General features: G+C 34.4%; 1 protein-coding gene across 1 annotated transcript; it reads right to left on the bottom strand.

The window, feature by feature from the left end:
• Positions 1–30,238: 30,238 nt before the first annotated feature.
• cnbd1 (cyclic nucleotide binding domain containing 1) lies at positions 30,239–71,814 on the bottom strand. The gene is made up of 13 exons (XM_042751932.1): positions 71,604–71,814; positions 71,294–71,357; positions 71,035–71,136; positions 67,401–67,520; positions 52,428–52,573; positions 48,623–48,714; positions 47,803–47,940; positions 46,745–46,877; positions 38,848–38,954; positions 38,579–38,729; positions 38,301–38,368; positions 37,559–37,618; positions 30,239–32,030 (listed from the first exon to the last, which is right to left on the bottom strand). Exons 1-13 carry the CDS (start codon positions 71,650–71,652, stop codon positions 31,917–31,919), a joined length of 1,344 nt encoding a protein of 447 aa, XP_042607866.1. The 5' UTR covers positions 71,653–71,814; the 3' UTR covers positions 30,239–31,916.
• Positions 71,815–72,089: the final 275 nt, after the last annotated feature.

Genomic DNA, 72,089 nt, shown 5'->3' with positions numbered 1-72,089 from the left:
CAAACATAACACACAGGCTGTCAAAATAGCTTACGTCTTATCAAAAACTCTTGCTATGTTTTTTTTATTTGAATAGACTGAACTGCATGACCTACTACTTTTTCCAAAATATGCAGTACAATAAAGAGATTACTGTGGGGAATACTGTATCCAACAATGCAGTTCAAACAAACTGATCTCTTTAATTTCCTGACAAGTAATAATGTAGTCATTTTTTGGAGAGTCAAATGTTTTTGTTGTTGTTGTTTTATTTTGTTTTTTGACAAAACAGGATAAAAATGAATTTGAATCAGTTTAGCAAAAAGATTAGTTCACTGACCCTTTTAGCTTGTTTCTTTATTTTACCAGTAGGTGGCGACAAGTGACTTTTGCAGTTGTTTTTATGCCACAATTCTCCACAAATGAGTCATTGAATCATTTGTTAAAACGATTCAAAAAACACTCCTCATTTACATCCAAAACAAGTCTATAAAATGAATTTGTCTGATTAAAAATCTACTGAGACTCCAAAAAATTGGTTTTAACATCCTGCGAATGACAACAAAGACAAACAAATGCTTTTAACTCAGTTTTCATCTACGATTTGTTCGCTTAAAAGATTTGTTATAAAATCACAACTTGAAGTACTGCGTTCAGCTAGCTTAAGACAGAAATATCGTATCTCGCTCAGAAGGTTTTACAAATTAACAGACATTACAAAAAGTAAAAATATGTAGTAAATTTAATGTCATTCTTGAAAAGTTCCGATTTTTTAAACGGCAACCTGATCTCATGGCAAATCGCACATATTTTACGAGGTGGCTAATCCATACAAATTCGTACAAACTGGCTCGTAGAAATTCATACATTTTGTGAAAAATCTTACATATTTTATGAGGTAGCAAATTCATAGGAATTTATACGAATGACCCCCCCACCCCTCATAGAAAACATATAAAATCGTACAAGTGATTTTGCATGGTTTTGTACGAATTAGCCACCTCGTAAAATACGTACGAGATAGCGTTGGAAATGCATACAATAATTCAATTTTATTTATTTGTATAGCCTTTTTACGATACAAATCGTTGCAAAGAAACTTTACTGAAAATTAAGTTTCTACAATATTTAATAGTAGCTTATCAGTGGTGACTGTCAGTTTCTGTTCAGTTCAACTGTCAATAAAATGAACATAAAGTTTCTGATTTGAACCTGAAAATGCCCCATGGTATTTTCATTCATATACTACACATTTTAGTCATACCGGCTTCATAGATTCAGTTATTATTTTTAATGTATTAATTAAAATTTACATTTATCCATAAGCTTGTTGCATAATAAATATACAGTAATCCCAGCTAACAGGGAGCATTCTCAGAATTCGGCAAATTGGAAGATTCCCTCAAACTTTTCCAGGAACATGGAATGCTCAAAGTTATGTGTTATAAAAAAAAAAAAAAAATGTTCTCAATATGTTATTAAATAAAAAAAAAAAACACAAATAAATAATTTATACATAATTTATGCAAAATTATAAAATGGAATGTTCTCTTACAATTTCGCATAACACAGGGAAAAAATGAAAAATCTGGTCATTTTGAACATTCAGACAACATTCAGATACAATGTTTTATAGTTTAATGGGAACATTAATAATGCAATTAATAGCACTCAATGGAGTCAGCATTTCCTTTTGTTTGTGGAAGGGTAAAATAAAATGTCTGAAAGTTTTCACTCTTTGAACAGAGAAGCTACTATCTCTTCCAAAAATAAGAAAGAAAACGAGTTTACAAACAACTTCCTTAAAACACACAATATAAGGAAGACACAAAAATATATCCAAAGCATAAAATAGCACTTTATATTACTTATTTTGTTATGTTAGTGAGTATATTAGTTGGGTTTTCAAACTTTTTGATGCCAGAGGTTCCCAAGTGTGAAAGTGTGAAAAAAAGCATTGTATTATAAAGTCATGCTGTTTCCTAAATTAAATACTTGACTTTTATGTTGTACTAAAACGATATAGCTTAAAGGGAACATTACCAAAAGATCTTAGAACATATTTTTGTTAGCTGGGGTGAATATTTTCTCTATTATTTACTATAATTCATTCTGCAGTCAAGTCATTACTTTGCCTAAACATGCATAGACTCCACTCACAGATTCCCTTCAAGTTCAAAAACAACAAGCATTTCGCACTCAATGACACCTTCTACATCTAAACATACTAAATATCTAGTGACTTACTCAATGCATTAGAAAAGAAAACCTGATTAAACCAGTAACTGATTAGTCCACTCAGAGACTTGTGCAATATTGCATGTGGCCCTGCTAATGGTTCTAACCTTTGTTGTAGCTTTAATGATCAGCATTTAACTGGAGGCCTGCAGGCTGGAAACATGTTCTCTGGGAACTAATCAATACACGGCATGGTTCACTTGACTGCTAGACATTAATCAGCGGCATACAGCCAAACACAAACACTATATAATGGAGATATACATTTAATACCTACATCAGCTGTCTTGCTAGACAACTGGGCATGTGTTTCCAGGTACTGGGATTCTTCCTCTGTCTGTTTTACACATCCTCCCGCATCCCCTCAGCTCCCACGAGTGATCATTTCTGCCTAATTTAACCTGCTACAGAGACGGTAGCTGCTGAAACATTTAGCTTACTTAGAACAGAGAGAGAGAGAGAGAGAGAGAGAGAGAGAGAGAGAGAGAGAGAAAATTATGGTGGGAAAAGTGAGAATTAGAGATGAATGAAAGGACAGAATACAAAGCAACACAAGTTTCAGGAACAATGAGGTGATTTAAAACTTTTTGATTAAAGTACTACAAAAATCAAGAACCCTCAAGCTGTTTCAAACCTGTATGACCTTGTATGGACCTTGTATGGAATCAATGCTAATAAAGAACTATTAATTTTAAAGAACCATTATAAAAGAACCGTAACTTCCAAGGAATATTTCCATTCTATAAGAAGGTTCTTCATAGTTGAGAAGAGTTCGTTAGATTTTTTAAATGTTCTTTACACTAAGAAAAAATGGTTCACTGAAAGGTTCTTGAGGGAACCAAAAATGATTATTCTGTGTGTGCACAAAAAAAAAAAAAAAAAAAAAAAATCCTTATTAAACCTAATTAAAGGAACTTTATTTTTGTGTGTGGAAAGTTTTCATGGATGTGAATGGTTCTCCATGGAACCATCAGTGTGGCTGTCAAGCTGAAAAATGTCTAAAAAATAAAAAGCACCATAGAAGTAGTCCATACCACTTGTGCACTATACCAATCGATTTGAAGCCATATGAAGCTTTGTGGGAGAAACAGACCAACAACACAAGACCCTCACTGAAAAACGCACCAAGTGCTGTATCTGAATCAGTTTCATCTTCAGCAAGTGTGTTTCTCGTTCATTTCCCTGGTGGCTCTGAACCAGCTGGGGGTAAAACACACAAAGAGTTCATGCACTTGTAAGTTCATGATCTCTGAACACTTTCCAAACATGTCAGAGGTGTTTTGGAAATAACTGGGCTGAGCGATCTCCTGTGGTTTCCAACCAAAAATGATACAAGACAGCTGTTTAGTGTTTGAGGCTGCACTGCATGTGGAAAAACATCAACATCTCATTCATCTTTATAATAATCTTCTTTAAAAATCATAGATTTTTTTTAAACTCAACAATCAAAAATCAGCTGCTGTAGAGTGTCTAATCAGGCCATAAACAGGTTAATACGTTTCACTTCTAATGCACAATATGCCCAGAGCTCTTATTGTATTTCAGATGAATCTCTCAGAAATATAATTTCCTTCACCGAAATTGCAGTGGAATGATAATTAATAACACGGCCATCTGACAAAGCCCTACAATCTAATCTTCGGGAGATCAGCAGAATGAATGGGAAACCAATTAATAGCACTCAATGGAGTCAGCATTTCCTTTGGTTTGTGGCAGGGTAGAATACAATTTCTGAATATTTTCACTCTTAGAACAGAGAAGAAACACAGAAAGTTACTGTAACCAAATCTCTTCCAAAATAAGATATGAGTGTACAAATAACTTCCTTTAAACACAATGTAATGAAGAAATGAATATACATACATACTGTACCTTAAAACAGCATTTTAAATTATGATATACTGTTATTATGTTATTGTCAGACTCTGTCCCCTGTCTTGTGTACGTTCCTGCTCCCTAATTGTTTGATTTGTTAAAGGTGTCTCTTTATTAGTTGTCCTCCTCACCTGTCTGCTCCTCTTTATCTGCCCTATTTAGTCCTAGCCCATTCTGTTCTCCCTTGTCTGCTGTTATATGTCAACCTGTGTTTGTCTCCTGTGGTCTATGGAAATAAAAGTAAAGTTATAGCATTCTCCAGCGTCTGCTCATCTGTTCCTTCCTGCCTGAGAGTAAGCGTGACAGAACAGCAGACCAAAAACATGAAGACAAGAGCTGAGGACCGGCTGTGTGGGTTGTGGCAAAGTGGTCGGACTTTGGAGAGAGATGCGGTGGAATTCCTCGAGCTTTCCAACAGTGTGAGCTGGCATGACTCGACACTAGGTGCCTGCTTTTCTGTTGGGGCTGGATGAGACAATCTGCTGTGATTTCCCTATATATATATATATATATGAGTTTCCTTTGATCGAGTTAGTTAATCTTGTCCTGTATTTGAATGGTTCGGATTTCGAAGTGGAAGCAATCCAGGCAGATCTCAAGTCTCCTCATCCAGCCTTCGTGACTCCCCAGCTCACCCCACAACGGGAATCCCCACATACCTCTACAATGGCTCGGAGAGTAAGCGTGACAGTTATACTGTATTAGTAAATGTTGTTGTTGGGGTTTTTTTATTTTTTTTTCTCTTCTGGTTTATACATCTAATTTTACATATCCTCTAATACATGAAATAAAATTGTTTTAGTACAAGGACAATTTAGTACAAAGCCAAGTATTTAATTCGGGAAACAACATATCTTTATAATGCAATGCTTAAATTATTATTATTTATTTTTTTCTCACACTTTCGCATTTGGGAGTCCTTGGCATCAAATAGTTGGAAAACCATATCAATATACTTACTAATACAGTTTAGTATTTATCTTTTTTAATTCAGGAACAGAAACGGGCTTCTATATATATCAGTCAAATTAATTATTATTTATTCTTGACTAATGAATAACGCCATTAACTACTCCATTGAGATATATTCCACCCCTACAAAAGCTTTGACTGAATTTTAACCATGTTCTTAAAAAAACTAAAACTATCTGATTTTTTAAAACTGAAAAATAATTTACAGCTAAAAAGAAACAAACAAAAGCACAAGAAATGACTAAAACATAAAATAAAACTAAACCTAAAAAATAAAAGCTAATTCAGAAAGTTAATAAATACTTTAATGGTCTATAAATAATACTATAATAACACTATATATCACAAATGTGTTATCTAGACTTATTTTAACAAGCATTTTGAAGTGCAAATCTTGCAACGTTAATGAGATTACACTGATGTCCTTCATAAATTAAACAACAGCAGAAAATAAATCTTAAAAACATTTTGTTTTACAAAATAAAAAATAAAAAGAATCATGTTAAAAAATTATTGCATTTAATAAAATTCTTAATATATTAAAGTAACACGTTGATTTGATAGAACTAAAAATAAAATAAATCAACTGTGTTCCAGAGGTGTAAAATGGGATATGGATATATATATACATAATTAGTGATCCCTGGGAAGTATTTGAACATGTAGGTAACAGTTCAGAAATGGCATAGCATTATATAGGCAATAACATTGCAAAGCAAGTACAATTTTACTGAAGTATATTGAAAAAGTTCCTGTTAAATGCTTGTGCCATATACTCATAGTAAAATGGATGAAATCACCTTGACACCACTTAAGTCATCGCAAAAAAGGCTCAGAGAAATTCTAGCATCATTTGTTTGCAGACAAAATGTATTTTCAAGTATTGCTAAAGTGTTCAAATACTTGAACATTGGGTCATCGCTTTGTGCTTTATTTAGAAAGGTGAAAAGATATATATATATTAAAAAAAAAGCAGAAAAATATTGTATTTTATGTACAAGGGTTTTATTGAAGCTGACCTGGCACTCTTGATGTGCAATGGTCTGTGAAGGAGCCATCGCTTCAGAAGTGGCTGTACTTTTAAGCATATTAGTTCAAGGAGTGTAGAGATGACTCCAAAGACCTGCAGGGAACAAACAGTACTGAAAGGATATAGACTTTTCTTTAGCTGGTGGTTTAAAAGCATCAGGAGTTCTAAACTTTTTGAACATGCATGAATATAGAAAACAACCTATCCTACAAAATAGTTACATGAGTTATGTTAAACTCCAACTACTACTTCAGAAAAGTCTGTAAAATAGATCTGAGTACTGGATCTGCATCAACAGACTATGGAAGATTGTCAGACGAATAAATAAATAAATAAATGTCATTGCAATGTTTTATCTCAATTCAGTTTTGTTGTTGTTTTTTTTTTTTTTTTTAAACTTACGACTGTTAATAATAAAATCTGAATTCTGACTATCTTTCCTTCAGTTGCCAGGTTATATCTCCCAATTCAGATTTTTTTTTTCTTAAAATTGCAAGTCTATATTTCGCAATTCAGGCTTTTCTTAAAATCTTTTTAAAATATTTTTTTAAATTCTTAAAAAGTGTTTAACTATGACAAATCTGAGTTTATATCTGAGTCAGAATTGTGAGATAAACTTGTGAGATAAAAACTTCCCTTTTTATCCCATTGTGGAAACAAGCTTCCATAACAGATAGACACCTCAGAAACCATTGTCGATTCTTTGCTTAATTGCATGAGTCACTTTTTTTTTTTCTCGCAATTCTGGTAATTATTTAATCATTTGAAATCTAGCAGTCACGGCTACCACAGACTCGATGCTAATCTGTAGCCAGAAATATCCGTACAATTAGAGTCAGGGGAGCAGATACAGAGAGAGAAGACCTTGGAAGAGACAGCAATTAAAGGACAGAGAGAGAGAAATGACAGAGATGAAACTAAATGAGCAGTTTTAGACCTGTGGGGCACTAGACTGCTGTAACTCCTAATGAGCAAATCTCATTTGAGAGTCATGTGAACTCTTTATTCTTGGAATGTATGGACATAAAGTAAATAGGCAGGGATAAAATATATCACAGTATAAAAGAGGAGAGCGAACAGATGGATGGAATGCTTTTTAGGGACCATGTTCCTTCCTGTTTTTTTTTTTTTTTTTTTTTTTACTTGCTGTGACAATGTTTAATGGGACATTTTTTTTTGGGGGGGGGGGGGCGCAATGCTAATTATAGTACATAATCAACTAGATTTTTATATTTTCTTGGACGAAAAAAAAAAGTGATGCCTACCCTGCTGGCACTTGATGCTAAGGTGTTTGCCAGAGTGTTGCTATACGGTTTTTAGGGCATTCTGGGGATTTTTTGGGGAGGTATCTTACTGGGCTGAGTTTAAAGACCCAGCCTTTAAGTCTTTATGGGCCACCTTTCACCTGGCATTAACATGCATTTCATATCCGGATAGTATGATGGTTTGTATTTACATATAAGCCTCCTACACTCTTCAAATCTGCATTTGACCTTGAACCACAAAACCAGTCATAAGGGTCAATTTTTTTTTAATTAAGATTTATACATCATCTGAAAGCTGAAAAAATATGCTTTTCATTGATGTATGGTTTGTTTGATATGACAATATTTGGTTGAGATACAACAATTAAAAAATCTAAAAATTGAGAAAATCACCTAAGTTGTCCAAATGAAGTTCTTAGCAATGCATATTACTAATCAAAAATTACGTTTTGATATACGTATTTACGGTAGGAAATTTACAAAATATATTCATGGAACATGATCTTTACTTAATTTTCTAATGATAGATAGATAGATAGATAGATAGATAGATAGATAGATAGATAGATAGATAGATAGATAGATAGATAGATAATACAAATTAAAATAACGGCTTTTTATTTGAATATAATTCAAAACGTTACTTATTCATGTGATGCAAAGCTGAATTTCAGCTTCATTACTCCAGTCTTTAGTGTCACATGATCCTTAAGAAATTATTCAAATATCTAAGAAACATTTCTTATTATCAGTGCTGAAAACAGATACTTCTCCTGTATTCTTTGATGAATTTAAAGTTCAAAAAAAATTTTGTAACAATGTAAAAGTCTGTCTGTAAAAGTGCTGTCACTTTTAATGAATTTAATTAATCCTTGCTAAGTTAAAATAAACAAAATTAAAATAATTCTTTAAAAATATAATTTCTTTTGTAACAAGATAAAGGTCTTTAATGCCACTTTTGGTCCATTTAATACATCCTTGCTTAAAGGGGTCATATGATGCTGCTAAAAAGAACATTATTTTGTGTATTTGGTGTAATGAAATGTGTTTATGTGGTTTAAAGGAGCATTGCGTAGGTTCTGAAATTTCTAACCGTTACTGACACCAGTGGCCGTTAGAGGAACTGCAGCCAGTCTCATGCTCGTTCTCAGTGCGCACGCTCTCTCTTTTTGCCACACTAGATACGTTTTTTTTGTTTTTTTTTTTTAACTTACGAGGAGTGTCCGTGGGTGTCTGAATTGTGCTGCCGGAGGCTGGTCGCTTCTTTCCATCCACAGAGTCCATCTGAAAACACTATTGCCGCTGCTTACTATAATGGCTGGCGTGCCGTACGGTTGTAAGCCCAAGTAGACGAGAACGCGCATGACGTCACATTTTGTGAATTTTCGCGCCAATTCGGGCCCGACTCCTCCACACACAATTGAGCCTACAGGCTGATAGAGGCAACCGTGGTGGACAGTCGAGGTGTCATTCTTTTTTTTACATCATGGTTGGCTCATACATGTACAAATGAAAACTCTATCTTAAAGATTTTTTTAAGTAAAAACCTCCACATAGCTCCTTTAAGGTAAAAAAAAAAAAAAAAACACATTATTTTCCACATACTGTACATTATTGTTTCTCCTCTATGTCCCGCCTTCTGAAACGCTTTGATTTTTATAAGGCTCATCTATCTCAAAAGCGAGGTGTGCTGTAATTGGCCAGCTATCCAGTGCATTGTGATTGGCCGAATACCTCAAGCGTGAGACTGAAATGTTATGCCTCTTAACCTCTTATTGTGAAGCCTTGTCCGGCCGGAGAGATGAGACATAAACATAAAACCCATTAAAAACGTGATATAAACATGATTTCTTGTCGTGTTATCTTTTGGAAGGCAAAAACAAAGTAGTTTCGCTTTCTCAACGAAACAGCATCACACTCCATGTGAGTCTAGAGTGAGCCGCAGCCGGCTTGAGTGAGCAGAGGCAGGTGGCTTGAGAACGGTGCGGCAGGTGGATTCTACGACGGAGCGTACTTTGGTCTTGCAGCAACCACATGTGACGACCCCGGGCTGGACGCTGCTTTGTCCACGGTAAAAGCTAATTCAGCGATCGACAGTGCAAAGTTGATGTATTTCCTCGGCGACCAGCACGGATCAGCTCCAGGCATGACGAAGCAGATATCGTCCTCTTTTGGAAGGCCAAACAAAGTAGTTTCGCTTTCACAGTGAAACACACAGCATCTATATGACATGGCGGCGGCAGCGGCAACAACAATACTACAACGAGAGTATATGGTACGCATTCTTTCCTTGCGTGAACATCTGGGTGGCGTTATGCAAATATTTCCACATACTGACGTAGAGATGTGGGGGCATGTTCAAACGAGGTGTTTTAGGAGGGCGTGGACGAGTCTCAACTTCTATAAAGAATATCTCTTTGGATTTGAGACTTTAGTCTTTGGAACTTTACAGATCTTCTTTATTCACCAAGAGCTTGTAAAACTCCAAAGAGAAAGGAAAAATTGAAATCGCATCATATGACCCCTTTAATAAATTATTCATTTAAAGGAGCTGTATGTAAGAAATCTATTTCAATTAATCATAAAATGGCCCTGATGTGTCACTAGACATTAAGAAATCATGTTCATTTCAAATACTTATATCACTGACAACAGTAGTCCGGCCAGGATATTGTCATTTAAAAAGTGGACTTGCAGCCCTCAACTGATGTTGATGTTGTCATTTTGTGTTTTGGCCTGACGCGCCTCCCTCCACCTATCTACCAATCACGAAGTCAGTAGTGTTTCGGGATCCGTGTTGCCAGCTTTGCTGTAACCTACCCTAACTCCAGTCAGATAAAAAAATGTCTAATGTTACTAAATCAAAAAGACCTCATTATAATTCAGAAATTCGTCGTGACAAAGTCCGAAATAAAAACCAGAATTTGTATTGGAGATGCTTTTGAAAGATGGAGACGGCTGAAAAAAAACGGAGAAGAATTTGAACACAGACGCCAACGTTGCTAATTTTCTCCTGGACAGGTAAGGATTCATCTATGCTTGGGACAGTCGAACAAAGTTATGCATGTTTGTGCATATATTCATGACAGTCGAACAAAGTTATGCATGTTTGTGCAAAGTAACATAACGTTAGCTGACATGGACGTACTGTGTACGTCTGTTCGTCACTTGCCATTGGAAGCTCATTGAAGCAGCCTACGTTTCTGCTGAATCCTGCAGCTCATCTGGCAACCTCGAGTCAGGGGGTATGGGGAGGGGATACACCGCTCTACAGTATTTTTATAGTGATTGCAGTACCAGTTTAGGCCACAATCCTACATACGGCTCCTTTAAATTTTCTTTCTGAACTCATCCCAGGGGTTTGTTCAAACCCTTAACCCCAAGTATGAGAAACTGTAATAGTGATTTTCCCAATAGTGCACGGATCATGTACTGTTTGCTCCTTGAGTTCACCGAAAATCCTTCAGAGGACCAAGATAAACACTGTATTAGCTGGAATGAGTTTTCTTTAGGATAATGTGATCAGTTAATTGCACCTCTTGTGAGCTCAAGCAAACGTTACATCATTGATTTTCAATGACAGCAGGGTGGATCCGGGGCTCAATAGCATCATTTTGATGGTAGGGAGTAATTGTAAATTAGAATGGGACATTATCATGTTAATTTAATGAGACCTGGCCAGCAATTGTCGGGAATCTCCTGTGGTGATCATGGAAATTAAGTTAATACGTCTATCCGGGCTGCCTGACGTTCAGACGAGCGGCTTGATTTATTTCTAATTTGTTTCACAACAGGAGAAAAAGACAAAATCTCAGTCAAGACTTATTGTTTGGCTGTAGATGTGGGTCAAACTGAAACCGATTATGTTGATTGGAGCACAGGGGCCGCTGATGGGGAATAAATGAGAGCTGGTCAGAGGGTAAAATGAGGGAGAAATTAAGTCGGCGTCTGATTTTCATGCTGTGAAGGTTGCAAAATTCTACTGTGGACTTTTCATTAACATAATTCCCATGGCTAATGAAAAAAATATTACTGCTGTCAAGTGTAATTTGTTGTATCCTGGTGTTCACTTTGGTGAACCAGATTTGGAACTGGAATCTGAACTGAAACGACAAGAAAAAAAAGAGACTATATTGCAATTCAGAAGAATTCATTCTAGGTTGTTTTTCCATCCTTGTCCACAAATATTTTTATAATATCTGTCTGTCTGTCTGTCGGTCTATCTATCTATCCATCCATCCATTCAACTGTCCATCTCTCCATCCATTCATCTGTCCATCTCTCCATCCATTTATCAATCCATCCTTCTTTCTATCCATCTATCATCCATCCATCTGTCATCTCTTTTATCTGTCTCTCTCTCTATACATTAATCCATCTATCTGGCTTATAAACCTTCAAACTTTATGGCTTTTTCAGGTTTTATGAAGAAAACATTTAACGTTTATCTTGACAATCTTTGCTTTTTTTGTAAAAAGTGGAGTCATGTGGCTTTGAATTCCAATTCATTTTATGCACTTCCTTTTAAATTCAAATGACAATTTGGCATCTTGTTTGTTACTGCAATCCAAATTCAGCAATTTAATTTACATTTAAATTAAGTTCTGAATGGTTCACAACCCTGTTGAATGTTGTTTAGAGACAATGTATTTGTAAATATAACTTGGTTGTTTTTAGAATCTATTTTTTCATCTCATTTTACTTATTTTTTCACTCTGTAGATGGTCTCTAATTCTTCTAAATAAAGTCATGAGCAATTTTGCATTACGTATGACAGACGTAGCCAATTACCTTAAGCAAATCAGAGCAGATAATGAACCACGCTCGGTAACGGTTGTAGGGTGCTGAGGAGCTGGGCTCTGATTGGCTGCGGTCTCCGAAGGCTTCTTCATCAGCCGAGTTGACTCCAGGTTGTCTTGTTAATCGGAAATACACTAATTGCAAGTTCTGAGAGGAAGGACGATAAATCAGGAAAGTGTTTCACGCACATCAGACACCTGACAAGACGAGAAACGCAACGATGATCACAGGAAACACATTTTTCCACTGATTAAATAACTGTTTGCTTAGCAGCAGATGTGATACGTCAGCACATTGTCCTCGACCTTTGCGGCTCCTGTCGGTGCTGATAAATATTAGTAAACTGTGTGGGAGTGTCCTGACATATTTGTCAGTTTGTGGGAATGCAGCATGTCCGATAAATAAGAATTGACTCATCGCCTCATTAGTCATTGATTAAATATATGAATAGAGTGACGAGACTGTTTATCACCCAGACAGCATGCTGCTTTCTCGTTTCTGAAGTTCAATCATTATTGATTTACATGCTCATGAAAGCAAAACTCAAGTTAACAAGAAAATGAATGCAAGGACCTATGGGACTGTATATTATGACTTTTTTGTTATGTTTATCATGTAATGTGCCATGTTTTATATGTATTGTTTCTGATTTCAGTTTTTTTTTTAATTATTAAAATATATTTATTATTTGATCATAACTCAAATAATCAATGTTTAAATTCAATTTTTAATAAAAATACTTTATTATTATTATTATCATTCTTTATACTTTAAATGTTGATATCACAGTCATTAAAGGGACTTTATTAGATGTAATTATTTAAAAAAAAGATAATAAAATAAAAATTTAATTAAATAAAAATAATTATTATTATTTGATCATAAAAATTCAAATAAACAATGGTTAAATTAAATTTTTAATAAAAATATACTTTATTATTATTTGTTCTTTATACTTTAAATGTTGATATCACAGTCATTAAAGGGACTTTATTAGATGTAATTATTTAAAAAAAAGATAATTATATAAAAATATAATTATAATTATTTGATCATAAAAGTTATATAAACAATGGTTAAATTAAATATTTAATAAAAATATACTTTATTACTATTTTAGTTATTTATACTTTAAATGTTGATATCACAGTAATTAAAGGGACCCTATTAGATGTAATGAATAAAATACAATAATACAAAATAAAATATTTTTTTTAAATATAATTTACAATTACTTTTGTATTTACAACTGTGATTGCTCACTTTTTTATTTATTTTCTCTCTAGGCATTTTCGCAAAATTATTTTCCAAGTCATGAAAACAACACAACACATCAAATATTTTTTTAAATATATATATATATATATATATATATATATATATATATATATATATATATATATATATATATATTATATATATATATATATATATATATATATATATATATATAGTAGTTATAACTAAAATAATAACTTATTCATAATATCACTATTGTTATCATTATTGTTATTAATATTAAATCTATTTAAAAAAAATTAAGACATAAAATAAAAGGGGGGGAACTACTTTTTTTACTGCATTTTATGAAGAAATTACCTTGTGAATGACATATTTGAGGTAGCTACAAGATTACATAAAAGAGTTGACATACAATTCTTTGACTACAAGCTTAAAATATATTTAAGAATATTCAGTATCATTAAAAAATGAATTGCTCAAAGGAGACAATAAATGCGGGAATTGTACTTTTCTGCACTACACATGTTCAGCAACGGGTAGATGTCAACAATACACCCTAAAACACTGCAATCACTGCTTCAGGGCTCATGTTCAAACCGTCTCTCAGCATCTGTAGCTATGGCCGTCACAGTCAGTCTTTTTAATTGACACTTGTTGCGTGTATAAAAAGATCTAAATTGCTTCCCTTGAGATGCTGCCAAAGATGGATGATATCACTCTTACAATTATTAATTTCATTCGCTGATTTTCCCCATCAGTCAGCTTGTAGGTAATTACTGTAGCTTCATGTCCCGTTGAGAGAAAGTGCAAATCAGTTTTAAAAAAAAAATCAGCTGCAAATGAGACAGCTGTCTGTTTCTGCATGCATTTATACCATCTCACTCACCGACACAAGCACACAGGAGAACGTTTCTCATTTCACAGTGAATTTGCCACATCAATGCAAGCTTCAGAGAGGTCAGAAAAGACTGAACAACCATGATAAGAAAGACAGAGGCCAGAAACAGGCCATATGCAGTCATGTATAAACCCAATGCATACTACATACAACTGTGTCTAAACTAAAATTATGTGGTAACACTTTACAATAAGGTCTCATTTGTTATTAACGAATATGAACTAACAGTGAACAAAATATTTTTTACAGCATTTTACAGCACAAAGACATACTGTACTCATGCGCACATGCACAGAAATAAGTATTAAAGGTGTTATATCATAAGAAATCAAATTGGCCTTGGTCTTGTGAAATAAAAGCACTGGATATACCACGAGAACATGATGCAACTTTCAGATGCAAAACCTGCAAACCCACAGAAAAATAGTGTTTATCTCAAAGAGAGTCTTTACTCAGAAGCAGCAGCAAAAAAGGGCATGTTTAAATCTAACGGTCAGAGAATGGATAGAAAATATTAATGAAAAATTAAATGATGCAATAAACTTGACTAATATGCAAAGAAACTTTACCTCAGGAAGAAAAACTGAAAGAAAAGTGTGATATGACCCCAGTAACACACAAGCACAAACACATCTCTAACAATCCCAGAGCATAATTAAGCTGAAATTTCAAGAAGAATAAACTCCTGGCATGATTTCTGATCTCTTTAGAGGCACCTCAGTTCATGGAAAATTATATTCTTTATATATTTTCTATGTGAAATGTTTATAACAAAGAACTTGAAATACTCTGAAAACTCTTCTAACGATTTAATTTTTTAGGTTTATTGAAAAACAAAAACAAAAACAAAAATGAATACATTATTTAATACATCTGAATACATTATGGTAATGTTATCTCCTTGAACGCATCTGAACAACAGTACAGAAATTTACTGATAAATCAAGAGAAATTCCAAAACTTTACACCAACAGAAATAAACCCAGTACTGATAAAAAGAGAGACTACACGCTGTAACTACGTTTGCTTTGGTCTCTGCAGGCGATCACATCAGCACTGATGGCCCCCTTGAGAAACATAATGATAATTCTTCAATAACTCAATCTTCATCAGCTTTACAAGAAACTCCCACATGACCCATTTTCCTGTACGCCTGTTCTCCACACCTCTGGATTCATTATTGTCCCGAACTTATGAGTCTTTTGTGTTTCCAAATTTCCTCTAAAATCCCTCTGACACTCCCCTCGCCTCCCTGCACTTCCTTTCCTGCTACAGAAGGAAAGATAACTCAGCTCATGGAAGCAGGACGTTCCCAGTCGTGCGCTGTTGGCGGGCCAAAGAGACGGCAAACAGTCATCTGTGTTTGTGTGCACTACAGAAGCAGACAGAACGAACACATCGGCCAAGGCCCAAGAATTTTTTCCAAAGGAGATGATTTTGTTTTCGTTTTGTGGCCTCTGAACCATTTTGCTGAGTCAACAGAATGGGAGGATGGACACGCTGGCCGTTGGCTTTAAAGGTTAGGGCCGGTTTGGAAGGTGTGCTGTTGAAATGAGCAGGAAGAGAAAGATCAATAAAGAGAGGAACAAAGAAACAAAGGCGGTGTGGCGTTGTCAGACTGGAAACGATGAGTCAAGCTGGGAAACAGGTCAAATGTTCCTGCAAATGAAACAAGGGAACTCCAGACTGACGTTCACTTAGACAACCTCACACAGTGCACAGGAAACACATGGATAGTTCTCGGATACTTCTCTCACAGAGATGGAGGTTATATTGATCTGTGCTGATAAAATGATAATATATTAAAGTGCCCCTATTATGCCATTTCGAATATTGACTATAGCTTTATGTGAATGTAAATAATTTATTGTGCCAAAAGTGCACGATAAATAAAGTTATTGTCTCCCAAAAGAAAGAATCGACTCTGAACAGCCTAAACGAGTCATCAGTAATTTGCATAATGCCTATGTTCTACATTTGCTGGTTACGAACTTGACCCGCCCTCAAACGCTGTAGCTTGTCCATGTGGTTAACATTAAGTCGAGAAGACACTGTATCCAATGTTGTGAAAGTAAATTTGCTTTATTTTTGTATGCGCTGGTCACACATGCATTGAAATATTTTTGCGGTATTCAGTTGTTCCACAAGGTGGCGACACTGTCCTGGGCCATTGTTTCACAGTAGAAACCGAAACTAAAGAGAAGGAACAATAACAAAATAGCAGAGATCACAACAACAGACACTCACATTGACAATCGCTCGTTAGCAAGAGGCTATCCGATATCCGAGCTTTGGTTTAAAAGAGTTCAAAAATATTTGTTATCGACCTTAACTTAACGGGAAAAATACAGCAGACAGTCTTTTCTAATCTTGAGTTTGACGTGGGATTCATAAAACGCTTGCTCTTGAAAGATGGCTTAGTACCCAGTTTATGAATCACAACCTGGCTCTAAGTATGATAAATAATAGACATTTATATTTTCTATCAAGCGTTCAAAATACAGAACTATGGCAATGGACGTATTATTTCTGACACACGCTGTATGCAGTAGACCAATCACAACAGACTGGGCCATCTGACCAATCAGAGGAGAGTAGGTTCACGAAAAGGAGGGGTTTAGAGAGACTGAATCGTAAAAATGATTCGAGCCAAGCAGTAACATTCCGGTCTCTCGTGAAACCAACACGGAAGTGATTAAAACTGCAATTCATCGACTGGCCACTAGAGGCTGGCTCCAAAAGGGAGTCAGTTTCATAGATGCCTCATGTTAAAATGCCCAAATTCAGAAACCTATGGGTGACGTCACGTACACTACGTCCATGTTTTTTTTACAGTCTATGCTTCGAACGTATCGTTGGGAAACTAAGTGATATTAAATGCATATTTTGAAAAAATGTAAATGTTTTTTGACCTTGCATACAAGTAAACCTATTGTAGGAGGTATATATTTATTAAAGGGTGAAATTTTACCATCAGTTTCATATATGAGTGTGTGCCTTAATATTACATTTATATCAAAGTCTTCACAATATAACCACATGCAGACAATTGAGTTTAGCTCACGCTAAATGCTTAAAGAAAAAACAATATACCGTATCAGTACTTCATTGCCGCATATCCTCTGTACAAACACCTTTTCATCCAATGTGTTTCAAGTCTTCACGACTGCCAAAACGGCAAAATAACTGGCAAAACATGATCAGTCAATGCATAGTAAGAGACAGCTCAGTTTATGGATTATACAGATGGTTACCCTGTCAGAGGATGGTTTTAGATGTCATTAGCAACAAATAAATCATTACTTCAAAGACATAACCAACCCTTCCCACCAGGGTGGGATTACATGTCCTACTCAGAGAGCACATAGAAAGTGGTGGAGGGGCTTCTGATGAAGGAAAGGTGGACTTCAAGGAAAAAACCTGGTACAGTATGAAATAAGCTCTGCTACAAAACCTACTGTAATAAGCTGCCTCACTGTTAGGCAGCTGCCTTCTAAAACAGCATCCTAACATGAAACAAAGCAAGTGACTGATTTTAAATAATCTATATTGGTACAACAACAAAAAGCACCACTCATGTGATGCACACAGGAGACTAGAGTCACAATTGGTGTATTTTATGCATTTATTGAATGAATGCATGTTCCACTAGCGTTTGGGGCATAGCAATGAAGTCTAATGATATTCCAACTTTACAAGATTACTGAAAAGGAAAGCGTATTTAGTGCACATTTGCATCCTGTAAGTGTCTCAAAGGTTTCTCAGAATGTGCTTGATATGAAAATTACATAGCAGAAACTTGATTATTGAGAGAAGATGACAACATAACAGATGTTCTGATAAACATCAGAGTGTGTCACCTTGTGATACAGCGACACAAATGCCAACTGATCCATATTTAAAACCTCAGTGAACCCTGTGGGCTTTTTTGTCTCTCAGGCTGGCGGACGCCTCGATGGCGCAGCCCATATGTGAGATGGACAGCTGAACTCTTTACTCAAAACAATGGAGGTATCGATCGTTTTGAACAAGTCTAAAATATTCATGCACACCTGCTGACCTTAAGATTGAGAAATAAAAGCTTTGGGTAACTGCCGCTCTGACATTTGTAAGGTGCTTTATATTTAAAGTACAAACCCGATTCCAAAAAAGTTGGGACACTGTACAAATTGTGAGTAAAAAAGGAATGGAATAATTTACAAATCTCATAAACACATTTTATTCACAATAGAATATAGATAACATTTCAAATGTTGAAAGTGAGACATTGTGAAATGTCATGCCAAATATTGGCTCATTTTGGATTTCATGAGAGCTACACATTCCAAAAAAGTTGGGACAGGTAGCAATAAGAGGCCTGAAAAGTTAAATGTACATATAAGGGACAGCTGGAGGACCAATTTGCTACTTATTAGGTCAATTGGCAACATGATTGGGTATAAAAAGAGCCTGTCAGAGTGGCAGTGTCCCTCAGAAGTCAAGATGGGCAGAGGATCACCAATTCCCCCAATGCTGCGGCGAAAAGAAAAAATAGTGGAGCAATATCAGAAAGGAGTTTCTCAGAGAAAAAATTGCAAAGAGTTAGAAGTTATCATCATCTACAGTGCATAATATCATCCAAAGATTCAGAGAATCTGGAACAATCTCTGTGCTTAAGGGTCAAGGCCGGAAAACCATACTGGATGCCTGTGATCTTCGGGCCCTTAGACGGCACTGCATCACATACAGGAATGCTACTGTAATGGAAATCACAACATGGGCTCAGGAATACTTCCAGAAAACATTGTCGGTGAACACAATCCACCGTGCCATTCACCATTGCCGGCTAAAACTGTATAGGTCAAAAAAGAAGCCATATCTAAACATGATCCAGAAGCGCAGGTGTTTTCTCTGGGCCAAGGCTCATTTAAAATGGACTGTGGCAAAGTGGAAAACTGTTCTGTGGTCAGACGAATCAAAATTTGAAGTTCTTTTTAGAAAACTGGGACGCCATGTCATCTGGACTAAAGAGGACAAGGACAACCCAAGTTGTTATCAGCGCTCAGTTCAGAAGCCTGCATCTCCGATGGTATGGGGTTGCATGAGAGCGTGTGGCATGGGCAGCTTACACATCTGGAAAGGCACCATCAATGCTGAAAGGTATATCCAAGTTCTAGAACAACATATGCTCCCATCCAGACGTCGTCTCTTTCAGGGAAGACCTTGCATTTTCCAACATGACAATGCCAGACCACATACTGCATCAATTACAACATCATGGCTGCATAGAAGAAAGATCCAGGTACTGAAATTGCCAGCCTTCAGTCCAGATCTTTCACCCATAGAAAACATTTGGCGCATCATAAAGAGGAAGATGCAACAAAGAAGACCTAAGACAGTTGAGCATCTAGAAGCTTGTATTAGACAAAAATGGGACAACATTCCTATTCCTAAACTTGAGCAACTTGTCTCCTCAGTCCCCAGACGTTTGCAGACTGTTATAAAAAAGAAGAGGGGATGGCACACAGTGGTAAACATGGCCTTGTCCCAACTTTTTTGAGATGTGTTGATGCCATGAAATTTAAAATCAACATATTTTTCCCTTAAAATTATACATTTTCTCAGTTTAAACATTTGATATGTCATCTATGTTGTATTCTGAATAAAATATTGAAATTTGAAACTTCCACATAATTACATTCTGTTTTTATTCACAATTTGTACAGTGTCCCAACTTTTTTGGAATGGGTTTGTAATAGTTTAACCAAAAATGAACATTTGCTGAAAGTTTACTCACCCTCAAGTCAGCCAAGATGTAGATTTAGTGAAGTTTTTTTTTTTTTTTTTTTCATCAGAACAGATTTGGAGAAATTTAGCATTACATCACTTGCTCACCAATGGATCCTCTGCAGTGAATGGGTGCCGTCAGAATGAGTCCAAACAGCTGATAAAAACATCACAATAATCTAGATGATTCCAGTCCATCTGTTTATGCCCTGCGAAGCAAAAAGTTGTGTGTTTATAAGAAATAAATCAGTAATTAAGGTGTAACTTTAAACCATTACTGCAGGACAAAATAAAAGTCTATAATCCATAATAATGCTTCATCCAGTGAAAAGGCCCATGCCTTGCTGTCCTTTGACATCAAAATCCACCAACATAATTGTTTAGAACTGTTTTGGACTGCTTTTGTTTTTAATGTGCTTGATCTGTGCATATTTCTCACCTGATTCAGACAATATAATGGATTATTGACTTGTATTTTACCATACAAGTAAACCATATAAGATATAGATGAATTCATTTCTACATGAAAACAGATTTGGAGAAATTTATCATCACTTGCTCACCAATGGATCCTCTGCAGTGAATGGGTGCCATCAGAATAAGAGTCCAAACGGCAGCAGTATGGTTGTAAGGTTTTAAAAATGATGAGCAACGTACACTACAGTTTAAAAGTTCAAAAGAACAGTATTTATTTGAAATAGAAATCATTTGTAACATTACAAAATTCTTTACTGTTACTTTTGACTAATATAATTAATTGTTGCTGAATAAAAGTATCAGTCTCTCTCTTTTTTATAAAAAAAAAAAATCTTTGTTTTACATAGGTTACAAGAAATATTTTCAAGAAATAATAATAAAAAAAAAACAATTTGTATGCATTAAACAGGACACAGTTGCTATATAAGGAGGATACATTTTCCTTCTAAATTTTACTTAGACGGAAGCAATGGTGGATTATTGTGATGTTTTTATCAGCTGTTCGGATTCTTATTCTGACGGCACCCATTCACTGCAGAGGATTTATGGGTGAGCAAGTGATGCTAAATTCCTCCAAATCCATGAAGAAACAAATTCACCTGGTATTCATCTTGTATTACCTGAGGATTTCATTTTTAGGTGAACTATTCCTCTAATATGACTGTAAGCTGTTTTGATTCAGCATCTCCAACAGAGAGTCGCAAGTTATGAGTCTAAATGAGTCAGGACGATTTACAACAGGTGCTGTGTTTGTTTATGTGGGATTCATAGTCATATCATGACAGGCTGGAAATACATGACTACATCGAGCACATGGGAAAAAGTTTCAGCCTGTGGATGCACTTCATTAACTTTCCTTTGTTTGTTCAGCAAGTGAGAGAGAGAGAGAGAGAGAGAGAGAGAGAAGGAAGGAAATCTGGCAAAGTAAAGACAGATATGGATGAAACTCAACATGGTGCAAAGTACACAATATCATGTCTCTTGCATACATTTGTCTCTTAAAGAGGGTGAAATGTTGTGGAACAAACCTTCACAGGCGGCACAAAGTGCCCAGTGCGCTGTCTCTGGTAGATATGCTGGGGCTGAGTAGCAGATGGATTGATCTTCCGAATACAACTGGCCAGCTGCTCGCAGACAACAGACGCTTTAAATCAACTTCATGCCCTCTGTCAGATTTCAGCCCTCTTTTTTTGAAGCTCAATATCATCCACATTGCTGTAAAAATCCACACTTATGCCTATGAATGTGTTCATATGAGGTCAGCTGCAGAATTCTGACAAAAAAATAAATAAATAAATAAATAAAATACAGAATGATAGAAAAATATATATATTCATTAGACTGATGATCCAACAAGCTCAAACAATATTTTCAATGTACATATCGAAAATTAGAAGCCAGCACAACTAAAGTGTAAAGTTGAAATTTGAATGAAACATTGCAGCCTCTTTTTATTGTGAAGTCCAAACCTGTTGAGCAACATAAACTAATATACTACTATATATTAAACATATTTTCCATGTTTTGATGTGTCAATGTTACGGTTTCAAAAATTCTGAACAATGTACAGTACATACAGTTCAAATGTTTGGGTTGGTCTCTTATGCTCACCAAGGCTGCATTTATTTGTAAAATCAATTATACGGTAAAAACAGTAACATTTTGAAATATTATTAAAATTTAAAATAACTTTTCTATTTTAATATATTTTAATATTTACAATTTATTCCTGTGATGGGAAAGCTATATTTTCAGCAAAATTACTTCCGTCTTCAGTGTTTTTGCTGCTTAATATTTTTTAAATTATTTATTATTATATATTATGAGGATAGTCTGTTGCACATGATAGTAGTACACACAAAGCTAGTGGTTAGTGGGTTAGTACAGTGTGTGGAGTGCAGATGGCTGCATAACAGGAGGTTTAAAGGTTCTGGCAAAAGCATGAGGAGTATAAGCTTTACAACCTCTCATATAAATTGGTAGAGTATCTTATAAAGTCCATTCTTTATCCTGTGAGATTTATAGATGGGATTTTATATCTCGCCAGATGTGCATGGTTGTTTTAGAAGCGAGTGGTGCTGAGCACACAGATGAAAGCCAAAAATGAGCTCACTGACAGATCTGGAAGTTAAAGAGAGGCAGGGTAGAGCTCTGGCCTGGTTCAGCCCGTTGGGAAAGAGACAGAGAGTTGGATCTGTAACAGGTGGCTAATCTTCAACTGTGCTTTGAGAGAGTAAAAAAAAAAGTAAAAATCACAGCGTTTCACAAACATTTCACCTCGTACAACCCTAACTACAAAACACAAAAATTATTCATTAGTCATTTAATTTTTCCTGCAAGCCAAGTACAGACATCTTATTGCTTTTTAAAACATGTCATTTTGTCATAACTGTGGCAAAAGTAACAAATAAATGTTACTAATAACCATTTTATTTAACCACTTAATTTTATAAGAATGTATTCATATTTTGAATTAGCTGTTATAGTTATATTTTCAGTTTTCATTTTAGTTTTTAGTTTAAAATTTAATTCACAGTTTACGTTTTTGCAATTTTGTTGGTTTTTTTTCGTTTGTTTTATATATATATATATATATATATATATATATATATATATATATATATATATATATATATATAGCTTTAATTTGTTTAAATTAAAACTTTAACTTCAGTTACTTCAACAATTTTAATCTCATGTTTTTCATAAAATGTTTATACAGGTATATCATAATGTAATTGTATTTTTCCCTTCAAGCCAAGTACAGACATCTTATTGTTTTCTTTTTGTTGTTGTTGTTTTTTTAAACGTGTCATTTTGACATAACTATGGCACTAACTGCAATAATCATAACAAACATCTTGTTTATATATACATATACACACACACACACACCAAAAATTATCCAAAAACAAAAAATATATACATAATTTAAAATAACAGATGCATTATAATTAATTATAATTTATAATAAATATAATAAATTATAATATCAAATAATAAGGATGTGTTAACTGATGAAAAGTAATAATAAAAATATTTAGATTTTACAAAAGATTTCTATTTCTAAATAAATGCTGTTCTTTTGAACAATATTAAGCAGTTTTTAACACTGATTTGACATTTAAAATTAAAATGAGCAGCAAATCAACATATTACAATGATTTCTGAAAGATCATGTGACATGAGTGGAATAATAATGTTGAAAATTCACCTTTGCATCACAGAAATAAATTACATTTTAAAATATATTTAAATAGAAAACAGTTATTATAAATTGTAATAATTTTCCACAATATTCCTGTTTTACTGTATTTTTATCAAATAAATTCAGCCTCGGTGAGCATAAGATTCTTTCAAAACATTTTACAAACTTTTGAAAGGTACCATCTAAAACAATTTTGAGCTTTTCTGGGTTGGGATGTAATTTGTGTCTCAAATATTTGAACCTGATGCAAATTTGTACCCACTATGATGAAAAAACTATACAGAACTTATGTACCTAAATGGCTGCCAGCCTCCAACCAATCACAGAAAGCATTCAAAGTGCTTCAAGGTCTTCTTTTCTCTCTCTCATTCGGGGGCCAATTGCAAACAAATACTGTATGTTTGCATTACGGAGCAATTTGTCCTTGGTTGCCATAGGGACAGCAGAGCCCTGAGTCTCATGGATGACCTCGTGCAATGCAGTGAACAGCACAATTAGGTCAGAATTATTAGCACATGCTCTGGTCTCCTGGCAGAGCGCTTAAAATTGGCCTGGGACTCTGACAAGAGCTTCAGATGGCATCCTTCAAGCTAATTATGAATAATTACTGGACAGAACACCATTCTAGTTATCATTTATGAAGGTCTACTGTACATAAAAAAAAGCCCAGAGAGGAGAAAAAGATAACACTAAAGACTATAAAGGGGGCTGCTGTAATGGTTTGACTGAAGTTCGGAGTTAGTTTGTCAAACTCATTTAGTCCTCCTGCTAAATGATACAACATTTCAATGGGCAAAAGGCATCTTTTTACATTGACAACCACTGAAATATATGTTTAACATATAAAACATGCATACTTCATTATATAAAAGCATTAAAATGATCGGATTTGGCTGGCAATAGTTCATCTTTGCTAGTTCTAATTAATCTATACCTAATCAGTCCACAACAGAACAAACTGCACAATAGAAAAATGGAATAAAAGACTTAAGAGGCCGTTCATATACAATTTCTGACTAGGAAACGTATTTACAATAATTCTGAAAGACTGAAGGCAGCAAAAGTTTGTATCTACCATCACAGAAAACTATGTAGGTTATTTCAAATGTATTATTGAAATAATAACATGTATATATATAATACTGACGCTAAACTGTTGAACGCTATAGCATATAAACACATTTAGGCAAATGAGCTTTCCAAGCTTGAGATGTTATGCCTCTGATTGGCTTCAAAGCATTTTAAGGTCTTTATCTTTGGTCTTTGTAATGAATCTAAACCTCATCAGTCCACAAAAGAACAAAATGGAATATTAGTAACATTCTCAGAGGTAAAGCACAGAGTTTGAAGGGAGGAGAGCATGTACTCGTCTTTCATTTTCATTCTTGGAAAACAATCCTTTATCACAACTCTCCTCCTGCTTCTAACACCTGCGACGGTGGAATCTCCATGTCTCCATGCAATAATCATCCCCCAGCCCTCCTGATGCTGGCCAGTGTCCAGACTCAAGAGGCTAAGAGTAGACGCGCGTAAATGGAACATTGCTGGCAACTAGTGATGAGCCACACCTGGTGCCCATTGAGCCTCGTCACCGTTGCCATAAATCCACTATTGTGACTCTCCTCCAGTGAAACTATCTGTCTGTGAGTGCATGAGGTGTACTTTAGGTTTTGGAGCAGATGATCATCATCATCACAAGAGTTGCTAAACGTCATTAAACATTTAGAACAAACATTCTACTCATGCTGTTATTGCAGCATGCATACTGCGCACAGTATGCACATTTTAGTGTAGAAAACTATTTGCATTTGTATGCATCCAGAGCAGTATAGTTTGTAAACTGTATAGACTACTGTAAGGAATAGTACATATACAAAATCCCACAATGCAATGGGTTGGATTTAACATTGCATTTTAATTTGATGAATTAAGCTGAAGTATGTAATTTCTGCACCACTAGTGCCACCTATCAGAACTGCAGAAATTAATGGCTTACTTACAGATGTCTTTGCACATTAAATTGCAATAGTAGAAAGCGATGAAGACCAAAAAAGTTACATACATTATTTTAGCCTTAACCTGATGTATTTGATTAGACAGTCAAGGGTTTGTGGAAAAAAAAATTAAAATAAAGCAAAATAATCATTAATTTCATATTATTGACATAACAACACACAGTGCTTACTGTTCATCTAATTTTGTTATGCGCTTTTTGTTATTTATTACTATTTTTTAGTGTTTATATATTTCTCTATTACTTTATTTCAGTTTTAGAAATTTTCTCATTTGATTACATAGTCTAAGTCTTGGGAAAACTGAATATAAAAATAATGCAGAATAATCATTATTTCATATTTATTATTGAAATAACATTTATATTGCATACTGTTCATGCAATTTTATGCACTTTTTGTCATTGTTATGCTTTGTTGTTTTTTAAAAACATTTCTACACACTAATTTATTTCTGTTTTAGAAATATTACTATTTGTATTAATTTTTACATATTTCTATATTGCTTTTATTTCACTTTTAGGTTTAGTAATTTTACTATTTTAACTTATTTGAATAGATAGTCAAAGACTTGGGAAAACTGAATATAAAAATAATGCAAAATAATCAGTTATTACATATTTATTATTGAAATAACATTTATATTGCATACCGTTCATGCAATTTTATGTTTATTTTTGGTTGTTTGTTTTTCTAAATAGCTTTAATTTATTTCAGTTTTAGTGTTATATTTATATTTTACATTTTTTGATTAGATATTCAAAGTTTTGGGAAGACTGAATATAAAACAAATGCAAACTAATCTATTTTTATATCTATTTTTTGTCTATTTTATTAATATCACATACCATTCACTTCTTTGTAAATGCATGCAATCACCTGAACACCACTCTGACATGTCTAGCAGATGTAGCATATAATTTTTATATATAATATCGGCACAAAGTTGAATATTTTAGTTTCCATAAACAATAACAACACTGCAGTCAATTCTCTATAATATTAGAGGTCATAGTATAAGCCTACAGAAAACTTTTTTTTTTTTTTTCACAAAACGAAATTATTAAATCTGCTTTAAACTAAAAAAGTAATATCATAACTCCCATTAATAAACCACATGATTAGAGGTCTCATGGCGTGGGATGAATCACTGAAGTTTAATATTTGAGAATAGGCTTATTTAAATCCCTAACCTTCAAAATACGAGCAATAACAATAGTGTTAGCTCTCCTAACAAGTATTACTAATGAAGCTAAACAAGAAAAAAGGGAAATAAATAATCAAATCTGATAGTTTTGTTTGCTTCCAGCTAGGCATTTTAATATGACTGCACCAGTATGCACAACCTGAGGGATGTTTCCTAGGAACAAAATTAAGTTTGAGATTAAAGTATGTTTTCAATGAAGAATCAACATTGAGTATATAAATGTAGGAAAAGAGCCAAGAGTGAAAGCAAATACTCCTTTATCTTTAGCTAATTCTACATTACTTTCCCCCTCCTCTTGCTATTTATTGACTCCAAGGAACAACAACAAATGTGTATGGAAAAAATTAACACAAAGGCGGGTTATTAAGATTTGTCTTCCTTTGTTTCTCTGACTTTTTAATTATTTTTGAATCCTTCAATGGATTTGATCAGTGGGGCTGTTGGTAAATCAATCTCTTTCTCTGTCCCTCTTTTCTAATTTGTAGGCCCTGGTGCATTAACCACTGCTCCTCATACAAGCCCCTAAATGACTGGCTGACTTTGCATTTCCAGACTTAATGAACAAAGAAAATATTGAATTAGGAACTTCTGTCTGCGACACAATGGCAATTCTACACCAACCCCAACCCATAATGCTTATAATGCTGTCTTTGTCTGCTCATAAAATGTGGCAGACTTTTCCTTCAAAGTACAGAAATAGAAATTTTGAATAAACAAAGAGCTTAATGATCACTCCAAGAAACATATTCTTTTTGAATATTGCATTTTTTGTGTTTAACTGTGGGCATAAAATCTGTTTACATTCCTGTGTTAATATATTACATTTCCAATGGCTTGTGACTTTTTACACAATTAATCAGATTTAGTTGGTTCAGTATCAGCCATAACCCATGATGTGCTGCTGTCTTGCATGTTGTATGAGGGGGAGGGGCATTCACATTCTAGAAAGCATCTGATTGGACAGAAACCTGCATAGTGCAGAATGAGTCATCAGTATTTTCCTGGAAGAGAGACAGGAAATTTTAAAACATATATTTGCAAATAAAATCATACACTAGCAAAAATGACTTAACAGACATTGACTACAAAGCAACTAAACTCTATTTTAGGGCATTTTAAACATCAAGAAGAGATTATTAAAATGTTACTTACCCTAAACGTTTGAATGGTAGTGTACAGCACTAAAATACACTAATACAATATTACTAAAAATCTTTAGACTGTTATTGATGATGAGAATAGCTCATTTCTATTTCATTTTGAATAAAAGTAGGCTATGTTATGACATCATTCAAGTCTTACCTACAAAAACTTCATGCCTTTTCAAACTTTGATTTAAATGATAGCTAGAGCTGAGCTATAAAGTAAAATCAATGAAGACTCATTATTATTATTATTGACGTACACTTCCAAATGTGTGAGGTAAAGATGGATGATGGCACATCAGAGGACCATAAACTGTGACAGAACCTAAAATTACAGGACGTCTCAACCTTTCTCGATGATGCGTATCAGAACATAATATGACCGGAACAGATGGGACTGAGTCATATGAAGAACAGTAATCAGCATCACAAAGTGACCAAAATTATTCATTAGCGTTCATTCATCTTCTTCCCAAAGGGACACAAAAGAAAGCCTTGTATTGTCTTGAATCTGAACTGGTGTAAAAAAAAAAAAAAAAAAAGATAGAAAATACCACTAATTTGCGTTTGAAGAGAAACGAGATGCTAAACAATTCCTGACGACGTCATGTACTCAAATATACTGTAATAAATGGCGTGAGACTTCTAGACATAGATGATAAGCATCTAATGGTCTGAGGAGGACGGGGCGGGCAGATGGATTCGCTGCGTCTTTGCTGTGTTTGAATATGAGGTATTTGTGGTGATGGTGGAGGCAGCATGATGGATGTTCTGCAGGCTGCAGAGGTTTTGGTCTGGAGGGAGACGGGCACAGAGCCAGGATAATTGCATTGCTTATCCATTACTATTTCCGTTCATGTCAGGCAGAGGCAAAACAATGGTGGATGTCACCGGGTGCGTTCATGTGTGTTTGTGTGTGTCTGTGAAATATCAGCTTCCTGTTGTTTGGCAAACATTAATTATGAGGTCATGAGACCTGGGGTAAATGAAGTCGAACATTGTAAAACACCTACGGCACATTTACCAGTTCCTGTAGAGAGGATTTCTTCAACTTTTTAATGTTGTTTAGCATTCGCAACTGTTTATAGACTGAGAGAAGCTGGATCGCCTCTGCACTGGCATGGTACTTGCTTTTAAGATAAATAATGTGACAGTGCCATGTTTTAGGAGATTTGCCATGGTACTACCATGGATTTATGAATATACTGTATACTATGGAAATACCATGTTTTTGAAGATTCAATATGGCATTGCAATGGCTTTCTGGATATACTGTATATAATGGAAATACCATGATTTTGGAGATTTACGTTGGTACTACCACTTCTTTATACAAATAATCTAAGAATATATAATGTATAAATACAATATATACTGGGTTATGACAACACAATGTTTTGAAAACATTCTATAGAAATACCATATTTTATATATCCAAGAATATATTATATATATATTATAACAATACCACAATTTGGAGATTTACCATGGTATTCCTTACTCCAAGTTTAAATAAAGTACTATGCACCATACCAGTTTTGGGCATGATACTATGGAAATGCCATGGTTTTTGGACATGTCCCACAGTAATACATATATATTTACCATTAGTACCTTCGGTACCATCCCTTCCAAAAATGGTGACAGTACTACCATGATGACCATACTATGGAATTTACATCCCAACGTAAGTTCACAACTACCATTGCACTGCTACTGCGAATTTTCACAAAAACACAGGTTATGTAGAACGCACTTACAAAAAGTACTATGGTACTACCATTGTATTCTCGGAAGTACAGTACCTTGGATTTCCATGAGTTCCAGGTCCAAAGGAAAGGTCAGAGGTCATCTGAAGCTTGTCTGCAACAACTTGTCTTCCTTCTCATCATCTCCGACATCTGTTCTCTGTGGAAGTCAAGTGACCTTTTCCAAACAAATGCACTAAATGGAAAAATACACATGCTCCACCTGCCAAAATATTGCCATGAACGTTCACCTGCGAGAGTATTATTACATAAGCAAGGAAAAACCATGACTAAAGACTGTGAAATGAAACGTTAAAAAAAAAAAAAATCTAGCATTTTGCTTAGACATCTAATACAACCAGTTTTAGTGTTTATTTTGTCTGGAGGTACTTAATCAAATTAAGCAGTCAGAAACTCAAACAAGGATGATCAAAACCAATCAATCAACCAACCACAAACATTAGTCTACACTCAGTCACCAGATCACAGAAACCCTGCAAGGTCAGTCATCTAAGGTCGGACACAATCATCTAAGGACAGACGTAGACTAAATAAGAGTTTAAGGTTATAAAAAGAATTTGAGCTGTTTTCCTTCAGGAAACAGAGATTAGCCATCCCCAATGGGGACAGTTAAAGTTCCTTGAACCTAAACAGACTTAAAATATTCAAGGCTTGGAGTTTCCATACAGATTTATTAATTTAAGGCCTGTCAGATATGAGTTGACACAAGGCAGTTGCAACAGTATTTAGCTTAAGAGCTAAATCACCAAAGTTTATAGCATGCATGCGAGACATGGCAGTCTGGTTGATACGACAATAATTTAAGAGCATTTTGTTGCCTTTACTATATATATTGATGTTAAAAATACAGTTTCCCTTACTTAGAGCTTGTCTGCAAATACTCACCCAAGCCTGACGTCACAACATGAAACACACTCATATGCTTAAGGAATGGGAAAAAAAAGAACTGACAAGCTTATTTGCACCTTTGTAACTGATGTGACTCTGACATGAATGAGAAGCAATGACAAGAGCACAATGCTTCATATGAAAGGCTACAGGGAGTCCGTGATGTGGCTGGATCTTTGTCGATTGGTGGCCACCCACAAGTCTGATTTACCCTTGGCTGGGCTAAGCAAACGCACCTGGGGATCGTCCCATTTTGTCGATCCAAGTGTGTTTAATTGCATCCTTCTGTTTCTGTATTTTCAATCCATCTAGGTAGCTGCACACAGAAAAACTGCACACTGTCAAAACCCTAAATGCTTTTGAAAAGGCGGAAGGTGAAGGATTATAATGCTGTGGTGAAGGAAATAAACCCCTTGAGGTCTGCTTCTCTGTATCTGTGTCTCTGGAGTGGGTGTCAGCAGTGGGATCCAGAACACCACTTCCAGCAAAAACACAAGATAACAGTTTGGACAGGTCTGTATGTCTTCCCTAGGATTCAGAAGCCTGGCTTTCTTCATGAAGGCAGCAGATATGTTCAGAAATACATCATTTAGTGTTTGCATGACTACACAAGTTTACTAGTTGACATGTTGCAATAATGGAGAGCATGAGAGAAATGAGAGTTTGCGTGGTGCTTTCACTGTTATAAACTTCACAAAAAGTCACATAAGCCATTACACTGCAACACTTTGAACAATTCAAAAAATATTTGCAAATGCATATTTTTCTTATGAAACTTCTTGTAGAATATATATTTTAAACTATATGAATATATTTGCCACTATATAATTGTGAAATTTCTTGTTTGATTTTTTCCAGAAATATTTTTCTTATGAAATTTATTCTAAATGCATTTCCAAATAGATATTTTTCCTTGTTTGAAATGTCTTATCTGAAAATATATTGCATTTCTCACTTAAATATGTTTGCACCTACATTTCATATTTCTTGTGATATTTATTCCAAAGACATTTGCAAATATATTTGGAATTATCAAAATCTGAAAATTCACAAAGCGTTTTGCTCTCATGAGGTGGCAGAAAAAGTCTGTGCAACCCCTAATATAACAGCCTTTGTATTTGTGTGTGTGTTTATCTGTCAAAAGTTCATATGGTCTTCTTGGGTTTCCCAGATACTCCTCTTGGTCCTCTGTTAAAAGCCCATTTGCCTCTTCCTGGGTGAATGCCATTATAAAACAGAGCATCGGAAAGTATCTTCCTCTGAGGGAGAGAAAAAAAAAAGAGATCTTTTTTTTTTATCAGCATTTTTATCTGGATTCTATAGCTTATGTATTGTACTGTTACAAAAGGTTGTCCATTTTAATCCCTTTGATAAGACAGAGTAAAGTTTATGCATTAAGGCTTGTCAATCATATCAGCGATAATTAGAAGCACTTTTAATGAATGATATTCAGGTGGAACAATGCCTAATCATCTTAAGAGCTTTAAATCAATTTGGTCACTGGCCACACTTAACCAAAAACCTGAACATTTTAGCATAATTAACAAATCATGGAGGAAAACTAACTTCCAACTGAATTTCTATGCTGGTCAGAAGTGGTTTATCCTGTTTAGTTCTTGGACCAACGCAGCCATGCTAGATAAACGCAGTTTACCTACAAAATTGCTGTCAACTAGTTCAACAAACTAAAGAAATCAATTGTGAACACCAGCATAATAGCAAATGACAGCCTCTATGAATAGTTACAGTACAGAAAACACTATTAAAGGGGTCATAACAATTGAATTTGCCTTTATCTTTTTGGCATATAAGAGGTCTTTGTACCATTAAAACATCCTGCAGGTTTCAAGCTTAAAACATCCTCCTTATTATAAACAAAGCATTTATTTAATCAAGCTCCAAAAATGGCTCGTTTTGGATCTGAGGTGCCAGATGACATCACCAGGGCACAAAAATTTGCATAAACACTGCCTCCAGAGCAAGACATTGACGAATACTTATAGTCTCACCATAGGCCCAGCCCACTGGTGTTCAGTCACTTAACAGCTGACACTTAATTACGCTGAAATACAATCACTGCCGCTATCTTGTCTATACTGAATACAGTATACAGATGCACATTCACTTTCTGACACAGTCTACGTGCTTGAGTCCGTCGTCAGGACAAATTGAGTGAAAGAACTATCGCTTTGACACGTTTGGTTTAAACCACTCATTTGCGTCTTTGTACAGATATCAGAAGGATCCCAGCTTAAGGAACAAGTGGATAGTTTATGTCAGACAACTGTTTGAAGGATTTTGTTTTGGAAACGAGGCACGGTGTCATGGAGAGTTTGCAAAGAAACATTCGTTGAAAGATCAAGCGGAACTAGATCTGAATGCAGCTGCATCACAAACCATAAGTAAATGATTTCATAATGCTTTGTCTGGAAATGACTGTTTTATTTCGATCATGTTGTCAAAAAACACAAACACAATAAATAATTTCATATTCATAAACAATTTACTAAAAAATTCTCATTCATAATCAAGTGACTATTTAATTCTCAAAAGCACTCCTTATATCAGTCTGGTGCATTGTGAATGTCACTTGGTTTCTGGATAATTTGGAAAAGCAAAATTATGTTCTCTTAATAATACTGAAAGTTACATAAAGCCAGTCAATCAGAATGCAACTGATTTCAATGAGCACTCAGTTTTTTATTTTTTTTTATCCAATATGTATTAGATGGTCTGTAAACTAAGGTCACACTGACTCTAAGGTGTGTTTTAGGCCATTATTGCTTTTCTGATGATTTTATGGTGTCATTTCCTCCCATTATTCTCTTTTCCTTATTGTTATTTCAGCAATAAAGTCTGAATGAAGTCCAACAACAGGAGTGTTTTTATTTTCCATCAGTATAATTTGCACAGTGCCATGTGTTTAGTATCAAGCCCATAAGTCATTTTAAAAACCTCTCGTCTGACACCCCTAAATACATGACACAGATTACAGAGATTTACAGTGTCTGCTTGAAGACAAATGAGTCCGTCCAGAGAGAGACTGTTTACAAGCCGCCAGTGTTTATACATATTTTTTACATTATCTGACTATAATAGTATTGTTTGCTTTATGCTGCATGGCCAAAAAAGGTTAAACAAAAACATGTACATATTACAAAGATGGTAAACACACATTGACCTCGCCCTAAGGAGTCTGCATGATTTATGTTCTCTATTCATTACTTTATGTCTTTTGTTTTCCTACACCTCATGTTTGAGTTCATTCATATTTATATACAGAGACTCCAGAGGTACTTTGTGAACATAATCCAATAAAGGAGAAAATTAGAAAACTTTGTGAGTACAGTCCGAGGTCTTGCTCAAGCAATAGCTCATCTAAAATGTAAAATCTATTGTTTACTCACCCTTGTGTTGCTTGTGCATATTTAAATATATTTAAATTAAAGAAGTTGCTGCTAAACTTGCTGTGTTAGTGTAGGTTTGATTCCATTAATGCCAAACACCATTGCTGCTCACAGAACCAAATGCAATGCATTTTAATTAGCAATATTTATTCATATAGGAGGTGCTTTTATTCAAAGTTACTTAAATTAACAAACAAATTTTGTTTACACTACTGTTCAAATGTTTGGGGTAAGTTTAAAAAAAGAAAAAAAATATTTTTATTCAGCAAGGATGCATTAAATGTAACAAACGTGGTATTTACAATGTTAACAAAAGGTTTCTATTTTGTAAAAAAAAAAAAAAAAAAAACCTGCTGAACTCTCTATTCTTCAAAAAAATCCTAAAAACATGTATGACCATTTCCAGAAAAATATTAAGTAGTTTTCAACCATGATAATTGCAAAAAAGAAAAAAAAAATGTTTCTTGATCATTAAATCATGTTTTTGAAATTAAATTTCAAAATATATTAAAATAAAATTAAATATTAAAATATTTTTCATATTAATACTATTCAAATAATTAATGTTAAAATAAAACTTTTAATTTATTGAAAATATAAAATATATTAACAACAGAAATATTGTAAGATTATTTCACAATATTACTTTTTTACTGTATTTTTATTCAAATAAAAGTAGCTTTGGTAGGAATAAAACACTTCTTTCAAAATCACTGAAAAAAATCTTAACAAGCCTCAAACTTTTTAAATGGTATTGTATATTTTTTTTGTTTTATACTGACTGTGAGTGAGAATGAAATTTGAGAGCTACGTCAAAACGCTAATATGTATAATATAATAACTGAAAAAAAAAATACTTAAATTTTTCCTCACACAAAGTGCACAGTAAAACTAATTTTATGGTGCTTTTTCGCCAGTTTTGTGTTTAAAATGACAAAGAGAGTAATTAATGACAGAATTCTGAATTTGTGTGTGAACTTTCAACAATATTTTGGTTATCAGTCCAGTAATATTTAGAATAAGTATAATCAATTTAAATGTATTCACATTACCGAAGACTTGTACCCCCTTTACACTGTAATCAGATTGTTTTTGCTGCTTTTGTGCCACATACAGTACACTTTAATTAATTCAAATATAATCTAAATAGTTATATAATACACTCTATTTTTTTTAAAAAAAAACACTCTTAATAGCTTATCTGTCAGATCTGTCTACCACTATTTACATTAACTAACCATTAAACTGAATAATCACTGGCTGCCGAAGACCAGCCACTATTTACATTAACCTATTTTTCCAGCCTGGTACCCATGATGGAAGCAAACTACACTGGGAACAGATGATACAAGCTCCAAATCACATCGCAAAAACAGTTTGAGAAATGTGTATGTGTGTTTTAATAAAGGGTGTGTTTCTGTTGGCCTAGTATATGCTGTTCATTGTGTGTAATGCTGAGAGAATGAGAAACAGGTGTGAATGCGCAAGGGGCGAAGAGTGGGGTGAGGTCACATGACTCCAGAGGGTTTAGAAAGCCTGGATCTCATACAAAATCAGTGGAGTATGTACAGTACCATATGGAAGATACAAAGAATGGCTGCATCCTAAATCACATCCCATCTGTCCAAAAACATGAGATTAGGACTAGTGTGTGCCAAATCATGGAGAAATAGGAAAATGGTATGCTACCTGGATGACATATCATTGTGGTGTTAATTCTTTTTGGGCTAATATTGCCCACAAACCATTGCATTACACCACTACTTACATTTTATTATTATTATTATTATTATTATTAAATATATTATATTAATTATTATTATACTTATTTAATGCTATTCATTACACATCATTTTCAGCAGCCATTAAAATATATATTTTTATTTTATTATTATTATTATTAAATATATTAATTATTATTATTATTATTATATTTATTATTTAATGCTATTTCAGCAGGCATTAGTATTTTTTGCAAGTGCAAAATTTCCATATACATGGAAATTGTTATATTTACATGTAATTATATACTGTATAAATGTATGAAAAAATATAAGACACATAGATATAACACAACATAACGTAACGTAACATAACGTAATATAATATAATCAATCACAGAAAATTATTTAAAAGTTACAAACTAACATCCTGTGAATTAGGATGCAGTCTGGCTCTCATGCAGAACCAGTCAAGGAGCATTTTCTATATCAAATAAAAAAGTAGTGACATTCTACATAGAAAAGAAGACACATTATTATGTAACACTGCAGCCTGTCAAGCACATAACCATAACTACAAAGCTACACCTGAACGAGAGCTCCCAATGGCACAGTGAGCGATACAGGCACATCTGAAAAACATTTATAGTGAGCGCTTCTGAGGATCACAGGGAAATGTTTACACACACACACAGACAAAGCACCAGTCTCTTCTTTTTATAAGCGCTGGGAGCTCCATACAAGACCACACACACTTAAGATCTGCTTGCCAGAGAGGAATATTTGAGTGTCACGATTAACGATATAGAACATTTTTTCATTTATTTTGCAGCGGAAATTACTGTTTATATAATAAACAACCACTTTGTAAGGCCTATTTTGGGCTAATCTGATGAATTAAATACTTTACAGCTGACAGGTACTTCATCTCATTTAATTACGTTCTATTTTTTAATTGTAACTGTACAGATGCAAACCAAAAAATACAATTATTAATAACAATGAATGACAGGTCTGGCATTAGTGCAAAAACAGCTTCAAATTATGTAATACTTGCAACTACTATACAAGCTAAGCATGTATAATGGATAGTTTTTATTTGAAATGTATTATTGTACATTAACATCTCAGCATCATGTTATACACCTTAATAACAACTTTTTACTTCTCGTGTCTTACTGAGTTTTTGTTCTCGTACATCTGTTTTTGATTCTGTCATGTGTAAATAAAGAAGACCAGCTCAAAAATTGCTGTGTGAAAATGCCTACTAAAGATATAGCAAAATCTCTACCGTATATAAAATGTCCAGACAATGGAGCTGGTCTGGAAAGCATTTTTACCAAAGAGAACTGGACTATTCTGTAACATATCAGAGCATGTGGGTGCTATCATGCTTGGCAAACTAGCATGTGAACACCGAGTCTGGAGTCGAAGTTGAACGGGTGTCTGGAGTAAGAACAGCTTACAGTATGCATCTCATGAACTCACTGCTTGATTTCGGGGTTGTTGTTTTTTTGTTTTTCTGAGAGTGTTCCAGAAGGGTTTGGCACTATAATTCACTCCGCTGGTCATTCTCCACGGATAACACACACCCAGGAGGAGGACACACATCATATTATGGGTTAAAGGGTCAGAAAGAAAGAAGAATGAGAGAACAACCTTCTCATGTTCCCATTTCTTCATCCTCTCCTGTGTCAGGAACTCCTTCAAGACTTCCTCCTGCACAAAGAAAAACAGACATGTGAAACAAAAGCAGCAAACGGTCCTCAAGGTGAAACAACCTTATGTCTGCAACTTGCATTTTATGGACCATGGCTGGATAAACATTTCATTTCCCACAATGCTCTAACACTGCAGTCCATTTTTAAAGAGTCCATTGTGTTGCTGTGTTGGAATTACAAAATTACTCAGTTGTGTGACTATGTTCAATTCCTTTTAGGCATATTAAAAGACCCACTATTAAAATTTTGGTTAGCCTGAAAACAATATATTTGTCTTAAAAAATATATGAAAAAAAGACATTATACATGAAATATTACTCATAATTAAATATTTTCAGACTTTTTATATTATTTAATTTTAAATTGATAAAAAAATATTATAAATATTTTATATTATTTAATTAATTTTTAATTTTATTATTATTTAATTTTCTATAACAATAAAACAAATATGAATAACAATAATAATGAAATGAAAATAAAAAGTTATTATTATTATTATTATTTTTTCCAATATCGACCAAAAAAAAAAAAATCTGAGTAATATCAGCTGTTAACTGACATGGTACTAATATAGTGCATCCCTAAATTCTCCTCTTTTTTTTGATAATAATAATATTAATTATTATTATTATTAAATTATTTGCACAACGGTGCTCATAAAGGTCCTTTTATGTTACCTGACTGAGCTTTCCACACACTGGTTGCGCAGTCAGCAGTATAAGAGAAGTGGTCACTGAGTCCAGTCCTGTGCATGGGTTTAAAAAAAAAAATCTAATTCAGATTGACAGCAGAATACAAAACAAATGCTTTAAATGAGCTGGACACTCAGTGGTTGTTACTGTGTGAGTATGTGAGTTCATGTAAGGTCAGTTTAAAGCAATCACCTCTTTCGAGGTGTAATGTCATGGTGATCCTGCTCTGTGCAGGTAGTAAGCAGTAAAGTGTAGCGACTGACCTTTAAGGCATTCTGGTTGAATGATTCCACCATGAACTTCAGTGGCAGTGATAACTGTACAAGGGGACGGTTGGTTTAGTAGGATGCTGACCTCTCCAAATGACTGCTTTGGACCCAGCGTACCAACCATCACAAATCTGACCCTGCAGCCCTGCAATTCACAAACACTAAACACTATCTACACTACCATTGCTGAAAAAAAAGAGCAGTAAAATAAGAATATGCATGCTCTGACATTTCTTTCAAAGTATGATTGCTTGTCCTGATACCTTCTTGTCAACAGGTTTTATCAATGATTCCACATCTTGAAGGATGTTACATTCTCCACGTCCAATGAAGGCCACAAATGGACAGATCTTTCCCTCCTTTACCAGCACTGTAAATACAGAGTTAAGAACTGGCTTAGTCAGGAAACAAATGAAATTCCTATTAAAACTGCAACCAACAAATACTTTCAACGAAAATATTACATACAGTACACTGCAGTTTAAAAGATTGGGGTTGTTAAAATTCGCAAAAATGTTTTTGAAAGAAGAGAAGAAAATAATTACAATTTTAAAATCTATTTTCAATTTTAAAATATTTATAATGTAATTTATTCCTGTGATGGCAACACTAAATTTTCAGCATTTTGTTTGTTTAAAAAATGATTCTTTGGTAAATAGAAAGTTTAAAAGAACAGCATTATTTGAAAAACAAATATCATTATAAATGAATTTAAAATATTAATTTCTTAAATAAAACTTACTAACCCCCAAACTTTTAAACAGCATTGTAGATGTGAAAACGTAGGTCCGTATTATAAAGTATTATAATAAATTTGACCTTCCAATTCCAATAGATGAATTAACCAAAACCAATATCAACCTAAAATTGTATATTTTTTTTTTTTACTTCATTACAGGACTGAATCTCCAAAAGAAAATTGTATAGAAAATTTAAGAAAAAAAGTGGTGATAACTGGATACTATTTGCTGAATTAAACATACAATGTAATCAGAAAAATAATAATACAAAAAAAAAATCAGAAATAAGTACACTAGTATTTCATTCTGAACTATGTTTATATAAATCAATGTTTTAATTGTTTGTCGCTGCATGCATCAGGTGCCACACAAAAGCAAGGCATTCCCCGCCATAATAAATGCATCTGAATGTAGACCAGAAGTGACCCAGGCAGGAGAGAATGAGAAAAAAAAAGTGGACTGTTTACGACAAAAGTAATCTATGTTTTGGCAGCAGCCCCAAAAGCGGTGGATTATTTCTTATTGTGACAAACCTGAGGTTGGTTTGTGGAGGTGAGGATTAAATTGATTTACAGTGAGCCTTTAACATCAGGGGGAAACACTGTATATCAGACTTGACAGGTAAATCCCATCTCTGTGAAGCAGCGAGCGGGACAAGCAGAGTCCATTTGTCTGGCCGGTGACAGAAGCCAGACCTCCGCTTCAGAAGCGTTAGAGGCAGGATGAAGCCAGTTTTAATCTCATCTCTCACACTCTCCCTCTTTTTAGAGCAAAACTGTCATTACTATATTATTCGCCTGCTCCGCATGTCTTCACAAGCCATTAAAAAGCAAATGTCTGGATCACTTGGGAAATCACAGCAGGCTCTGGTACACGTCGTTTGTCTTCTTAGATGAACACACTGCAGTCACGCCTCCTCCCGCAGGGCATTAACATCCAGAGTTCTGCATTTCTGTACTGCGCAACACAATTAGCATAAAAAATTTACTCTTACTTAGCGATACTCTTCCAACGGTAGATTTTCAATCTGCTTTAGCAATATTACTTAATCTCATAGTGATTAGAACCAAACTATAGATTTTATTGAAAATAATGCAAAGTACGGTTTAATGGTCTGTGAGAAATATTCATAGTGGTATATTTTCTCAGTTCACTATCAATGGCCCATATACCCTTTGAAGATATTGATTTCTATGCATTTTCTATGCAAGTCCCACTTCAGTCACTAATTTTATCCCTTTATGTTAGGGTTTCTGCAAGTTTCATGACTGTAAATTTAATACTTTTCAAGAGTTTTTTTTTTTTAAGACCAAGTAAAAAAAAAACTTGAAGGAATGAATAGAATGGAACACAATATGTCAATATCTTGTATAAGCAAACTTCCAAAAAGATATCCATTAATTTTTTTGTTTCACCAAAATACAACAACAAAAAAAGGCTTATATTGCTCTGTTCCCAAACACTAAAATATGGAAAATTAAAACAGCAAAACGCTGATGTTCTTCTTCAGTAGTTTGTCCCGTTTTTCAGTGCACAGTGTTTAAAAATTCTTTAGTCAAGATACGGTAAGACGAAAAGGTAATCATAATCAAAATGAAGAGAGTTTATGATTAAAATAAGAAAATATCTACCAGTAAGCTCTTGTTTCAAACATAAACTCACTTAATTTTGTTCAATTTCTCAGAAGAGACGACTTTGTATGTTCAATTTGCATCTTAAGCAAATGTACCTTGATCCAAGGATGTTTATATGTTTTCATTGGAAAAATACAGAGGATGCAATGATCTTATGAATTTAGGACTTTTTAGGACCTTTTTAGAATTTAATTTGTGGAAGGGCGAATTACACTTTTTAAGATCTTTTTAACACTTGCAGAAACCCGGGATAGGCAAAATAATTTATTTTTTTCCCCCTGTGAATTAATTTCTGCATGCCTTATAATGGCTTGAATGTAACACTCTTATCACATTAAGTATATGCGGAATATGCAAATTAGTCCTGCCTCCCATCAATCACACCAGCTTGGACTTGCTCCACTTTCACATGCTTAACAGAAGTAGGAAACACTCCACAATGACAAGTGCCAACATCAGATTACTTCAGCCATATATGTCAGAACCAGAAACTGAATCTGAAGAAGAAGAGGAAGAACGAATAACACAGAAATGTCTACAAGTCCGTGTACGAGAATGGTAATGCACAAGAACACGATACGTCTGCAGTGGAATGGGGAGAAAAAATGCAAGGTCTTGAGATATGTTTTTTAAAAGATGAACTTCTTTTAACTTAGAAGTCATGTGTTAGATGCAGCAAAAGAAGGGAGAGGGAAGTGCAATGGTTAAAGATGTCCACCTAGCAAGTTTACGTAGAAAAAAATAAGATTACGAAGAAGTGTGTGAACCAGCCATAGACTGTAAAAAAGATGGACGACGCATCTTCATTCACTTCCATTGAAGAAAAGTGAAGCCGCCATTGTTCCAATAGGGCACGGCCATATTGCGCTGATTTGGAACTATAGTCTGCGCAATAGAGAGCGAAGTGAAGCCACTTCCTGCCCACACTCCTGCAGAGTCGATCGCAAACAATCGTTGAAGATCCCGAAAAAGTCAGTTGGCACCTCAGTTCGCTCAGAGAAGCTGTCAGTCTCAGCTGTCAATCATGACGTCATACTCCTATTTTTATAGCATCACATAACTAACTAAAACCAAACTTATTTTAAAAACGAACACCCTAACTTACGTCAGCCTGATAAAATCTACAACAAATGACATAAAGCATGTTTGAAAACAAAATATTTAAAGTGAAATTTAATATAGTGTGTCCCACGTCCCATTAAATCACATGGATAGGGCGGGGTTTATGACCGATACTGGGACCAGCCACCTGGAGTCGATCAAAACTTGAACCATCCACAAAAGGACAAGTAAAACACACCTAAAAACATACAAAAAAAAAAACTTAAAACATTTATTAAATATATAAAAATATAAAACAAATACTATGAAAATAGTTTTTATTGTATTTTTTTACATATTATGATTATAGCAGAAGCCTATGGCAGAAGATCTCTGTTAAAGAAAGAAATTAATTTGTGTTCTGGGTGGCTAAATGTAACCATAAACATTGACGCCATATTCTGACTGGCTGGGTTGGCCAAACAGTATCAGATCAGTAAACATCTGCTCAGATAATCAAAAACAGTTATGCTGGACTGGATATTTGGACTGCAAGTCCAGCCATGGAACATGACAGAAAGTAAGATGGCTAGAAAAACCTGGACCAGACTGGATTCATAGCCTAGGGGTGGCAGTCCAGGCCAGAGTGAATGAGAACAGGACAGCTGTGGTTGCAGGGTGACGCAGGCCAGCATTGGAGACAACAGGTTTTTGTTTGGCATAATCCTGCTGGAGAACCGAAGATATTCGAGTTTACAGCTCATGTCTCTGGAGGGGCAAACTGAGACGTCTTGAGTAGCCCACAGACTGGTGAACTAATGGAGCAGGGACATCACTTCTGATCTTCAGTGACATGTTTGGAGAAACAGAAAAAGACTGGAGAAAGACGGAGAATTACAACTGAGACCTTTCTTACAATGAGTCAAATTCAGATGATGCAACTGTAATTAAGTGTGGAGAGCAATCAATAAACATCTGTTCACACTGTACCCAACATGCCCAGTAAATGTTCTTCTCTCTGGATCATTGTCCTTTATACTGTATTCACTTGCTTCCAGAAAAATATGTAAATATCTTTAAAACAAGACATATTTACTACAGAAATCAAAACAGTGTAAGATGACAAATAATTCTGAACAATATAATAAATATTATATATTGTTTTTATATAAATGTATTATGCAGCAACGCATGTATCATTTAAAGGAAAAAATGAAGTATTAATTTCATCATAAAAAATTATTTAATACTTTTATTAAGCAAAGATGCATCAAATTAATCAAAAGTGACAGTAAAGACATTTATAATGTTACAAAAGGTTTCTATTTCAAATAAATGCTGTTTCTATTCATCAAAGAATCTTGAAAAATGTATTGTGGTTTCCAGAAAAATATTAAGCAGCAAAAGGATCATGTGACACTGAAGACTGGAGTAATGATGCTAAAAAAATGAAACTTTGCACTATAGGAATCGATTACATTTTTTAAAAAAAATATTAAAATAGAACCAGTTATTTTAAATAGTAATAATATATTTTAATATTACAGTTTTTAACTTCATAAAAATGTGTCAGTGAGTAATGGAAAGGAGAGTGTTAATGGTTTGGCGTAAGGACAGCCGAAGGGAAGTGCAGTGGTCTCTGGATCAAGGCTGTTGGGTTATGCATCACGGTCAGGAGGAAGTTCAAATGAGGATAGTGGCTTTGGTGAGGCAGGGTGGTCACGGGTTGTTAGGCGGTCAAGTCTGGTCAATAAGGAGTCATACAAAGGGAAAAGCCATTAGGGTTTTCCTCCTCTTACTAATCTCTGAACTGGGACTGGGGCTAGCACTCAATGAGTCCATCACATTCACATGAGTTTTTGTCATTCTCACACCTGTTAGTCGTGTTCACATGTTGTGCTGCTATCCAAGGTGCTGAAAAGTGTGCACCGTAAGCACAGAAGGCATGACTTCACAATACGCCATTACCTCCAAACACACACACACGTTGAGCTTCCATGTTTTATGGGGAAAGCCCATGAGTGTAAAGGTTTTTATACTGTACAAACACTGTATTTTCAATCCACTTACACTAATCCTACCAATCACACAAAACCTTTTTATTTTAGATTTTCAAAAAAGATCATTCTGTACGATTTATAGGCTTGTTTCCTCAGGGGGATCAAAAATGTCCTCACAAGGTCAAAATTTACTGGTATTATTATACTTGTGGGGACATTTGGTCCCCATAATGTAGGAAATACCAGGACCACACACACACAAACTCACACAAGACTCTACAAACAGTGCCTCCATTGAGTTTTAAACATACCTTGATCTGTGAAATAAACTAAAAAAGACTAAACTGTAAAATGTTACTAAAGAATGGCTCATACCACACAAGTGCATTGTAGTAACAAAAAAAATATATTTTATGTCAATCAATATAAAATAAATATAAGTATGTTTGATTACAAACATATACAGAAAAATGTAAATAAAATATGATATTAATAATACCATTTTACAAAATGTAAAACAAATACAAAATTATGATTAATATAAAAAATATAACAGATTATAACAAAACTCAAGTTTTCTGTTTTAAAATGTTTAACTTAAAAAAATGACATGAGACAATGAGGAAGAATGAGGCATAAAGCAACAGCCAAAATGTCAATTTATTGAATTCTAGAGTCACTTTTTAAGGCCTGTCAATTTATTACTGATCTGCCACAACAATGCATTTGAATTATATTATTTTAGGCTTTTCTCAGCGAATATTGACATGCCATTATTCACAGTTATTTCATTTAATGAATCAGCATGTATTTATTTAAGATAAATCTGTAATCTTATGACAACTGACCATGTTGATGACGGCTGTTGGAGGAAATACAGCGTTTCCTGATGAAGTTGGTTCAAGAATAGCCACCCCTCTGCCACCTGAAATGATCAGGGCTCTCGCCCATCCATCAGCTGTCGGCTGCACACTCAGATAAGAGCCAATCAATCTCCTCTCCCACACACCTGTCTTTCTCTCTAATCACATCTCGTTTCATAGGTCTCTCTCTCCGTCTCTCTCTGATAAAGAGCAGCTATGATATGAGAGCCTAACCCTCAGCTGAGCCGGATAAACTGTCAGCGCTCATACATACACCCAGGTTTTATTCTGCAAAGAACAAAACCCCAGCGCGGTCACATTGGGTCTTGTTTACTAATAGATGTGCAAGTAATCAAAATGCAATATAGACTAGTGTCTGCGATCATTAAGCCACAAAAATACTACTTACATATAAATCCTGCATGTTCTGCATGTCTCTGTGTGAATGAATGGCGCAGACACAGTTTTGTTTACTGGACACATACTAAAGCACGCGTGACGTTCACTGTGTTTTCATCATCTGCTGTCTTATTAGCACACAAACATAATCTCTAGAACTGCTCTGAGTGTCACTTCATGAGCATTTACCACTTCTTTTGAGAAAAATTATCGTCATATCATATATAAACAGAAACTTAAAGATTTTCACAGCAACCAGTCAAAATAAAATGTTGGCTTAACTTGAAGAAACTGTGACAGAAATACATTACTTAATGTAATGATACTACTATTATTAAAATTATTAGGAATATAAGGAATATTTACCAGACAAAAGTAAATACTCTTATTTCTTTAAAAAAAAATTTAAAATAAATATATAAATAAATACATAAATTAATTCTTTATGAAATCAATTAATTAAAGATGCTTTTGATTATTAAAATTTAATGGAATCTATATATATGTATGTATGTATATATATATATATGCATACATACATTATAGATACTGTATATGTTCATTTGAAAGATATAAGAGTCAGGCAATAAATAATTTAAAGGGTCAGATTTTCAGATGTGTGGTTTCAGATTGGCATGCTATCTCAAAACTTTGAATACATTTCAGTAAACTTATCTATGAACCATTTTTGTATTTAATTGTTTGCACGTGTTCGAAGATCTGGTCTGGCATGGACTGATCTCACTTAAAAGTGTCGTTAAAGAAAACAGATTGAATTAAAAGCCAAAGCCTTTCATTAAAGAGGAAGATACGAATGAAGACGTATAATTGGAGGGAGGATGGAGATAATGGGATACAGCCACGGAAGAGTAGAGATTCCAGCAACTAAATAAAGATTTCAGCCATGATAGCTGATCTCCGCCCAATATCTCAGAGCAACCACAGCACACCATATGCCCGCCTGTCAGCTCCAGGACAGGAAGTGAGATTGAACAGGCTAAAAGGGTAGTCGCACCACACTTTGTGTTCAATTCAGTTCCATTCATGTCCATAAAAAAAAGAGAACACCTGTCTTTTCCTGCGAACTAAAGCTCAACATTAGTGAAATCAGAGTTGCAAACTCAATTTGAGCAACAGTCGTTGGACACTCTTGCAATGACACACACATAAACATATGCACCTAAATGAATATCTAGGCTTCAATATTTCCCAAATGAGGTGTAAAAGCAGCCGTCCTGGTAATTAAAGTCAGCTGTGTGGGTAATGGAGCAGCTTGTATTTTTCTCTAATCATATTCGAGTGCTCTCCACCCATAAACACATTTATTTAGGGGCAAACATGTTGAGTGTTGCACTAAGTGAGGAAAACCATTATGCTGTCCAGGTGCTAAGCATCAGTCAATGGAACAAAACTAAACTAAAGTGCGTGAGACGCCGCCATGATTCATTGTGACAACACATATTCAATCAAGACACCCACTTACCTTGATTAGCAGGGAATGTTTTTAGCTGCATGCCGTCGACCAGGTGGTTGATGGAAAGCTTTGGCCAGTGAAGGTACAGCTGGCAACCCTGGATCAAAGACACTTTAACTTCATGGTCCTGTGCCAGGATGTCCTACAAATAACAATAGAGGACACTGTCTTTTTGGTGGAATCATTTTAGGACACCAAGGAAAGGCTGCACAATATATCTGTACCATACTTGGTTTGGCCGGTATCAAAGTTTTTTATTTTTTATTTTTTTTGGATAATAACCAATAATTCAGAATTCAATTGTGCATACTCATTTTCCTCTGTTAATCCTAATAATAATAACTTATAATATAATAATAAACTATTAATATTAGGTTTGGATTGTTATAATATTACATATTTTTAAATGTTATTGTTAATAAAAATATTATATTCAATATTAATAATTTTGATTATCTTTGTTTTCATCTAATGCTCAGAGTTAATCCAAATAATAATATATTATAATAAAGTATTAATATTATAAAAAAAATATTAAATAGAATATTAAATTGTCCTAATAATAATAACTTATTGATAATAAACAACTATTAAGATTTAATTATTGCCATTTTAAATGCTAATAAACTATACTGTTAATAAATGTTACATTAATAATAATAAATTAGATTGTCATCCAGTGTTCAAGGTTAATCTTAGTATTAATAATTTGTTATTTATAAATTATTCATATTAAAATAATATGATATATTAATATTAAACAAATCTTTAAATAACACAGTAAAATGTAATCTTTAGCAAATCTCAAAATAAGTATTTATTTTTCATAATGTGCAGTATAATATTGTGATGCCTCAATTCACTTGTAGCACTTAAAATAAAAAATTATAGTTTTATATTTCATCAATTATTACAAAAAAATACAAAATAATATTACTACTCATCAATCATCAATCATCAACAATAACATGAAATCAATTACAGGCCAGAATATAAAATATCGGTGTGTCTCGCATCTACAAAGTTAATTTCACTTTTGTGTTACATGAAGCATCATGTTGCTTTACCTTTTTCAGCTTCTCGTAGCCAGAGCGAGATATTTTGAGAATCTCGCAGGTCTCGAGTGTCATGACACACTGGATGATGGCACCTCCATCTACTGCACTTAGAGGTTCACAGCATCCAAATGAACCTCCAGCTGCTATCTAGATCAACAAAGACACCAAATACAGTACACTGTATAAACGTGTTCAAGAGGCCAGAATTCAGAGATATCGTTAAAATGCTGTATTTACTTATGACCCTGTGCCGGTTTCTATTTTTGACACACTTCACCATTGGATGCAACACTTGAATAGATATCTATATTCTTCAGTGGGATGGAACAAATTGCCACATTACAATGAATGTTATCTGCTGACTTTTTTTTAAAGAAACGGTTGAATTATGCACTTAACATAACTATTCTACAAAATTCTTAAGTCATATAAGCCTATTGTAAACTGTGACCACTATGTCAAGAAATTATGTTAAGTGGAATTAGTTTAAACCTAAACATTTAGGGGAATTAATTTACCAAGTCAATCCAAATGATTCACTCTAAAGACCCTAAAATTCACTCTAAACATTCAGCCAACTTTAAAGTGTGCACTAAAAAAATCTGGACTGCAGCAGTGCCCTTAATCATCAGTCAGTGTGGATGCTAATATAGTTATCATTATAGTTTTCATTCTTGAACGGGTCTTAACTGTACATTAGACAAGATCAAAAGAGATTATGCTTGTCAGCAACAATTGCCAAGATAGGAATGGTAATGTTTCTAATGTTAGGCAAAGCAAAAGGCCAATTTAAACTCAACAACTGATAACCAAGTAACATAATTTATACCGTAGAGACTGTCTGATCCTCTTTAAGGGTTTCATGGTTGAACGTTTTCACTGAGCCCTTCAGAACGAGGTAAAATCCATTATGTCCGAAAACTGTAATCAGAGAAAGAGAGATAAATATGGCAGAAGACACACTCGATTAGAAAACCCTCCACTCAACAGTTACGGTTCAGCTGTTTCAGGTCAAAACGCTTGACCCCATTATGCAGGTGGGCAAGAGACTGACTATTAAATCTTATCGCTGTTTCTGTTACAGTATGTAGAGAAAAAATGCACATGCAGAATAAGATTCAACACATTACAAAGATTAAAAAAGTAAAGCAATACTATGGATCAAGTCACTGGAGCCCATCTCATCCTATTCCTAAGTAAGAGCATATGCATAAATGGATGCGTGCTGATGGGCTGATGAGATAATTCTTGCATTCGACTGTGAAATAAATCCAAACAACTGCATTTAAATGAATGGTTCTCTGTGGAGCAGTGAATTTCCTGTGTAAAGGGAAAGTTCACCCAAAAATTTTAATTTTCATCATTTACTCAAAATTGCAATATATCACTCCAAATGACTCAAATTTCAAACTTTCTCACATATGTACTTAATTGTACAGTTTCCAATGACCTAGAATACAGTTATTGTTAACTAAAACTATTAAAACTACTTTTATTTAAAAAATGAATTAAAAATAGAAAGGTTGCATTGGCAGGCAACAGAAAAATTACGTTTAATATAAAGTACTATTACTAAAACTGAAATAAAAATAAATAGAAATATTGAAAAAAACACATAACTAATAAAAACGACAAAACCACATACCACGGTCAACAAATAATTTTAAATATTACTATACACACTTTAATATTACTGTAAATAATGATTAAAAAAATACTGGAATATGGGACCAATTTTATTATTTTTTATGTACTTATGATTTTATTTATATAACTTTTTGGAGCTTGACAGTATTCAAAAGTATGATCAAGACAGTCTGCAAAACTGCAGATTTTAAGAAGGAAAAAATTAAAAGTTAATAATGACAAATTTATTTTTGGATGAACCATTCCTTAAAAAAGCACTCATATTTCTTTGATAAAAACATCCCAACAAGCTTACACTTTCATATATACACACATAGATACTGTATACTCATTCTTTTAAAGGGGTCATATAGCGTTGCTAAAAAGAACATTGTTTTGTGTATTTGGTGTAATGCAATGTGTTTATGTGGTTTACGGTTCACGGTTTACGACAAACAGTAAGCGCTACTCTACACTGCTCAAAGCTTGCGTTTTGAATCATCAGTGGCAAATCCTTTAAATATGAACACGTACTTACAGGCTGTGAGTGAGAAGCGCCAGAATGTCCTTGCAAAGTTGGAACTGCCCCACTTTATAGAAACAGCCTTCGTGCACAGATATCATTGTAGGCTACACTCCCAGTTTCAGGAAACAGTCCTCTGTAAAATGCGCTGCACATGTCTGAATATTTGGGTTAAACTTTTCTGGAACAGTGTTGTAAATACACCTTCACCACTGATTTCTAGTTGTGTCCTCTTTTGAAATGCCAAACAAAGTAGTTTTGCTTTCACAATGAAACACACAGTGTCTCCAGGACATGGCAGGAGTGGCAGTAACAATACTACAGCGAGAATAAAAATCGCGCCTTCTTTCTTTGCATGAACATTTGGGCTAATCTTCCCACACAGTGACATTAAGATGTGGGGGTGTGTTCAAACGAGGTGTTTTAGGAGGGCTTGGACAAGTCTTAACTTTTATAAAGAATATCTCTTTGGGTTTGAGACTTTAGTCTTTGCAACTTTAGGGATATTATCTATGCACGAACAGCTTATAACACTCCAAAGAGATACAGGAAAACTTGAAATTGCATCATATGACCCCTTTAAGGAATTTTCACACACATTATGAAATGAGCTGAATATCGTTCAGTCGTATCTATATCTTCAGACAAATAAATCACTTTGACACAAAGATTTGAATAAGATGAAAACTGCTCTCTGAAAGCAAACTCTCCATACACTAGTAATAACACTCCACAACATCTCTCACTCCTCACACGCAAACTTTTCAGCCTGGTCCAGATGCCTATCAACAGCAAATCACAGTGTTTATGCTCTGTAATCATCTGCAGCTAAAACTTGCGTCCATAACAAAGCCCTTCCCCCCTCCATCTGTGACATACAACACACCACAGCCATTACCGCCCTTCTAGACAAATCAATAAAGAAATCTCCATCTCCAAAACACCAGACATTTGCAAAACGGCAACCATGGGTGTGGAGGCACGGATTCATGCTTTCATCAAATTCTCTTTCCTTTATGTTTTTCCTTAGTGGCCCTGAAAGAATGCGTGGCTGTTATTGAGCACAGATTAGCAGACGAATGAACACGTCGATAGAAAATCATGCAAGCCAGGTTGGGCTCTCAACCTTTTAGAAACACATCCAAACACTTGACAATATTCACAGGCGAGACTGAAAGATGATGCCAATGAAAGATCTGTTCGATTTGTCTTGAAAGATCGTGTTGCATGAGGCCACTGATATATAATATATGAACTAACAGTTTTGGATAAGAGAATCTTCTTCTTGGGGATTGAGCCTAATGTTTTGCAAGACTCCGGATCAGAAAAAGGCAATGAAGTAATACTGTTTATGAAGTCTATACTGTATATAAGCACTATTACGTTCTCATTCGTGGATAAACTGTTCTGAAGCTGATAAACCTGATGAACTAGAAATAGAAATAATAAGCTTCTAAAGAAGCACGATTCAGTTGTGGAGTGTTTTTATCGATGATTTCCATCTTCCATCGTGCAAAAACATAAATGGTGGAGGAAAAATGATAGATGAAATTATCTTTAAATAAGACAATACCTGACACATAACATTACAGAACCCTGCCATGTGATTTTCTACACTCTTAAAGCATTAGTTTAGTTACTCTTATGTTATATACCCAGACTTATGGGTAACACTTTACAATACCTCATAAGCAATAACAAAATTTCATTTGGTTTCTCACACAAAGCTATTGTATTACTTTTGAAAACTCTGAATATAGTGCATGAGTCATATGAACTACTTTAATGATAAATTAATGATGCTGTTTTGTCCTTCACCTCCATCAAACTGAAAATAATGGCTAGAATGTTCTTTAAAAAATTACTTAATGCACTTCCACAGTACATTACAAATACAGTCATATGGGCTTTGAATGACATAATCTTAAGTGAATTTTCATTTTAATGTGAAATATCAGTTTGAAAAAATATTTGTAAAAGTTGTAAGAAATGTACTCACCTTTGGTTATCCAAGATGTACAGGTAGATGAGTTGTTTCATCAAAGAACAGATTTAAAGAAATATAGCATTACATCGCTTGCTCAGCAATGGATCCTCTTTAGTGAATGGGTGCCGTCAGAATGAGAATCCAAACAGCTGATAAAAAACATCACAATAACCCTCAAGTAATCCACACGACCCCGGTCCATCAATTAGTGTCTTGTGAGCTTGTAAAAAAAAAAAATCAAATAACATCCATCATAAAGGCATTTTAACTTTAAACCATCGCTTCTGCAATATTTTATGGATAGAGGCACCCATTCACTGTAGAGGATCCATTGGTGAGCAAGTGGTGTACTGCTAAATTCCTCCAAATCTTTTCTGATGAAGAAACAAACTCATCTACTGTACACCTTTGACGGCATACATTTTCAGCAAATGTTCATTTTTGGGTGAACTATTCCTTTAAGAGTGTGACTGTGTGTGTATACAGTATATATCTCACTGATCTGTCCACGATCCCAGGTCTCGACGGTGGTGACGGTACTAATCTGTTTCAGCTCCTGCGAGCCCAGCTGCGAGGTCAGACTGTGGACTCCCTTCAGTAGTTTATAAATGATATGATGCTCTGACTGGGATCTCTCAATAGGGCTGCAAAATACACAAAGAATCACAAATTCATTTTTCAGGAGTCTAAACAGCAAACTCTATTCAGTGGGCACTCACACCTATGTTGGGGAAGCTACTCGTTATTTATAGCATCTAAAATACAGACAAACTACCCACTGAAAAAGTATCTAACTGCTTTGGAGCTACTTAAAGGAATAGTTCACCTAAAAATTAAAAGTCTGTCATCATTTACTCACCCTTGTGTCATTCCAAACACGTATAAGTTTCTTCTGTTGAGCACAAATTAAGATATTAGTTATTTTTAAGAATGTTGGTAACCAAACAGTTGACGGCAGCCATTGACTTCAATGGTATTGAAAAAAAAGTACTATGGAAGTCAACGGCTACCATCGTTTGGTAAGCCACATTCTTTACAATATCTTATTTTGTGTTCAGCAGAAGAAAATAATTTATACAGGTTTGGATCAACATGAGTAAATTATAACAGAATTCTAATTTTGTTTGTTTGAACTATACCTATATACGGCATTTTAAACTTATTTTGGCAACTAGAGCAGTACTTATCTGTCCAGAAATAATGTACTTTTATTAGTGCTTTTAAACGATTAATTGTGATTAATCGCATCCAAAATAAAAGTTTTTATTGACATAATGTATTTATATATTTAAGAAAAATGTTACATTTATATATTAAATATATCTATATATGATATAATTTATATGAATATAAATATATACATGTACATATTTTCAAAATATATGCTGTTTGTGTGTGTCTTTATATATCCATAAATATACACAGCGCACACACACATCATGTAAACAAAAACTTATTTTGGATGCGATCGTTTGACAGTACTAATTTTTATTTTATATACAGTAAAATAAAAAAGAAAGTATTTCTGTATAAAATTATAATATACATCTATACACAAAAGTTGTTCAATGTATTGGATTAATCTATTGAGATGAACGGTCTAAAAGCAAAACAGAAAAATTGAAAATTAAATTACAATAAAAATAAATAAAACTGTATGACCATACAGCGATTTGGTGACCTGCAGCTATTTAATCACACCTTCAGAGTCCATTAAGACATTCTTTAAAAGACTCTAGAATAAACTGGCTCGAAATCTAGTCTCATCTGCATTAAAGTAAGTGTGTGTCCAAGACAAACCCCCTGCAACCCAAACAAAAAACTCTTAATATTTTTACACCCTCGCTATCCTACAGGCACCATCTCAGATAATGAAACCTGAACACTTGCTATTAAGACACCCCTCTTCAGCGTGTTATTATGTTTAAAGCTAATTCTCAAGGGAAAACGAGTGTCTTAGATCTGTGATGATGATGGCATTAGTGTGGTGTCTAGTTCCATGGGCATCCAAGAGAAAAAAACCTCAAGAGCAATAGCCGGGGAGGAGTTTAGCCATCAAGAGCACACCGCTGCAAACATGAGTAATCACAATGCCAATAGACTGTGTGCACATAAGTTTGCTTATGCTGGATGAAGGTCAAATCCATCAATCAGTCCTTTGTGGGTGTTTGCTTGTGCTTGTGGGTTCGGTAAATCAGTGTCAGTCTCAAAACAGCCGGCTTTAGACAGGCAAAAAGAATAAAAGCTCTCAAACAAATCTGTGTTGTACCAGAATATTCTATCTCTAAAGTCTGATTGACATCCATCAGCCTTTCCATTCCAATGCTTCAACACAAACATATAAAAATAAATGTATTATCATTTTTGTGTATACACGCACACTTGTTTTGTCATTTCTATTGGGCCAATGACAGCACTAACATCAGTGAATATTAGTAAAGGATTTAAGGGATTCCGTAATATCTTATGCTATTAGCTGATCTGTCTCACTTGTTAATATTATCAAAATTTCAAAAGTGAGTTAAAAACATCAAAATTGACTTCAATTTGACTCTCTCAAGCAATTTAACCGTCAATCACTCAATAAGAAATGGCTAACCATAGCTGTTATATTAATCATATTAGAATTACTAAAGTTTTATTGTCATATTTCTGAAAGTCTGTTTACTTTTATATAGAAATAGCTGCTAAAATTACTATCTATTAGATCAAATGGTGCTGAACAACAGAAATGACTCACCAAAGAGTCTTGAAACATTTCAGATGCTTTATACACCTACATTTTCCATCTTTGATACACTCCAGACTACAAATCAATAAACTCAAATGCATTCACTGTAAAACACTACACAGATGGCAGAGCTTAGTCCTAATAGCGTTAGCAGAGATGTACAAGCATGAGTTTACAATTTACAGGAACGTCTCACACACAGTTTGGCAGTCTTAATTTCAGGGTTCACAAAACCTCCTCTGTTCACCAAATTTGTAATTCCCCGTCCTTCTGCCAAAGCGCTACGCAGATAAAAAACAAAAGAAAACAGAAAAACACATTATGCTGTTAAAATAATGGAATATCTTCTTTATACTGTGGGTCATTTCTGGGGTGAGAGTGCAACTCCCTTTTAAAAGATACAATTAGCAGTAACATCATCTATCTATGGATGGGAATGAGGCAAGGTTGAACATTTAAAAGTATGCTCCATCCAAAATTGAAAATTTTGTCATTATTCACTTACCCCCATGTTGTTCCAAACCCATTTTCTTTGTGTACAAAAAGTATTCTTGTCGCTTCATAACGTTACGGTTGAATCACTGATGGCAGATGGACTATTCTGACGATGCTTTTCATACTTTCCTGGACCTTGACGCTGTTATTTACTTGGCAGTCTATAGGACAGTCACAAGCCTCCCGGTTTTCATCCAAAATATCTTAAATTGTGTTCCGAAGACGAATGAAGCTTTTATGGGTTTGGAACGACATGGGGGTAACTGATTGATGACAACATCTTCATTTTGCGGTGGAGTAACCCTTTAAGGTCATTATGAGTCATGACGGGACCTTCAGATTCTCATGGTTTCTACAGAGTATTCACATTCAAAAGATGTTACCTAATTAGTTTTTATTTAACAAGAATTACAAAGACATGTCCATGAACTCCTCCTTGAGGACTGCTTCAATGTTCAATAGCACTTTATTTAGAAAAGTATTCATTTTTAAAACAAAACAAGCCCAATTAGAGAGCACTAATTAAGAATTAAGAAAAAAACATAAAAAACCTGACAAAACTGGTTTGATATACATTATAATAAATATGGCTTTTTAACTCAAAAGAGAACTCAGAATTAGAGATATAAACTCACAATTCTGAGAAGAAAAGTCGCAATTAACTTTATTTTTCATTCTGTGGTGGGAAAAAAGGAAACAGAATTGTGAGATTTAAACTCAGCATTCTGCATAAAAAGTCTGAATTATAAGAAACAATATAAAATTGTAAGATAAAGAGAATGTTTGGCAGAAACAAAATAAGGCTGATACTAAAATGACTCTGAAACAGTCATATGATTAAAAACCATGTGACGGGGTGAGAATTTTTTTGACCACCAGCCAGAGATTTTTATTTTTCCAGTTCAAATATACAGAATAATTCACTTTAGGCATCAAACCAAAGCTATACGCCTTGTAAGTCAAATCAGATCTCTCTTTGATTGTGAGTCGGAGAAAACTGAAGCCCAACCAATCAGATATGAACCTCGCCAGTTCTTTATATTAGTTCAACAAAAGTGCATTGTTACTAAACAACAGCATTTCAAGTTAGAGGCCAAATTGAACCTGAAAACCATTTTTGTGTTGAAATTTTGCTAACTGGTGACTTCGAAATAGAGGCTGACTAGGAAATGATCTCTGGCTTAATTCCAGGATTCTCGCTGACATTTCCATATACTTCCACTAATTATGAATTCTCTGTAGATAATAATAATTGCAAGCTTTAATCCCCCCATAAGATTCTAATTAACTGGAAGGAACTTATCGCCAACTGAATGGGGGAAAAAACTGAATTATAACTTTTTTTTTTTTTTTGTGAGAATATCTGCTGATTGCAGTACACACAGAGCCTTTGGTGCTGAATATAAACAGTGAAGGAGAGAGAGGGGGAAAAAAAAGCAGGAAAGAGGTGAGACAGTGAAGAAAACTATTGAATTTCCAAAAGAGTCCCATTCTACAAAATAAGTTCCATTTGCATGTGTAAAAAAACGATTTACACACAACAAATAATTAATGCTCACTTTTACAACATTAATAAAGTCATTCACATCACTACACATACAGTAATTTTCTTTAATAACGCTTATGCATTTTTGCCCTCTGCATTGGAAAATATTTCTATTGTGAAGCACAATTATTCTCTATACTTTCAATATCAGTTCAGATATCAGCTGATTAGATAATAATATAAATTAAGATAATAATTTAAATTACAAAAAACACAAAAGAAAAAAAGAAATGAACCCAAATTCAAAAATATAAAAACATTAACAAAAATCCAAAAACTATTTTCCCATTTTGAAATAATAAATTAGTTTTAAAAAAAAAGTGCCGATTTGCAGAAATATCAGCCTTATAAACTTTGACATGTTAAACTGTAAAAGACCTTCTGAAAACAATTATATCCTGACATGTAGTAAAACTTAATGCACAATGCAAATTATTAACACTTAAACTCATGATTTATCTAATACATTGATTTAAATCAAACCGAGAATTCAACCCGTTTCATGTAATAAACCATTTTGTATCAATGTGAACAATGAACAACAACAACCTCAAAACAAAACAAGAGAAAACCAGTGTCACAAAGGTTCAACAGAAAAGACACTCTCATTTCACCTCCCATGAGGAGGGTTAAGGACCGTTCTCCATGTTTGTGCTGCTCAGTTTGTGAGACAATTACAGAGGTTTCAGCAGCCAGCCGCTTTCTCTGAGCTGTTTTCATAGGTCTGTCTGACAGCGAGAGGCTTTGTCTTTCAACAAATAACTGTAATGGTCCTTATCTGTGGAGCGGGCCGCCTTTACAACACTATCTTATCAGCCACCAAATACTTTCCTGCGAACTATCTCCAGAGAATGCACCAGGAAAATTGCCACTAAACCGAGAGCAGCCACTGACATAAATCACAGAGAAAGAGGTACATCGATAAGGGCTATCTCAAAGTTAAAGCCACAAAGCTGTTTTTGGGTCAGAATGGCCAGCAAACTTAATTCAAATTCTAAGTGCCACTTTACTTTGAAGATAAAAGGGAAACCTTCTCCGGGTAATCAATTCAATCTGAACGCGCAAATCTCATTGCTGATAACCTCCACTGTCTTTCCTTAAATTATCTGCAGCACTTTTCTTGAGCTCAGGCAAAATAGAAGGGAAAAAAGTCAAGCTAGAATTTAGAAACAAAATGATTTTGCTGTTCTTTTCATCCCTTTTATCCCACCAAGAAAGTTGGAATAGACAAGCTGTGTTAAAGCCAACAATGATACGACTGTTACCATAGCTGCTTTATCAGACACGTTCAATGCCGCATCCATCATGCACTGCAGTTTTACAGTCTAATATCTTCTCCACTGATAAAGACCAGAAAGATTTCCAACCAAAAAGGAAAATGAGTTTGTTTCTTCATCAGAACAAACTTGGAGAATTTTAGCATTACATCACTTGCTCACCAATGAATCCTCTGCAGTGAATGGGTGCCGTCAGAATGAGAGTACAAACAGCTGATAAAAAACATCATCCACAAGTAATCCACATGACTCCAGTCCATCAATTAACATCTTTTGAAATGAAAGCTGCATTTTTAATACTGTAAATCCATCAAGATGTTTTAACTTCAAACTAGTTTTCTATCCATAATGAAAAAAGGCATCTAATCTGAATCAGCAGAGAAATATGCACAGATCAAGAACTGTTTAAAAGCAGTTCTACAGTTCTAAACAAATATCAGTGGATTTTGATGTCAGAGGACAACAGGGGATGGACTTTTTCACTGGACGAAACGTTATTATAGATTATGGACTGGTATTTTGGCCAGAAGCAAAGCAGAAGTTTACAGTTAAAACTCCTTAATGAGGAATTTGCTTCTTTTAAATGCATAGCTTTTTGCTTCACAGGACATTACTCGATGGACTAGAATCATGTGGATTACTTGTGGATTATTGTGATGTTTTTTAATCAACTGTTCAGACTCTCTTTCTGACGGCACCCATTCACTGCAGAGGATCCACTGGTGAACAAGTGATGTACAGTAATGGCATATCTCTACAAAAATCTGCTTCGATGAAGAAACAAACTTGTCTACAGTACATCTTACAAGATCTCTGGGTAAGTACATTTCCAGCAAACATTAACTATTCCTTGAAGAGAGAAGATATTACTAAGAACATTGGACCCCATTGATTTTCATCATATAAAACCAGATTTTTTTTCCAAATATACTCTGTAGTACTCCAAAAAAAAAAAAAAAAAGACACTGGGTAAATAATTATTTTTGGTTGAACTATCACTTTAACCTAGAACTGATTCACTAGCAGATACACCCTTACTGGTCGTCTACTCTATTTAAAGGGATAGTTCTATCATTAATTACTCACCCTCATGTTGTTCCAAACTCGTAAGACCTTTGTTCATCTTAAGAACACAAATTAAGATATTTTTGATGAAATCTGAGATGTCACATGGACTATTTTAACAATGTCCTTACTACCTTTCTGGGCCTCAAATGTGGTAGTTGTTTTGCTATAAGCAGGATCAGAAAGCTTGTGGATTTCATCATAAATATCTTAAATTGTGTTTTGAAAATGAACGAAGGTCTTAAGGGTTTGGAATAACATAATTTAAATTTTTGAGTGTACTATCGCTTTAAATAACCTGTTGGGGACCTTGCTAGTACACAAAATAGGATGACCATTAAGTTTGAGAGGCTTAAACAAGTACAGTTTTTATACCATTTAGTTGGATCTCTGCGATTTTGCTTAATTGATATCCACCAACCATAGCTTGGCTGCCATGGATGTGTGAGAGAGAGAGAAAAGAAAGAGATCTGTTTCCTCAAATGTAGCAGCTGTCAGAAGTCTCAGTTTTGCAGCTGGTTCGGTGGTTCTCCTGCTAACAGCCAAAGAGTCCCGAGTCCTGACAAAACAGAGCTCAAGCACAAATTATAACTGTCAGAACTGTTAAATAAGACTCCTCAGCCAACACGTGTGTATGTCATCAAAACTGGGAACGTTTTTTTTGGACCAAAACATCACTCTGTGAAAACAAAACCCTTTCACACGCCTAGCAGGAGATTCTGCTAAATGGAAAAAGTTAAGTCGTTTTGTAAGAAAAACAAAACAAAACACATTTTCTGACTTGATACAGCAACTCATAAACATTTTGGGCACAGTGAGGCGGTTTATCAGAGGCACCCTAGAGGGATTAATCATTCTTCTAAATTTCTGCTATAAAACCACATTATAAAGCGAAGACGTGGGCAGATTTCTGCTTTGCTTTTGTTTGAACCAATCGCTCACCAACAATTCACCAAGTAAAATGTTATTATTTAAAGGTTGCTCTTTCATAGCTCATAAACTTTCACTTGTTGGTAAAAAAAAAAAAAATATTAAATACATAAATCCATAAATAATAGTAGCAATTATTGTTTTGTCAGGTAGACAAAAATGTTAGTCGTGGTAGCATCTATATTAATTGGCTTGTTTTAAGTCCTGCATTATTTTAGTGTTTATATAAATATTGTATATATATATATATACATATATATATATATATATATATATATATATATATATATATATATATACACACACACACACACATATACTATAGCATTTATTAATATTTTGCAGTATTTTATTTTAATTTTATTTTATTTTTCATTTTAGATTAAGTTTTAATAATTTTATTAGGTGCTTTCGTTGTTTTTATTAGTTTTATGTTCTTTTATTTCTATACAGCATTAATTTGTAATTGTTTTCTGAATTTTAGTATCTTGCAAATCTGATAACAAAATATTTTAGATCAAAAAAAAAAAACCTCTGACCTTTAATTGCAGACTCAAATTTAAAGACAGTTGGGATATGTTGTTGACATCTTTTCTGAAACTGAGAAAACTCTTCAGAGTTTCTCAGCAGAAAAATCTGAGAAGCAAATGACTTGATTAAAAGTCTCCATTTGCTCTCCATTCAATCTCATTGATGTTTCAAAGAAACAATAGAGATTAAATAGAGCTTATTTGTAATTTTTCTTTTCTAATAGCTGCACTGTTGACATGAAAGCAATAGTCAAGCCAGTAATAACCAACAAACAAACACTCAAAATACATGGTTTAGATTAAACCTAGTTAAGTCAATGAGTTCATTTATTCAGCTTTGGGACAAATAAATCATTTAGGTGTTTGTGTTTTCTGTTCTCAAGCCTGACAACAAGAGAGTCTGGTCCAAAACACCAAGCCTTGATTGACCTGCCCAGAAGTGGACTTTCCCTTCTTCCCAATCCCATTCAACCTCTCCAGTGATGATGATGAAGTTTCCACTGCAGCTGTTGTTATATTCAGAAACCTCACTCCTCCAGTAAAGAGATTTACCAGTGCACTTATCCGCTGACTCCATCACTCAGAACCGTCAGCGATACCATTTGCGAACAGCACCTGATCCTGGTCATATTTCCAGAAAAAAATCCAGTCTGGTTAATTTCTCTCTGGCTCTCCTTTCCCACAGTGAAGAGTAATGAAATACTGGGTGTTTCTAGTTTCTTAATGTCCCAAAATATTAAATATCTGATCATAAATGTCTTCTGAAAGAACAAACTGATCCACAGCAACGGATCATGATCTTCAAACTCCCAAAGTGAGAAGAAATTATTTTCTGGCACAGGTATAAAAACAATTCACTACCATACTACAGAGTCTGGACTTTTGACAAACCTTCTACCATGTTGCAAAAATCAGTTTAAAGGTGCAGTATGTAATATTGGCGGCTAGCAGGTGAAATGGTTACTGCAGTCTAATAATTCAAAATATTGGAGAGATTCGTTTCCCCCACATCCTTTTTTTTTCAGACTCGATGCTCATGCGGGTTGCCAGATTGAGGACATGTAACAGGAATGAGCATAATTGATAATAAAAGGCTGGGCCTCACACACTGCGATTTATCTATGTTTTAATATGCCTATGATCACAGAGCTTTTTAGATGGATGCTGAGACTTTTTAGGTCCGGTAAAATCTGCAATCTCTCAACCATTTCAATGGCTGCTATACACTGTGTTTTACCACAACCTGGCAACCCAGGGTGTTGAAATACTATTGGGTAGACTGACAGTGGTAGGAGTCACACAGACCAAAACAAAAACAAACATTCCAACATGGAACACACATTCGAAAGTAGAATAACTGGCTGTAAGTTAACATCGTTTTTTGGAGAAACAATTATGTGAATTTAGCATGTTCCCTAAATTTCAGCAGACATATGGCATTGTTATGCTTTAGTACAGTCCAAAAAAATGGAATACAGCACCTTTAAGCTCAAAAAAAAACAATTTTTCTTTTCCAAGAAGACACACCAGAAACCACTGGACTGAAATAATGTGTGTTGATTTAATACAACAAAATATCTGTGAAAGTCCATTGAGCACTAAGGCACTGACCTTTAAATGGACATTTATTATAATATACACCACAAATGAGAAAGTAATCCTTATTAAAAAAAAGAAATTATCAAGAAAAAAGTGAATTCAAATACCACCACTGAGTGAGAAGTAATGAATATATAAAAGAGGTGCAAAGTTTGGGATTTTTTTTCCATCTTCATTTGGCCTCCTCACACACTCAACAGCCCTCATCACCATGACAACATCTTAAAAAGCAAATACATCAGTGGTTTAGAGCTGTAGGCTGATAGGGAACCCAGCCAATCAGCCCCAGAGCTTTCCAAAATGATCTAAACTTTAAGAAAACACCATAGAACTAAACATTTCACGTGATAGACACATCTGAACTGTACCGGATGTCAATCACACCCATTGGCTGAATATATAGATGGTGACAGATGTTAAATTGCGGTTTGAAATGTTAATATATGTGAAAAACTGTGTAAATGAGGGGGTGGTTTTAAATATTTTACTTTTTGAGCCAATCACTTAGTCTGTATATACACACATATACAGTAAGATAATAATATAAGTTTACAATTATTTGAACTATTTAAGGCATATTTTATAATGGTATCATGAACTAAGAATGAACAGCGCCTTCATCTACTGTTAATTGTTTTTTAATTCTTAATTTTCATTCATAATACATTAGTGTTCATATATAACTATAAATTAAAAAAAAAAGTAGAAATTAACATTTATCTAGAGTAATAAATGCTGTGAAGATATTGTTCATTGTTTGTTCATGATACACAATGCTCTGGTAGAACAATTTAAACCTTGTATAAAATTATATTTTTTTATGTATAATTGTATTTTATATATACGTATATATGTATACATGTGACTCATATTTGCCCTGATTATAGTTTCAGGTAACATTGAAAACTTTTCTGGGTCAAAGTGTGTTTCTCTGTCCAGCACACATCCCCAGGAAACACAGGAGGATTGTGGGAAAGGATGAAGTCTTGAGGAGGGGTCAGAGCCCTCAAAAACGGAGCAAAATAAATACATGAACTATAACAAAAATACAGCCAGAAAGTGCACACAAAGCAGGTTGTGCTGGCCGGCTTCCCTCATTAAATCAGCTGAACGTCTTCCGCTGGTTCTCCCCCCATCACTGCCCTGCTCTGACTGTTACAATGGCCTCCTGGACGTGAAGCTACATGGGCGAAGCCAGCACTTCCTGCCTCCAGAGCTGGCAGAGAGACAAGCTCTCACGGGAACAGTGTGCAAGAGCAGGAAGTGTGTGTACATGTGTGTGTATGTGTTGCCAGCACAGTTGGTCCAGCTCCCCATGAGACCTGGATTGGGAAAACTGGCTTTATGACAAGAGCAGATGTAAAGACACACTAGACAACAAACCCATATAGGTTAGTGTATGTACACACACCAGGTCACCGGATGACCTTCAGATGGGTTTAAAATGTACTCAGAAGAGGTGAGCAATGACACTGAGGTGCAAATGATAATTACAAATTAAAGTCTGTATTGCATTCAACACAAAACGTAGTCTTAATTCTGACATATCAAAGAGGATATTCAACATTCAAGGAGATTTATAATTAAGAAAACCACTCACATTCACACCCTGAAATTAAGCGATTTGAAATCTGCCATCTTGCTCACGGGCACTCAGTTCCACATCTAAGTTGTTATGAGACTAATCAACTGAGGTGCAATTGTCAAGTGACTAATTACTCTGGAACCACCAGAAGATTACATCATGACAACACTTTAATGGTTGATGGCACCATAATGAATGAATACATTTCCAAACCCTTCACTAGTGACTATCCCTAGCTATGATGTCAAAAGAACCAAAGAACTCAAGCTATTAAGTATACTAATATCTATTAATTAATTATAAATGCTAACAATTATATATATCTCTTTGAAAGAAGTCTTTTATGCTCACTAAGACTACATTAATTTGATCAAAAATACAGTACAAAAAATAATATTTTATAATATTATTACAATAATTTAAAATATTTTTTTTTCTATTTGAATATATTTTAAAATGTAATTTATTTCTGTGATCATTAATGCCATTTTCAGTGTCACACGATCCTTCAGGAATCATTCTAATATACTGATTTGCTTAAGAAACATTTCTGATTATCAATTCTGAAAAAAGTTGAATCATCCAGTTCAGTAGTTAAAAATTAATTAAAAGTTTTTTCATGAATCTTTGATTAATAGAAAGTTCAGCATTTGTGAAATAGAAATAGTTACTGACATTATAAATGTCTTTGTCACTTTTGATCAATTTAATTTTCCTTTTTGAATAAAAATCTTACAAAAATATTAAGCAGCACAACTGCTTTCAACATAAAAAAATAAGAAAGGTTTCAATCAAAAAGATAATATAGTAAAAATAGTAATATTTTTCCCCAAAAATAAAATGCAGCCATCTGCAAAACTTACTATAGCAAAGTGTTTGCTAGTTTGCTTGCTTGAAAAAAAAATAAGGCTACTGGGTCCAAATGATGTAGTTATGATATCTACAAGCAGGGGCTGACTATGAAGCAGGAAATTCAATAAGAATGCCACAACCTGGCCCTTCGTTTTATCCATCTGGGATGGATTGGATTGTGGCCATGAAATGTGAGTGTTTAAATGTAAGGGCATATCATTCAAAACCAAAGCATGTTATTGCCTTTTCATTGAAAGACAAGGTTTTTTCTTTTTAGAATACCATGCATTAAAGAGCCATAACATACAATGTGACCAGCGATGCACTTTAAAAGAAAAAAGTAACAGGGTAAATTTTGATTTCATGTTGACTTTAAACCATATCAGCGTTTTGTTTACCTTTAAAACAAACCCTTGGGCCCTCATTCATCATTTGATAGTGATTCCTGTGAAACCGCCGAGTGCCTATCGCTGTGGGATTGCACATTTTTACCCTTTCTAATCTCATTTCCACATGGCTGAGATTCCTTCACAATACATTTCGCTGAATGTCACAAGGCGGAACCTCACAGGGACGAGACGATTCCGTCTCCCAAATCGAATAAAATCGTGACCTATTTCTCTTATCCAGCTCACATCTTTCAAACAAATTCCCCCGGTGGCAATTGGCATACACGACCCAGATATCTAGAAACTGAGCTGGGAAGGAATAAACACGTGAAGACATGAAAAAGCATCAAGAACCGTCTACAAGGGCATCGTAAAGCCCCGTAGGTAATGTCACTACAAATGCAGAACAGGTATCACAGGAAGTTCTCCTTCGAGCTGCCCATGCATGAAGCTTTCTGTACATGGTCCATGTTACTCAGCTGTAATATGGCACATTAAAGTACAAGTTCCCTTGTTATAACTAAGCATGCAAAGCACAATGTAGTGAAGCAATCCAGGAGAAATGCATTGCCATCTGCCTCCATTAACTCCGCCTAAGGCACAGTCCATCTATCATATACTGAGTGCTCGGTATTCACTCTGATTATGTTCTACCATGCTGCACTGGTGCAAGCTTCTCCTATGGGATGGTGGTGCTTGCTAATGCTTAAAGATTTCAAAAATCATATGTATTAAACTTTAGCGCATTAAACTGATGACAAAGTGACAGAAAATACTTTTACGTTGTTGTCAAATATTTGTATTTCTAACAAATGCTGTCTTTCCAACATTCTATAAATCAAAGAATCCTGAAAAAAAATGTATTATGTTTTCCACAAAAATATTAAGCAGCACAAGCGTTTTCAAAAATTCTAAGACATTTTTCTTGAGCTGCAAATCAGCATATTAAAATGATTTCTGAAGGGTTGTGTTATACTGGAGTAATGATGCTGAAAATCCAGCTTTGCATCACAGGAATAAATTAAATTTAAAAATGTATTAAAATGGAAAACAGTTATTTTAATTCATAATAATATTTCACAATATTACTGTTTTTTTTTTTTTTTTTTTTTTTTTTTAAATGCAGCCTTGGTAAGGAGACTTCATACATTTAAAAACACTAAAAGAATCTTACAAACCACAAACTTTCGAATTATAGTGTAAAATAAGAGAGGAATCTGTGCCATACAAAGTATAGTGAGCAAAATATCATAGAGGCTTGGGGTTAAGCTTTCTTCTATCAGAACAGAACAAAAATCTAGTTGATATTAATTTTTCACATCGACCGTGCTCCAATCCTGCACTGAAAGATCTCCATATCCTCTTCCCTGCATCTGTAGTGTCTATCTGTCCTACAAAGCTCAAGAACAACCACTAAAAAAACAGATGCATTATCCCTGGGAAGTTCAGTGGATGAATGAGGGAGATAATATCACAAGGAACAATATCCAAACACCTACAAGCAACATATAAGAGGAGGAAATAATATTTGGAGATTTCGATCCCACAGTCCTGTGCCGCTCAACACGGGAGGTAAAGAAAGCTATATTGTTCTCGCTCTCTCCCACTCAACGATTCTCACATTAATGAACTGTGACAGCAGGAAAGTAAAACAGGGCCTATCGATTTGAATTAAGATAACACTGTGAGATAGCGGCAGAGAGGGCAGGAGATTAGTCCCATTCTCTATTATGCTCTTAATGAAGTGTTACCAAATGTCATTCAACAGTGAATTCTCAGAATGTCCTCCTCATTTTTATGAAAGCTATGATTTTAATTTGCCACAGATTTCATATGGCTAAAACCATTTAAAACTGTCACTTTAAATACTGACCCAAGAAATTCTGAGATGCATGTAGCCCTGAGCAGAAATAAGTCATGTTTGTTTGACATGCTGAAAAGGTGCTACACTGCCCTCTGTTGGTAGATGGAAACACTAGATGTCAATTTTATTACATTATAAATTACAAATAGATAAAACAGTGTCGATCTAATAATAATAAACCAGTCAACACAATTTTCATTAGTGTAATGCATATGGATGTTTTCATTTCTCATCTGTAATGCAGTAATGAGAACTGTTCTGTCTGAACACATTTTTCTATTAAAATCAAAGTAAATTAAAAGCACTAAAACATATCATTAATGGTAGCATTTAAAATACATATTTTTTAGTTTCCCATTATGAAAGTGAGATTTTCTTGCGTGAAAGTAATGAAAAGTTCAGGAGGAAATGTGCTCATTTAAATCAATGAGCTTTTGATTTTGGGGAGAAATCTGACCTGTTTGACAGATTTAATGAGATTCACCCCAACAGATTCAAATCAGGCCTGACAAAACGTATGAATGTGTGTTTTATATCAGTCATTTTGTATTATCAATATGTCCAGAGGGCCTTTAAACTACCCACAAAGAACACTTAGTCATACTCACAATTTCTTAAGGGCTTTAATCACATGATTCATGAGTGATTCCTGAGCCAGTTTTCCACGTGGCTGATGTCTGCTGACCTCTTGGACGGACTCATATACTCTCAGCTTCACTGGAGGTTTGCTGCCAAGAGGAATAGAGAAGATCAGATGATTCTCGTAAAGTTTATAGCCATCATTTGCCAATTCCAAAGTTTGTGCTGTTGAATCAGAATGTAATAAATTCTGTATAAAACAAAATTCATGATGAAATGTAGTTATCACTTTTGGACTGCAAGAAATAAAAAAGATGTTAAATTACATACTGTAAGTGATTGCATGAACAGAAGAAAATATCTTAAAGGAATAGTTTAGTCAGAAATGAACATTTGCTGAAATTTACTTATCCTCCGGTCATCCAAAGTGTAGAAGAGTTTGTTTCTTCATTAAAACCAGATTTGGGAAATTAAGCATTACTTTACTTGCTCACCAATGGATCCTCTGTAGTTAATGGGTGCCGTCAGAATGGGAGTCTGAACATCTGATAAAAACATCACAATAATCGACAAGTAATACACATGACTCCATTCCATCAATTAACATGTCTTGCGAAGTGAAAAGCTGTGTTTATAATAAACACATTTATCATTAAGATGTTTTTAGGGTTGAATCAAAACACCAGTCGATAATTCATAATAAAACTTTGTCCTGTGGAAAAAGTTGATCTCCTGTTGTCCTCTCACATCAAAATCCATTAACATATTTGTTAAGAACTTTGTTTATGAAGGTGCTTGATCTGTGCACATTTCTTTCCTGATTCAGATGAGACAACTTTTTCACTGGAGAAAGCAATATTATAGTTAAAGGACTTATATTTTAGCTGGAAGCAACAGTTTGAAGTAAAGAAAAAACGACTTGATGGATCTGTTTCTTACAAACACACAGCTTTTTATTTCACAAGTTGATAACTTGTGGATTATTGTAATGTTTTTATCAGCCGTTTTACCTCTCATTCTGACGGCACCCATTCACTGCAGAGGATCCATTGGTGAGCAAGTGATGAAATGCTAAATTTCTCTAAATCTGTTCCAATAAAGAAAAACTCATTTACATCAGCTAATTTAATTTTTGGGGTGAACTATTCCTTTAAGAAACAAATGTATTTAAATGTGATCATAATTATAATTATGATCATAAAAATTTTATATAAAATATTCTGCCTAAATGTTTGAAATTAGTTTTGTAGACAAATATAAATTGTCCCTATAAATAAACTATAGCTAAGGTATATATTGTATGTTCAGATATGAGACATACTTCAACTGGTGTGAATTTATAGTTTTAATCACCTTATTATTATTATTATAAAATGTGTGGAAAGTAACAAAGAATAAGTAGGTGTGTCCGAACTTTTGATTGATGGTGTAACTGAAAAGCACAGCCACATTAAGCAGTGCATTCAATCAGAATTACCTTAACCACGGTCCTAAAGTTGATTTACAAGATAATCACTCACCATTTTTCATTTTAACCAATCCTTAAATAACCCTTCTTTACGAGCGCTATTCAAGAAACCCGATTCCTACTGGGAGCAGATCTATATTCCAGCCAATTAGAGCCATGACTCATATGTCACTCACTTCCCACAAGAACATTCATTTTTGCTGCTCCAGCAGGCTGTTGAGAGGACTGTAAACATTACTCAGAAGATCTTTGAGTGGGACTACAGTGGGATTGAAATGACTGACAGGTCCTCAGTTTCTGCATCACGCCTCTGCAGGGGCGCGGCCCACGTGTCTTTTATAAAACACTTCCTGTTTGTGACTTTCACTCGACAAGATGCTACTTTCCAAAAAAAGCACAAAGGCGATTTTTAGAATATTGACGCAGGTTTGACGTGGAGGCTAAAACTGCTCCAGCACACTCTTTTTAGCAAAGTAACAGTACAATACAGTTTTTTGTTTGTTTCCCAAGAGGTAAAAATAACAGTCATTTTACTAAATGAATTTTGATGCAGAGGCCTGCTGAAAGCACCGTCAAATTTTATTTTAATATACACAATTATTCTAAAGTTTGGGCTCTGCAATTTTTTTTTAAAGAAATTAATTTTATTAAGTAAGGATGTATTAAATTGATCAAAAGTGACAGTTAATACATTTATAATGTTACAAAACATTTTTATTTAACAATAAAATGCTGTTATTTTGAATCTTGAAAAAAGTATCCTGATTTAGGGTTATTATAGTTAACAAAAATAAAAACTAAAACTATAATACATTTAAAAAAAAAAAAAAAAGATAAAAAAAACACTTGCTTGAAATAAAATAAAATAAAAAGTACATTTTTTAAAAAAGTCTCATTTTATTTTTTAACATTTCTTGTTTACATTCAGATTAACTTGATGTACTAAAATAAGTGAAATTTGAAATTAAAGAGACATAATTTTCCACAAAATAGATAATGTAAATAAAAATTAATAAAAACTATACAGACATATTTAAAAACAAGAAAAATGACAAAACAAAATCTCAAAAAAACACAACTAAACCACAACTAAAACTAAAATTATAATGCATATATGCAGAAGATATAAATAAATCTCAATGAGACCAAAATTACACTGTCCTGGTTTTCTAAAAATATTACGCAGATTTTCTATTAATCTGTAATACTATTTCACAATATTACTGTATTCTTGATCAAATACATTCATCTTGGGTGTGAGAACCAGTACTTTACATGCATTCAGTCTGAATGTGAAATTGTTTAAGCGACATTACAAACAAACCCTGAATCAAATAACTTACATTGCAAACACATAAAATTATGTTATAATTTGATTACATTACATTTAAACTATATACATGTTTCCTTTACATGGTAATCTGATCTAATGCTGCGTTCCAGGCAGGTTTTTGAGTCCGTAAATCATGACTTCAAACCACGACTCACGACTTTGTAGCGTTCCAGGCATGTCATGCCAAACAGCCTGAGCGCAAGGAATTGTAGCTAGATTATTCAATTTATTGCAACGTTATATTGTCCTAAAGTCTATTTCTCAGCGTGTACCACTTGCATAAACACCGCATCCGTAGGCAAAATTTTCCGTAGGGGCTGCCATAGTTGTTTTGCGGACTTTGTGACGTCAGAGCTCGGAACTGGGAGTACATCGAACTAGTATGAGTTCACGGGTGCGAAGTCACGGGTTTGACTGCCGTTCTGGTGCACTTTCACGGGTAGAAGGTTGGAAAAACACAGGTTACGGGTTGCCTGGAACACGGCATTATTCTGAGCTTTACTGAGTTTACATTGCTACAGCGTTTACTAAGTAGGCTACTAAGTTTTGCAGCTGAATAAACTACTTCTCAGGGTAAGAGGATTACATTACCTGAAACTGATCACAAACAGCTCACTGAAACTAAGCAGACATGATCTGCACTTTATATTAGACAGAATTCCTAGGAATATAGCAATTCTGAATTGGAAACAAATAACTCCATATTATCTGCCCCACAGACTTCAATGCAACACTGACCTTTTCCTTACTTGGTGAAAGTTTTAACTAGTGGTCTGATCCCATAATAGCCTACACGCTGGGATTACTAATTAGCAATGTGCATAATGATTTAAAAAATGAAAGAAAAAAAATAGTTACTCACATCCTAGTCTTGAGTTGTATTCTGGGTAAAGATGTCTGAGGGTTCAGGAATATTTCTTGATAAAGTTTCATTAATTTTTTATGGGCCTCTTCAGAACTGATACTGTGAAGAGAAGCAAAGCAGTTAGACATTTTCATTTTTATTACCATCTTGTTTTTAAAATGGGATATTAAAACACTAGTTCAACAAGTTCAAAGGCAACTGAAACATTCAGGAATAATAACAAAAATGTATTTAGCACACTAATGACCATTTCTACCTTTCATTTAGCTGGGTTAGCTGTGCCAGCTGTGTGTAGTCAATGTCTGCAAGTCTTTGCTCAGCTGTGTTAAAAGTAGAAAGTTTAGCAGATCAGTAACATCCGATTTTAAATACATTTTACAGAGCTAGAAACATTCAGTAAAGTAAAAATGTAACAACCAGCCCCGGTCTCCTCTGTCTGTACTGTGCAGTGTAGAACAGCCTTGTCATTTACAAAAGCGAGCCAATACAATGTAAACAATACATGATATGTACAATACAACTGACTCCTTACATTATTAACATGTTTATTTGAAATGTCTCTGTACCTGAATGTCGGTATCGGCTCATGGCTGTAAAAGCAGCAAATGATAACATGAGGGTTCACTGTAACATTGAGAAATATCAGGTGACTCAAGTGCAAATTATTGAGGAAGTGTGTTTGGCCTGTTTCATGGCAACAGTCCTGTACTCGTATTACAGACAGTACAATGTTATCGTGTAATGTAAAGCCAGAGGTGGAAAGTAACGAATTACATTTACTCGCGTTACTGTAATTGAGTAGCTTTTTTGTGTACTTCTACTTTTTCAAGCAATTTTTAAAATCTGTAGTTTTACTTTTACTTAAGTATATTTTGTTTGAAGTATTGTACTTCGCTACATTTTAAAACGCATTAATTACTGAGTAAAAAAAAAAAAAAATCGCTCCCTGGAAACTACTGCAGTAAATAATGGGCAGGAGAGCAAACTGGCGCTAAAATCACAAGATGCAGACGTACAAGAAAAGCGTTATGGTGCAGACACCGCTGAAAACG

Source organism: Cyprinus carpio, chromosome B24 (assembly GCF_018340385.1).
Source record: "Cyprinus carpio isolate SPL01 chromosome B24, ASM1834038v1, whole genome shotgun sequence".
Classification (NCBI taxonomy): domain Eukaryota; kingdom Metazoa; phylum Chordata; class Actinopteri; order Cypriniformes; family Cyprinidae; genus Cyprinus; species Cyprinus carpio.
Note: the sequence above shows the minus strand (reverse complement) of the source record. Positions and strands in the feature narration are given on the sequence as shown.

Bases quoted from the DNA above. Each gene is read 5' to 3' on its own strand.
- cnbd1 (XM_042751932.1), bottom strand. From the start codon at position 71,652: ATGTTATCATTTGCTGCTTTTACAGCCATGAGCCGATACCGACATTCA. The intron at 52,574-67,400 runs GTGAGTATGACT...TGTATTTTGCAG, and splicing joins ATTAAAGCCCTTAAGAAATT to CCCTATTGAGAGATCCCAGT. The intron at 37,619-38,300 runs GTAACATAAAAG...TTCTTTGTGCAG, and splicing joins TGTGTGGAAAGCTCAGTCAG to GAGGAAGTCTTGAAGGAGTT.